This window comes from Ahaetulla prasina, chromosome 1 (genome assembly GCF_028640845.1).
Source record: "Ahaetulla prasina isolate Xishuangbanna chromosome 1, ASM2864084v1, whole genome shotgun sequence".
NCBI classification, from domain to species: Eukaryota; Metazoa; Chordata; class Lepidosauria; order Squamata; family Colubridae; genus Ahaetulla; species Ahaetulla prasina.
In genome coordinates this window covers 330,003,104-330,075,192 of record NC_080539.1, presented here as the reverse complement: position 1 = coordinate 330,075,192, position 72,089 = coordinate 330,003,104, and positions in this window count along the sequence as shown.

Genomic DNA, 72,089 nt, shown 5'->3' with positions numbered 1-72,089 from the left:
CCTGATCCTTCTAAAAGGGTGGTACTTAGAGGTAGGCATAATATTTGATTAACATTTTCACCAAAGCAGAATAAAATGAAATGATTACATCCCACGATGTGGAAATGCCTAAAACCAAGTTTACTTTGTGTGTAGCCATGACATATAGGTGACTTATATTCAATTTGTAATTGATTGTAATTCTTTTTCAAAAGTACTAAACCTAGTCAGTATTCTATTTCCATCTTATTTTAGATTTCTGTTACCTAAGTGAAGAACATTGTCATTGTCTCCATTGCCATGTGCAAAGGTGGGGAGTGGCAAAATATGGGTTGTGATAAAAACTCTGATGAGGGATTTCATGTAAGTATGAAAAGAAAGATGGTCTTATGCTGTAATGTCATGATATGTGTGCTCTGTGGTTTTGGAACCTCAGGTTTATGAACAGATGGCGATGTTGATCCCTGCTAAATTCCATTCTATCTTTATCATCTCATTTCTCTAGTCTATCAAGATTGTTTTGCATCTTATTTCTCTCTGCTAGGGTATTAAATACATATCTCCCAATTATGTGCCATCTAGAAATTGATGAGCATTGCCTCCATTTCTTTATCCAGTCATTTATAAAAATGTTGAAGAAACTTATTTTGGCAATATTTACATTTATTATCTCAACTGCCTTAGGAGGAAGTTTAAGAGGGGAGACATGACTGAGATAACACTTTGAATTAAATCATGATTTGCTTAACCATGATAGACTGAACAATTCATTGGTAACTAGACTGTTATGATCTTCAAATTATAAAATAGGTAATAAATCAAAATAGCTGTGCTGATATAACATACTATATTACAATCATAGAAGTTTATGTCTATCACAAGGAAGGAACTCATCCAATGATTGATCCAAAGTCAGCTAATGTTTTTTTTTATTATTAAAGAACAATTTAAATCCAGCTCTTCAACATCAAGCCTGAAATTTATCACTGTACCATCTTGCTTTGGTCACTATATGGTAAACTTTGCAGGGTAAATTTACAATCTTATGGGCCGTGGTGGCACAGTGGTTAGAATGCAGTTCTACAGGCTACTTCTGCTGACTGCCATCTGACTGCAGTTCAGCAGTTCAATTCTTACTGGCTCAAGGTTGACTCAGCCTTTCATCCTTCTGAGGTGGGTAAAATTAGGATCCAGATTGTTGGGGGCAATATGCTGACTCTGTAAACCACTTAGAGAGGGCTGTAAAGCACTGTGAAGTAGTATATAAGTCTAAGTGTTATTGCAATCTTAGTCATAAATATCTTCAAAGAAAGGTCTACATTACTGCAATATTGGTGCAACAGGGCCAAAATATAGGAAAACTCGCAATAGTGCTTGAATAAGTTAGGACTCATGATTTCCTATTCTTCATTAATATAAATGTTTTTCTCTGTTTACTTTTTATTTCAGAAGTTTTGAAGAACCAAATATTTACATTATCTTATCTACACATTTAAGTGGGCGGCAAGGGTAATATTGTAGTCAACTAAAGCAGCGGCCCCCAATCTTTCGGGGATCAGAGACCAGTTCCATGGAGAGAGGTTTTCTGCAGACTGGAGGGGGTGTGGTTTCATGTGCTGCCTGCATCCCATGGATGGGGCTTCACTTGTTTGCACGGTATGCAAATGGTTTCTGGCATGCTGTGGACCAGTGGTGGGTTTCAATTTTTTTACTACTGGTTCTGTGGACGTGGCTTGGTGGGCATGGCAGGGGAAGGATACTGTAAAATCTCCATTCCCTCCCAATCAGCTGGGACTCAGGAGGCAGAGAATAGATGGGGGCAGGGCCTGTCAGAATTTTTACTACTGGTTCTCCGAACTACTCAAAATTTCCGCTACCGGTTCTCTAGAACTAGTCAGAACCTGCTGAAACCCACCTCTGCTGTGGACCAATGCCAGTCCATGGACTGGGTGTTGGGGATCCCTGAACTAAATTCTATTAGAATTCTCTGCTTGGGTTAATCAAGAGAGATATAGAGAAGTAACCTTTAATAATAATCAAACCTATATGATACCCAAGGAAACACTGTAGAGTAGATTGCTAACTTTTCTGCAGGCTACCAAAGTTATGCCTTTAATAAGCAGTAGGTGGAAATATTTATTACTTTGCTGTGGAAACTAGAAGGCATTATCTGATTTCCAAATATCTCAAAGGCACAAAAGCAAGCCAGAACTGTGTGTTGTTTTTCAGATTAAGTGGTAAATGCACTTGAATTTTCGGAAACAATATTGTATTGTCTCAGTGGTGACATTGAAATTTTATGCAGCATGTATTCAGGATAAGTGGTGATATTGACAAGCATTTAATAAATAAAGAATTATCAGAGATAACTTCTGGGGGCTTTTCTTCCTTACTTCTATAAAAATTGTCCTTATTAGTAAAACAGGAGGATCCATATTGGGACAGATAAGGTTGTCCTGATATTTGATCCACAGTAGGCAGTGAAAGATTCTTGAGGCATCTGAACAAAAGCTGGAGTGCCAATGAGATAGGAATCAACGAGTGTTGGTATTATTTGAAATAAAGTTCTCATTGCTTGTATTTTAATCTTTGTCTTATTGCATTGTAAGCCACCCAAGGTTGCTTTGGATAGTGAGATGGACAACATAAAAATTAAATAAATAAATGCATGCTATATGGGTAAACTTCAGAAGATGGCAATGTTCCTCTTATCCTGGTTCTGAAGGTTCTTGATAGAGCTCTCCAAGATATTTTGATACCCAGATGAAAGAAGCTGAGGGGTGATTCAGATATTCTTGAAAATAATTACAAAGACAGTCAATTAAATCATGACAGATTCTTTAAAATCATGGAATGGCCCCCACCCTCAGAATTCTGAAAGTTGCAGTCCCAAATATGTAGTGATAGTAAGCCTAAAAACACAAGGCCATTTTCTCTATTTAAAGGAATAAAAACAGTACAGGAAGGAAGCACCTGTATACCAATGACAGAGCACAGCTGTGGTCACTGACATTTTTTAGCTATAGCAAAACAGAGATCATAATCTCATTTGCCGAGGATCACTAGTGACATCTTCTGATGGTGCACCAACTGTAAATTGCCATCTGTGCCATGGCACAGCACTGGATAAGGAGGTGGCACACATGGTGACTCCAGCTTTCCTTCAGGTCTCCATTCTCATGAACAGAATGCAACCAGCTAACTAAGACCTAAATTGTACAAAGAAGAATACATTTTCCAATATATTTTTAAACACCTCTATTCATATAAATCCAAAGGCCTACCATCACACCACTTTTGGTTTAACTTCAAAAAAGTGCTTCAGCACACAGGAGCACAAGGATAACATCTGTTAAGTTGTTGGCCTAGAATTGAGTGAGACAAAGCTTCAGGTCCATCCTCAGCCATGGAAATATATTGGGTGACTTTGAGCTGATCATTCTTGCTCAGTCAATACTCCTTTGCAGGATTGTTGTTATGGAAATAAAATTAAGGGAAATTGCCATAAAAGTTGTTTTGAGCAAAGATCTCTAATCAATCAAACAAATTCCAATTGCTCTAACTGGAAAAAAGTTTAACCTATTTATTTTAGCTATAAAAAACAGAGATAAAGCTTCTAACTTCAGCTGCATTGTGTCCATAATGTCTAAAAATCTTCCATGCGCATGGAGATGGCTAGAGCTATGTCAGAGAAATCATCTCAGCTCAATAAAACATCACATAATTTGCAAGACAAAATGAGCACTAGGACCCCGCAGATTTCTCCTTTTCAGTAATTTTACAGTACATCTGACACAAGACATACAATCTGGGTTAGGGCTGTGGTTTTGTCTGTGGGGATAATTTCAAAATGAACAAGAGCAGAATGAAGGGATTAACTGTGTGAATATAATAAAAACTGCAAAAGCAACTAAAGCAAGAGAAAGCGGGAGAGGGGGGGAGACAAAGCCACACATATGAAGATTAAAGGTAACTAAAAGGGTTCTCATTTCCTGTTTTTAAATCTTTGGCTGAGGATCTCTTATTGTCATTAAGGCTTATAAAACATCCAAGCGGCTGCATTTGTGCTTGCTTGGATTTTGAAGTTTGTACACTGCCAGCATCTGTTTTCCTGACATGTCCTTGATTTTTAAGCTGACCAGCATGCAGCGCACACTCAAGTGATTATGGGAACAGTACTGATCCCATTTCATTCAGTTGCTGAAGTTAATTTTAATAAGAGAAGTAAAACTTTTGAAGGTCTTACCTGGAGGAATGTCATTTATTGAAAAAAATATATTCATTTTTTTACTTGTTGCAGAAAAAGGTTGTTGAAAGAAATGTCCATCTGATTCAGTTCCAAGTGGAGAGAAAGGCACTGGAAACATGGAGGCTGATTGGAAAGATGGTTTATTGAGGGACAGGACACATGGGTTTGAGGTCCTGGGCAACTGACCACATGGAGTGGAGAGTGAGAGGAATTTATACCCTCTCTTGGGCTTTGAACTTGAGCTTCCTGTTCCTGTGCAAGAATATATATTCTATTGGCTGTAGTCAGACTCCCATGTCGAATCATGTTTGTCTGAATCAAGTTTGGTAGAACCTTGGGCTGATATAATGTCCCCAGGTGATTTCGCAATGTAGTGAGCCCTGCTGCTAGATAATCCTATTATGTCCCGAGGGATCATGTCTTAATCCTATCACCCTGGAGCTGAAGGTCTAAATATCTTGTTGGCCCAGTCCTGCTCAATAGGCACCAAGTATCTGCTGGGGGGCAGGGATCTGCTCTTTGTCTTTAAAAACATGTTTCTTCTTTTCTCATCCAGAAAAATATAATATTCTGCCTTTTTAAATATTCTCTAGAATATTTCATTCTTCTAGAAGAGTTGCTAACTTTCTACAAAGTCTAACTTGTTAACTTTTGGTATTCAATTAATACATTTTTCAAATACCTTTTCAGGACAACACACAGAGAATTTTCCAAGCATAACACTCAAAGACATCCAAGTTGGCTGGCAAAGTCTCCCTTTTTCAAGTATTTGGATTTTGGCATTTTGTGATAAGAAGGTGTCAAAAGTTGTAGCATTTGTGATAAATACAGTGCTGTACTGCGTTTTTGTGACAGTTTTTAAATTAAGACATTATTTTAGATGGAAATACTTTTTCCTTTTTTTACTGAAAGAAATAAAATCCTGTCATTGTTTCTTGATATAGAGGCATATCTTGTGAAATAACAGAGATTCTGAATGATCATTTTTATATTACCGGTATGTCTAGAAATCTTCTGTTTCTCCTACAAAAATATTTCAGTTGCACTGTTATAATTATTGCAACTACTTATACACTAAATACTTTTGCAGCTAACTTAAAGAGACTGTCAGAACTGTGGCATTACATTAATTAGCAAAATTTGATCTAGCTATTAACATGCATATTTTTTAGTGTTGATGACTCCACTGAATTTAAATTACTGTTGGCCATCTCATCCTATTTTTCCTATATTTATAAATATATATTCATAAGTTGTGTGTTAGCTAAGATCCATTGATCCTTCTAGTAGAATCAGTTCAGCTACTGATAACAGAATGGCTGTGAGGTCTTCCTATTTAGTTAAGCTTAGCCTCCTTCTGAGCTTGTGATATTGATTTCTAATTTTCATTGGCTTCCCACTGAATATTTTATTTGATTTTACATAAGTTATTCCTCTCTAGTTGAAAATAGATGGAACAGTTTTAGTGTTACAAACATACTATTTTACAATTTTTTTTTTAATACCTGCAAAGATATTATCCAAACTTATACCACAGCAAACTGCAACTGCATTCTTTGGCTTTGGTATAAATTTACGATTTAAAGTTTTCTTCCAGAAAAGATTTTATCAACATTAAAAATATTTTTTAAAAACCCTCTTTTATCAAAATTCAAATTGAATTCATTGTAAAATCAAACATAAAGTATGAACTCTCCCAGAAAGTTTGCTACTGATTTATTTTTAAAGCAGACGAGCTCTGGTAGCAAACTTTACTCTTCAAAAAGGCCTCCTCAAGGTTTATTAATAGCAGGTTTATTAATAGTAATAAAATGATGTCAAACTGTAGGAAAATAAAAGCCCTTTTAAGGTTTTCAGTCTCTCGTTCATGGCAGATGCCTCAAGTAACTCTTGGAGTGGGAATGGCCTCAGAAACTGGTAACCCTCTAAAGGCTTCTCTGATTGGCTTAAAAACTTAAAGAGCTGATGGCATCTAATAAGAGACAGAGGAGACACTGTTGTCATGGAAACTGAGAAAAATATTCTTCCTTCCCACTTGGGATGGAAAGGTAGGAGAAAGCTGCGCGTCATCACAAATGCCTCAGAACACTCTGACTTCTATGTTTCTTGCAGCATTTCTCAAACGTGAGAAATCAAGGCCCTTTTGCACTTGAGTTGGGGGGAGCTCAAGTCTGCAACTCAAAGGATAGTTGCGCTCTGACAAAGATCTCTGGGAAATAGTTGGATTGATTTGCATTTCACCAGGCAAACTCCCATAGACAGACACAAGATCAGCACTTGACTGTGTTGCAGGCTTTCTGAAAGTTTTCCTAAAGATGGGTGTATAGGAGAAAGAACCAAGTTCTGCCCTAACGTAGTGGTAAAAAGCGTTGTTGAAAATTATCACTATAATTCTTTCCACCGCCTTGAAATCCAACTCCTACCTTAGCCATTGTGTAAGAACCAGGTTCCATTACTTCAGGATAAAACAGTTTTTCTACTGTATCCCAGAATTTTATATATCTGAACTGTTTCAGGTTTTGCTGGGATGCTGGGATGTTCTAAAGTACTGCTGAATCATACAGGCAAAAATGCTGAATATTTTGTGCTTTTACTGAATTTTTGTAAATTTCTCAATATCGGGGACCCTGCACAATGCCTTTCCAGATTTATTGAACTATAGATCCCATCAGTTACATCTGTGCTAGTTAGGGTTGTGACTGAGATTGTAATTCAGTTCACCCAGAAAGCATGCGTTTGAAAACAGTTATGCTAGCTAGTGGCCAAATATGTATGTATGTATGTATTATTACACTTTTTATTGTACCCTTTTTATGATTCAAGACAAAAGTTGGGCTGCATTTGCATGACGTGCTAACAGATAGTTTACTTAATCATACAATTAATCTGATTAAGTTTTATGATTCTCAAAACACACTAGTCCATGCTGGATTCACACAACGTATTAGACTAAAATATGATTTCTTAGAATATCTCCATTCAGTATATTGTCTGAACAAAGTCAATGTTTCTGACTTTGTTGCAGAGGTGTTGTATTAAAGCATTCCTGTCATAAGTCTGAGTTGTCACAGTCAGTTGATGAGGCAGTATACCTCTTTTAACAGTCCTACTGGTGTGGCTTGCCTTCTGTCAGCTCTCACAGGTAAACGAGACAAGAAATACCACTAGATGAGTTAATTCTACTTTATGCGAGATTCCTGTCTGTTTACCTGTGAGACCTGTGAGAGTCTGAAGATACAGATTTCCTGCTGCCATTTTTAACTGCCTGATGAATTATGGCATGTCCTTCTTAAATTTCATCCTCTGGCCATTAAAGCACCGGGAACTCCCCCTTCTCTTATCTGATTGTTTCCTAGGCAGCATTTGTCCCTCAAGGTTATTCTTACATAACATTATACCTTTCTTCAGCTTTCCTTTGAGGAAACGTAGTTAATCTTGCATACAAACCACATCCCTCTCTGGTAACTGCTTGGTTATCTAGTGCAGACTGACTAAAAGCTCACTTCTGCATAGGAGGACATACAGGATTCACGCCTTGTACTAATCCCAATTTACAGATAACAGCTAGGAATCATAGCAGATGGAGTGAAAATCAAGCAAGTCACATTAAGGCATAGTGTGAGGTATTAACCTGGCCAACTGAGAAAAGATGAAGCAGAGCTGAGCCTATCTATGCTAAATGCAGACGTGTTGTAACAATACATGTATAGCTTTTATTTGTGTAAGTATAGTTTACTTACAATGCTAATATTGCTAAAATCATTGGTAGGGAAAAGTTACTAAAAATCAGACTGTAATTCACACTCATTGAGCAAGGAGTTATTTTTCATTTTTTTGAAATATAAACATGAACCATGTCTGCTCTGCCTGTAGAAGTCAGTTCTGCTGGCAAGAACTGCCTATTGTGAGGAGTTTCTTACAAAAATGATGTTCCTAGAGTGGAAACCTGTCACTGCCTCATTTTTACAAACCAAAGGACATTAACTGGATTAGATTGTCCTTAACTCAGCTTCAGTTTCTCAGTACACTTAATATAGTTCATCAATCTTTTGTAAGATCAAAATGCTGACTCCTAGTTAGCTGAATCCGAAAACATTGTATTCTGTTTGCTCTGGAATATACATATATACTATATCAAAAAATACAATATCATCATCATTTTGGTGTGATGTTATCTTGTAATTCCATTTTTAAAATCCACATAATGCTGGATCCATCTATATTTGAATACAGACTGAAGGAGGAGGAGCATTTTTAAAAACTGAATGAAATCAACTTAAGAGCTGCTTCTTTGTCCATGTTTAATAAAGTGTAAATGAGAAGAATGAATGATTCCCTGTTACTACCCAGAGCTTAACTAAAGCTTGCTGATACCTAAACCCTGGAATTTTCCCTTAATCATCGCTCTCTACCGTTTAATATTGTTTCATGCAATGAAACATTTGTTTTCCTCTTTGTTTGTTTCTTGCTTGATTGTTACTTTCTGAAAGTCAATTAATTACAGTCAGCTCAAATAATATCAATCAATAAAATGGAGCATTCTTTTTTCTTTAGCAATGAAATTGCAGTCTATGTTTATGTGGGATTAAAGAAAGGTCAGAGGAGGGTGCTTCCCTACAGCCTTGATTTCCAGTCCTGTAGATAAACTCAACCTATCTATAATTATAGTTGACACTGTATTCAAGAATCCATCTTCCATACAGTGTGCTTGTTTACTGATTGGGTTTACATATCATACAAAATCTAGCTTAATGTATTTATAGCTTGCTCAGTATTGACATATCATACTAAACTATATAATCATGCTTTCTAAATTACATATTATACAAAGCAAAATCAAGCAAACATATTCTGACTTAATGTCATTCTTGAATCTAACTATACTGTATAAGATATGGGATTGTTTAAGAGTTTTGTAAATAAATCCGGTGCTGTGATTTTGCATGATCAGAATTTGATAGCTGACAAAAGAATGTGAAAGTTTCTTTATGTGGAGAAATAGCCAATATTTATGTAATTCATACTACCCATACAATTTACTCTTATGAAATGGAGTATATTTAATATGGTGATATTAGTCTATCTGGATTAATATTCCTATATTTCATTCTCATCATAAATATAAAGATTATGATCATTTATTTCCATAAAAAGAAAAACAATTCATTACAATAAAAAGGATTACAATAATGCAAAAAGATTTCTCATAAATATAACACATCATCTCAAATCTTTCTCTAAAATCACAGTTCAATGCCAAATCAGAACATATTAATTTGTTTTTATGGATACTTTCTTATATGTAAAGGAAGTGATGAAGAAAACCTAGACACTATTTATTTTAATATTAAAATAAACTATATTTCTAAATACAATAGTAGCAAACAAGAATCTATAGCACTACCATAAAACAGCCACATCTGATTATATTTCTACATGTAAAAATAAATCATAATCAAGTAAACCCAAACTATCACATTTCCGTACTCTTATTTCTCTGTACTGCCATTTTTCAAAACCAAGAAATAATAGAGGGAATTACTGCAAATATTATTTAAACCTATCAACATTTTAACTAGAATTCAAAGTTTCACAGAAACACTTATTATTTTGCCTTAGAGACAGGCCCCATAATCCAAAGGGCATTTATAAAAATAGATAAGTATTAATTTAGTAAATTGTAAATACAATATAATTTATTTTTGAATAAATATGCTTTGGAGCTGCTGAAGAGGTGCCTTTCCCAATACCCACTTGTTTTGAGGCATTGATATATTACTGATGATGTTTCCACAACTATTACTTGCCAAAAGAATGATTAGTGATTAATCTGTGATTAATCAGTGTTTAGGATGGGTTGGATATGGCTTTGAATATGCTGAATTCATTGCCATAAGACTTCAGGATCACACACTCTCAGTTATGTAAACTTGGCACTGATATAGATAATGACATGAAATGTGTACCCCATTTTATGCCCTGGATTGCAAAACTCAATTTAATTTGGAGGATGCTGTTTGTGGTCCCCTAGTTCTCTTGCCATTCCTGGTAGGCTTATTTTCCCCATTCTTATGGCATTGTTTCTTTATTTCAAATGTCTTATTTCAAGTTAATATGCTTAGAATAATAGCATTTCAGCAATATTTTGACTACTATAGCAAAAGAAAGAAGAAAGAAAGAAAATCTGCTGAGTGAATCAGGCCAGGATATAATTTCACCACCTTGAAGATACATTAACAAAACAAAAGCTGATGTTTGATTTAAAAGAATATAAATATACCCATTAGATATTAATGGAATAGAAATAAACTTCACAGAAATAAACTTCATTGATCAAATTTCCCATGTTACCAAAGATAATTGCTTTGATTTTATAAAAAAAAAATCAGAATACTAAAAAAAACCCTGGACAAATTATTGAAGTCAAGCAGTGGACTGGGCCAGCATTTGTTAAGGAAACTATTTGCCAAAATGTATATTTCACATAATTTTTAAATAGTATTTTATGAGATAAAATTCTTCTTTATAGCAATGGAGCTGATTTCTTTCTTTCCTTCTATACAAAGAGGAAGGCTAACCTGCAACGTTTCTTTCAATTTCAATTTTTAGTTTCAAAATTTGTTGAAAATTTCTTTTGAATAGTGTCAAATTGTGTGTGTAACACAATGATGAAATTGTAGTCAAATACGTTAATAATGAGGCGGGAACATAATACATATGTCTACAGAAAGAGCATTTAAATGTTAAGAATTATAAAAGGAAAATGGGACTAAATATCAATTAGCAATGTGATCAAATAATATTCATATACTGCTGCAGATAGAAGACCTTGAGGGGGTTGCTAAAAATTACTGTAGGAATTGCTACAGTGGAAAGGAACAAAATTGGTTTCCCAATTGAATAACTCAGTGTATCAATCAGTGCTGTAGATAAACCTTGTTTCCTGCCTATGTAATCTACTTCTTCGTTAGATTTATATCTATTTTTCCTTTAGGATGTTAAGGTGGCACTGATTCTCTACCTATTCTCAACAACAACAACCCTATTAGATTGATTTTGGCTAATAGTGAGTGAGTGTCAAGCATCATGTAGCTGTTGAGAACCACACAAATTTCATCCTGGTTAGCATCTTTAATGTATATAATGTATCTATAAAAGTAAGTCCTCACTCAGATTATAGTCAGCCAATTAAGATGCGGTCTCTTTGAATCAACTCCCTCCACCCCTGGGTTAAAGTGCCTCTTCTCATACCCAAGGAACTTCTCTAATCTCCCTGCTTTGTCAGCCCCGCAATGTAGACCAAACCAAGGGAAGTATCACACAGCTTTTATTAAGATAGAATATTATAACAGAATCTGTTATCAAGTAAAGTTTGATAGCTGCTTTACTTCCCCCTTCTGCTTATTCTCCTGTGAAAGAATGGAGGTGTCTGTCAGGATTGATGCTCCATCTCTGTCTGCTCTGGGAACAGATCTGGCTTATCTCCATCCAGGTCATCTTTTTTATTCACTATGGGTTTGGTTCCCTCAATTTCCAAAAAGGCTGCAAGTGGACTTGAACTTGAGCCCCCGATCATAGTACATTTTTGCCTCTATGCCACTTGTCTCTTCTTCGTACATCTGTGTATATTACAGAGCTCATTGCAATTCTGTATTCTAGATCTATTCCTAAAGCACTTAATAAACGTCTTAACATGTAAAATTTGAAGCAGTCTTAAAAACTTAAGTGCTTGATAAAAGTACAACTAAACAACAATCTCAAGAATGCTGTCAAAATTACTACAGTATGTGCTTATACCACTTCAATGAAAAATGGTTGGGTGAATATTTTTAAGCAGCTGATGCTTAGCAACATTGAGGTATAAACAAGCCAAGACCACACTCTTCTCATCTCTGTGTGCGTTTTCTAAAATAATCTCTTCTTGTTACAAAGTCGTTTAATACCTTAATAGAGAAGACGTTAATCTCTTGGGGGTGGTTACCACACATCTCTAATGTATACTTAATGTGTTGTTGTGACAGTTCTTCAGCAAAAGTTTGCCTGCTTCTCTTTCCATGGAAATGGAAATTTGGTTAGAGAATATAGGTAAAGTTTGGCAGCATCTGATGAATTTTCACATCACCTAGCATCTAGTGCAAACTCAAGAGTATTTGTGTGTGAGAGAGTAAGTGAGTGTGTCATGCCCAAATAGCAGATGTGACTGGCACTTGAAGTCTTAACATGCATCACATTACACTACATGCACAGAAAAAAAGGATGGGTCTCTGATTGTCCAGTTCTGCCCACCATTCAATGTCATCGACTCCTGTGTTCATGGAGCAGGGGTCTCCAACCTTGGCAACTTTAAGACTTGTGGTCTTCAAAGCTGGCCGAGGAATTCTGGGAGTTGAAGTCCACAAGACTTAAAGTTGCCAAGGTTGGAGACCCCTGTCATGGAGGATGCCCCCATCAGCACTTGATTTGTAAAAAATTACTTGCGTTAACATGTTATGTTGTAGAGAGTCAGCCAACTGTGACATATTCAAGAAACTGTGGTTATGAAAGCCATATTTTATTGTGAGGTGTAAAGCTTTTAAGACATCTGGAATAATTTGGACCGTATTCCTTTCTTTTCTTTTAAATTGAAATCTATTTCCACAATGTCTTTTCTATTACTTTTAAATGTTTTACCTATGTTACTTTAATTTGTCCCCAAACCCCAGGCAACATAAAGCATCATGTGGAAGAGCTACTAAAGGTCAGCTTTTATAAACGAATCTGGATATTTTATGCCCTTGTGTGCCTGCAAGCATGAGTAATATGTTTTATAAATAAATTAATAGTCATTAAAATATAAAGAGATAGCAAAGACAGCAAATGCACAAAATAAATAGCAGCAGAGATAAGCAAACTAAAATATAACTAAAACACCCAGAAGAAGAAAACTGAAGACAACATAGAAAATACTCCAAACTGCTTTGATGAGTTGCCTACTGCTTTTGGAAGAAAAAAGAAGCACCCTCCCCCCAAAGCTGAGGTATACACAGGGAAAAGCAGAGTTTAATATTGTGTATTAAGATTACACTGGTTAAGGCACCAGGTTAGAAAGTTCCCAGTCCACCTTGGCATGAAAGCCAGCTGGATAACTTTGGGCCGCCAGTCACTCTCTTGCAGCCCAACTTAGCTTACAGGGCTGTTGCTATATGGGGAATAGGAGGAAGAATGAGTATTAGGAATTTTTGCTATCTTATTTATAAAAGTTATAAATGCAGGATATAAATAAATAAAAGAATATAATAAGAATGTGAATGTGTTCCAGAATACAAGTGATTCTTATTTTTTCCAAAAAAGCTCTATCCCCTACACCAGTGTCCCCAACCTTTTGGGCACTGGGGTCCGGTTCCATAGAGAAAGGGTTTTCCATGGACCAGAGGGAGGGTGGTTTTGTGTGCTGCCTGCATCCCATGGATGGGGCTTCGCTTGTTTGCACAGTCCAGTTGCTGGCATGTCGTGGACTGGTGCCAGTCCCCGGACTGGGGGTTGGGGACCCGTGCCCTACACCAATATTTTTCAAACTTGCCAACTATAAGGGGTGTGGACATCAACTCTCAGAATTCCCAGTCAGAAAAACACTGTCTTGCACTTTTGCGGATTGTCTCCCGGCTTTGCCAACATAATTACCTACATGCAGGACTAAAAAGAGGCTGGTTTGATCTGCCTGTTAAATCAACCCACAAAAGCTCTTCAGAAAGAGTCATTTATATTCTGCCAAACTATAGAGCACAGTCTCTTCCTCCCTTGTGGTGGCTACTTTTAAGTTGCCAAGAGAGAGAGAGAGAGAGAGAGAGAGAGAGAGAGAGAGAGAGAGAGAGAGAGGTTGGCCTTTAATCTGTTAGGATCAGTACTTTTAGGTTTGATTGCAAAGGGGAAGGCAAAAGTAGCTGCAGGGAAACCTGTCAGTCTTCTTAAATGTACCCATATATGCCATCTTCCACGAATTTCATGAATGCGAGTAGAATCTAAAATACGATTAGCCATGTTTTAGTACAGAGACAGACATAGGTTCAAGAGCAGTATATCTCTTCTGTGTCAGCTATGTTGCTAATATACACAGGAAAAAACAAGAAGACCAGCCATAAACTGTGCACTCTCTTTCCAGATAATTTGCTTTAATGCAGCAGATGCCTCTCCATTGGTGGCAGATGAGTTGCTTGTCACCAGCTGAGTTCTTCAGCTTTGAGTTGCTGGGCCAAAATCTAAGAAGGAAGGAAATAGAGAAGAAAGGTTAGAATTGGCTTAAGATTTTATGTTCAGGGTAGGCATACATGGTGGCATCTTTACTGTTAGGTTTTGGGTTGCTAAGCCTATCAAATTCTAAGACTATCTTATTCAGGCTACAAAACTCCAAATGACTTTAAAATGACAGCAGAGAGATGGCAACCCTAATATTTTTTGAGTGTCTATATTCTCCCTAAAGTTTGGAAAACTGGCTGCAAAAGAATTCAGTACAGTAAGGCCAACTGGATGAGAAATTCAATCTTGCCTTGATGTAACTGTTACTTGTTGAATTGAATAGCAGTTACCTGCACAGGTACTTGTGTGTGAACAAGACTTTATTTGCCTTCACCCCAATGCTTATGGAGGTATACATGGGGAAAGAATTAAGGAACTAACTCCTACTCCAGAGTGGGAGAGGCAGTGAGGTTGAACCATTCCAGGGAATTCTCCTATGGTTTTCTCAACTCTGGGAATTCCACTGATCTTCTTCCAAGAATGGTCATGTATTTTTCAGAACTGCTGTTTTTTTCTAGGTAAGTAGAGTCCTTAGTGCTCTCTGAGCTTGTTTGTTTGGGCACTGATGATGTTACCTAGTTTGGTAATGAAACGTCTTCAAGAAAACAACCAAGCTTAGAGAGCACCAAGGATCCCAGAGTTCAATCCTGAGCTATAATTTTTTTGTCCTATCTGTAGATAAGTAGCTACAGTGACATCCTGCCCCAGATAAAACCTTGGGCCCAAATACTGGATATCAGTAAATTTAATCTGACAGCTTTGTTGTTTGCAGCCTATTTCTTTTTCTTCTCTTTAAGGGGTTGTTTTGAGTATTCTTATTTGATACCCATTTTATTAATAGAAGTTTTACCTTTCCTCAGTGTGCTCTTCTGGCCGCCAATCAGTGTGGGTTGCCCCCAGTTTGGTCCGGTTCTTGCGAACTGGTAGCAAAACCAGGGGGACGGTCTGCCCATCCACCTGGATGTTGTCATAGATGATCTGTGCATGCACCGAAGCTTGGTGCACATGCGCGATCCCATTGCAAACCGGTAGTAAAGCTAAGTAGAACCCACCCCTGCCACCTGCTAAGAGCAAAAGCAACTTACATGGTAAAAGTAGTAAATTAAATTACCATTTAGCCAATTCTTTCATTTCTGCAATTTAGAACTAGCTCCTTCCTTTGCAGTTGGGCTCTCAGAAATCAATTAATTTTGTACGCAATGCCTAAGAGCAGTGAAAAGGAAATTGTGAGCCACCTGGCTAAGGTAATTAAGAATCTAGGTGCCGATTGGGATTGGAACAGCTTTTATACAGGTTTAGGCAACTTTGTTCCAGGCTGAAGAAAATGTACATCACTAACAAACAATATGTTGATTATTGCTGATAAAAGTCCCTTTTCAAATACCATTGAAAATACCATTGGTAGTAAATAGGTTGTATGCACTCAGACTTCCAGACCCATTGATTTTGCAGTGCGACTTTTAAATCTCTTCACAGAACAGGGCAATTTCTTTATATACAGAGTGAAGTACTTCACTTGCCTAAAGCTATCTCACATCATACAAATGATGAAGGAAAAATAGGTGTGCACTACAGGAGCAGAGATACAGGTGATAAATCTGATGAAATCAACTACAGTTCATGAAATCTTATACCTTGTAATTAAAATTTGTTAGTTGGAAAGGGTGGTACCAGAAGGCTGGTACTTGAGCCTTGGTGGTGCAGTGGTTAGAGCTCAGTACTGCAGGCTATTTCTGTTGATTGCAGGCTGCCTGCAGTTTGGCAATTCAAATCCCACCAGACTCATATATATATATGAAGAAGAAAAGAAAAACAATAGGACAGGAACGGTAGGCACGTTTGTGCGCTTATGCACGCCCCTTCTGATCCTTCTGGTCCTTATGGTCAGCCTTCCATCCTTCTGAGGTGGGCAAAATGAAGATCCAAATTGTTGGGGCAATATGCTGATTCTATAAAACCACTTAGAGTGGGCTGTAAAGCACTGTAAAGTGGTATAGAAGTCTAAGTGCTATTGCTATTGGTCTTTTTTTGCCACTGTAGAAAAACATGGCTGGTGAGTGTATAAGGTATGCCTTGCCTAGTTCTCACTCTCTCCCATCCCCAGAATCCAAGAATAAGATTAACCCTGGGTCATGAATATGCACATGTTTCTTCTGTTCCCTCATACATGTGAACAGTGTGTCCCTAATAGCCATTATCTAGTGAAATAAGGAAAGGATTTCCAGACATTTACTTATAAGGAAGGGAACTGATACATTAGAAAAGAGAGAAGAAGTGTTGTGGCCCACCAGCGACCAGTGGAGCTGGCAGCAGATTTGGACAGTAAGGAGGTTGGGGAGGAACATGGGACAGTCCTGGAGTCTGGGGAAGGCGCTGATGAGTGCTCTGCATCAGAGGCAGAGATGGGGCCAGGGCCGTCTGATAGTTGTCAGCTGTCAGTATGCGCAGAGCTGCCAGGAGAAGGAAACAGCTAAGGAACAAGGGTTGACTCGGGAGTAAAGCCACAGGTGGATGGTGAATGGCCCCTCCCATAGGAAGTAAAGAGGAGCGAAAAGGGAGGGGAGTTTGCAGGAGAAAGGAGACAAGGCTTTTTTCGGCCTGTTTTTGAGGCTTTTTTGAGGCTGTTTTTTCCGAGAAAAATGACCCCCAAAAAGCCAAAAAAAAAAAAAAAAGGGCCAAAAAAGGCCTGGAAAAGGGCCCAAAATGGGGTGTGCAGAAGAAAACACCCCACCCCCCCAAATTAGGTCTCTGGCAGCATTTCAAGGGAGATAAAGGTGGGTGCTTATCAAAATTACCCTGAAAGACTGTGTCAACTCGAGCAGACATCTGTCAGAATTTTTACAGACTGTTTGTGAATCATTATGGGCTGTGTTAGATTCGGGCAATAACGAGGCAGGAGACCAGGATAGTGACAACAGCTCTTTACTATATGGTGAACCCAGCAACCCGGGCTGGGAAAACCCTCTCTTTATATACAGTTTAGCCAGAGGCTTCATCCAATCAGCAACGTGCTTTTTTCCCGCCAAAACTCTTAAAGATACATTACACTCCTTCCCTCCCAGAGAACACTTTACCAATATTTACATAGAATTAACATCTTATTTTTCTACGTAATCACGCAAGTAGACTGGGCGTCTCCTGACTCTTTCGGACCTGCGCAATTCACTTTCTGGGAGTGAGTCGAGCTGACCGGAGGGACTGTTTGTTCCTCTCAGCTCCTCCTCTAGGCCATCCGGCCCCGGATTATTTGCAGAGTCGTCCCTGCTGTCTTCAGGAGGAGCCGGTTGGTGTCGCTGGACCTCATCGAACTCAGATAAGTCCCGCGTTTGCCCCGGGTTTGAGTCAGCTGTGGATTCAAACATTGGGTAGTCAGGGCCTGTCTCGTCTGTTTCTGATTTGCCGGTTATGCGTTTCCTTATTTGGTCTATGTGGCGCTTCCATACTCGGCCATCCTCTATCTCTACTAGATATGATTTTGGTCCTGTAATCTCTAGGATTTTCCCTTTTAACCAGGTAGGGCCCTCGCTGTAGTTGTGTGCCCACACTAGGTCGCCTGAAGCCAACCCTCTTGTTTTACCGTGTGCCCCTTTGTAACCGTCTGGTGTGTAGTTTGGGTTTAACCGGTCTAGCGGGCACCTAAGCTTCCGACCCATTAATAGCTCTGCCGGGCTGCGGCCAGTTGCTACACAGGGGGTTCTGTGTTGGACTGCTAGGAAGGTATCAATTTTTGTTTGCCAATCGCCCGGCCTGATTCTGGACAATGCTTCTTTTGCACTCCGTACGAAACGTTCTGCAAGGCCGTTCGTCGCAGGGTGGAAAGGCACCGAGAGGACATGCCGGATGCCCTCCTCCGCCAAGTACCCCTCAAACTGGGTCGCCGTGAATTGCGGGCCGTTATCGGAGACTAAAGTGTCGGGTAACCCGTGGGTTACAAATAGGTGCCGTAGGACTGAAATCACGGCCTCGGCTGTCATGGATCTCATAAGAATGATTTCCAGCCATTTGGAGTAGGCATCGACTACTACCAGAAAGGTTTGGCCGTGGAAGGGGCCGGCAAAATCGATATGAATCCTAGACCAGGGGCCCTGGGGTCTCTCCCACTCCCGAATCGGGGCCGTTGGGGGTAGTGGTCTGGACTCCTGGCAAGCCTGGCATTTCCCTACCCTTTCAGCAATTTCCGAGTCCATTAAGGGCCACCACACATAGCTTCTCGCTAGACTCTTCATTCTCATGATCCCTGGGTGACCTTCGTGAAGGATCCCTCAATTTCTCCGGGATCACCACTCGATCCCCCCATAGCAGACACCCCCCTTGAGCTGAGAGTTCCCCACGTTTTTTTACAAATTCTTTAAAACGCTCGCCCGGCGCAGCGGGCCAACCTCTTTGTACCCAACCAATTACAGTCCTTATTGTAATGTCCTTGTACGAAGCCCGAGCCACCTCTTTGGATGTGACTGGGCCAGAGTCCAAAGAGTCAATTAGCAGAACTGGTATCCCCGGAGTGGGGTCTTCGATAGTCTCTGGTAACGGGCATCTGCTCAGGGCGTCTGCATGCCCTAATTCCTTCCCCGGCCAGTGTAGTAGTTTGTAGGAATATGCCGCTAGGAAAATAGTCCATCTGGTCATTCTTGGCGAAAGTGCCACGGGCGTTGGGCGGTCGCCTGCCAACAGGCCGAGCAAAGGTCTATGGTCCGTGATGATTTCGAAATCACGACCAAATACATATTCATGGAATTTCTTTACTCCGGAGACTATAGCCAAGGCTTCCTTATCAAGCTGGCTATAATTCCTTTCAGCTGCTGACATGGTTCGGGAGTAATATGCAATAGGGGCTTCTGTGCCATTTGGCAACCTGTGGCTGAGCACAGCCCCCACCCCATAGGGAGATGCATCGCAGCTTAACACTAATGGCAGCGTGCCATTGTATTGGATAAGGAGGCTATCACTCGATAGGAGATTCTTTACTCCTTCGAATGCCCTAGCTTCCGCCTTTCCCCAAGACCATGCAGCCGTCTTTGCTAGTAATTTATGAAGCGGCTCGGCTACTGTTGCCTTATTTCTTAAAAATACCGCGTAGAAATTGACCAGACCTAAGAATGCCTGCAACTCCGTTTTGTTCTTTGGAACCGGGGCCTTCCTGATGGCCCGTACCTTGCTTCCAGTGGGGTGAATCCCTTCCCTATCTATCCGGTAGCCTAGGAATTCCACAGATTCAACCCCGATCTGGCATTTGTTCAGTTTAACTCTGAGACCGGCAGACCGGAAAATGCCCAAAACTTTTCGCAGCCTTACCCCTAATTCCTCTAGATTCTCAGCGGATACCAGTACATCGTCAAAGTATGGTACCACCCCTGGTAGTCCCTGCAATAGCCGCTCCATTAGGTTCTGAAATAACCCTGGAGCCACGCTAACCCCAAACTGTAACCGGGTACACTTAAAAGCCCCTCTGTGAGTCACAATTGTCTGCGCTTCGGCTGTGCTGCTATCTACAGGCAGCTGTTGATAGGCTTGGGCCAAGTCTAGCTTGGCAAAAACCTGCCCTTGGCCCATTGAGTGCAGTAAGTGCTGTACCACTGGGACGGGGTAAGCACTCTTTTGCAACGCTTTGTTAAGCGTTGCCTTATAGTCAGCGCAAATCCGGACCGACCCGTCCGGCTTGACTGGGGTGACTATAGGGGTCTCCCACTTAGCATGGTCAACTGGCACTAGAATTCCCTGGTTTACTAGTTTGTCCAGTTCCCGACCCTCCTAGCCTTTAAACGAATAGGGGCAACTTGTGGGTCTAAGTTAAACGAAATAGGGGTCCCCGTGTACTTGCCCAGGCAGTCACTGAAAACGTCCCCAAATTCCTTCATGAGTGTGTCTTTGAGGCTGACTTCGTTTCTGAAGATTCCAGTCACTCCCATGCCCAATGCTCGGAACCAGTCCAGTCCCATCAAGCTTGGCAGGGTCCCCTCGACTATGGTGATGGGCAGAGTTTTCTTGTATTGTCCATACTCGACGTGGACGGACGTTACCCCTCGAACAGGGATGCGATTCCCTTGATAGTCTTGTACCTTTAAGTTCTGTGGTTTCAGCTTGCGCTTTGCGATGGCGGGTAAGGCTTTCACGAGTATCCCAGGACATGATCGTGATCACTGAGCCGGTGTCCACCTCCAATCGGCACGGCACCCCTCAATCTTTGTTTTCGTAAAGATTTTTTTCTAGGCGTGTTGCTGCGTGACCCACTCTCACGACAGTCTGATTCAACCGCGCCTTTTTGAATTGACCAATCACGGGCCGCCGCGTTCCGCGCTCTGATTGGTCGGTTTGAATTTTGGCGGGAAGGTTGGGGTGCTCGACAGACCTGTGCTATGTGCCCTTCCTTCGCACCGCCGACAAGTCGCATCCTTAAATTTGCATTGTTGTCGTTGGTGTTGCCCTCCACAACTCGCGCAGTCACCCGGTCTTCTTTCTCCGGCCTCCCGGTGTGGAAGACTCCTTCCTCCTCCTCACCGTCCGACTCGGCCTGGACCTCTTCATTGTGGACGGGGTTGATTTCGCACCAGCCGTTGGTGCGACCTGCTTTTGTAGGGTTTCCGCGCTTGGGTAGACATCTCATGAGCCCTGGCTTCATCCAAAGTGTTTGCCAGCGTTAAGTTGCTTTTGGACAGCAGCCGCCGTCGCAAACGGATGTCCCTGACCCCACGAATGAGTTGCTCCAGCAATGCCTCATCCAAGTCTCGGTACTCACAATGTTTCGTGGCTTTCCTCAGGGCTGCCATGTATGCGCTAATGGACTCGCCCTCTTGCTGCCTGCGCTCCCTGAATTCGAACCGTTGCATATACTTGGACGGCGTTGGTGCATAATGGGCTTTCAATAAAGTCTGCAGGGTCTGCCACGGTACCGATTGTACCGGCGTTGGCTCCGCCAACGATTCTGCGGTGTCGAAAACCTCTGGACCGCAGTGGCTCAGGAAATACGCTCGCTTCCTGTTGTCTGAGACTCCTTGAAGTTCGTTCGCCTCGAGGAAACACTCGAAACGAGCCATGTATGACCCCCATTTTTCCTTAGCTGGGTCGAATGGCGCTGGCGGTGTGTAGCTGGACATCGCTGCTTTCCGCCCCTTGTTTGCTGGGTTCGCGTCTTCCTGGTGAATTCAGCTTTTTCCTGGCGCTCCTAGCCTCGAAATCCCACCTTCGTCGCCAGTGTTAGATTCGGGCAATAACGAGGCAGGAGACCAGGATAGTGACAACAGCTCTTTACTATATGGTGAACCCAGCAACCCGGGCTGGGAAAATCCTCTCTTTATATACAGTTTAGCCAGAGGCTTCATCCAATCAGCAACGTGCTTTTTTCCCACCAAAACTCTTAAAGATACATTACAGGCTGTGAATGACCATAATTCACAGATGTCTCAATAAAAGAGTGTTTTTGGGGCTACAATTGTGATTTATACTTTTTCAGGAAGCCTAAGTCAGAAAAAGATAGACTATCCGTAGCAGTGTGATTTTACGATTGTCTGCACCCATAGCCAGGGCTGAGAATTATGAGAGGCCTTAAAATATTCTGGGAAGTGTGGATCATGTGGAAGTCTGAAGTGGTGTAGAGTTTCCTGCCTAAGTAGGGGGTTGGACTAGAAGACCTCCAAGGTCCCTTCCAACTCTGTCATTCTATTCTATTCGTACCATTCTGATTCATATTTTCCAACAATCAAAAGTGGAGAATGAACGAGGCTGAAGTTATATCAAGACTTCTAAACCATTTCAATGGATCTCTTTGTAATTCTCATAGAAATTAATATCAGAGAACTTAAAAGAGTTATTTGTCAGTAGTGAAATTGTATCCGTAAGAACCAAATTCTCATTAACAAAATAAAATCTGTTTCTGTCAAACACTAACATTTTTTCAGGTAACTGATAATGACACTGTGTTATGGTTTTAAAGTATGAGCACTGCTGCATTTTAAATCCCAGTTATTTCTTCACTGTTGGAAGGCAAAGAAATCTTTGATAAAATAATAATTAAATGCAGAGAGTACTAAATTTCTACCCAGCATGAGCTGCCAGCAGTTACAAAACGAAAACATTAGGTCATTAAAATAAAAGTCTGATTAAATATCTGGGTAGACTTTTCTGATTACCTGTTCTTTTGAGAATATGTAGTGATAATAAAATGATAGCTCTTCAGCAATTGGCTTTAGTCAGGAAAAGTAAATATTAACATTTTTAAATGAATGCATAACTAATATGGGCATAAGTGTGAAGCAAATATAATATCTTGATCTGTCTTCTGGTTATGGATGTGTGTTCTGTAATCATCAGTATCCTAAAAGTTCTTCTCATTATGGTTTGTTTGACTTGATTTTGCACCAAAACTAGCAGGCACCATTCAGAGACGGCTATGGCCCTTTAACAGGAATGTTAATTTACGAATATTTATTTATATATCAAATTTATATGGCCACCCATCTCACAAGACGTGACTGTGGACAGCATACAGCAAAAAAAAAATTAAAATAAAATAAAACATAAACATGTCACACGCACAATTTGACTCGGTTCGATCTGATTAGACTTTTTCTGTAATATAGTTCCTGTAGATGGTAGCTGGTGGCAGTTGTGGCCAAGGAGGCTTTGCTTAGTTCCATCTGGTATGCCAGCTGTACTCTTTCTTGGGTTGGAAAGCTGTTCAGATGGTCATTCATGTCCTAAGTCACCTCAAAGCTCAACTACTGCAATACATGCTACCTAGCAGATGCAGCAGTAAAAGCAGTGATGGGCATGCCTTGGTACACCCATGTAGCACTTCTGCTCTATGAGCTACATTTGTTATCAATCTATTTTGAGGTATGATTTAAGGTACTAATTATTACCTGTAAAACCCTACATGACACAGAACCAGGTTATCTGAGGGACTGGCTGTCTCACATGCTTTTTGCCTGCTTGATACATGCTGGTCAAGTTGGCATGCTCCAGATTTCTTTGATTGATCTATTGCCCAAGGAAGGAGAAGGAAATGCACCTTCTCTGCCCTTTGGAATCTTTTTCTGAAATCTATGTAGCTGTCATGTCATAGGTATTCCATAAAGACCTGAAGACCTGGTTATCCTCCTTGGTCTTGGGATATACAGGGAGTCCATAACTGACACAGGGACTCTTTTTGACTGTGTCTGTTATTTTTATTTATAGGATAGGATAGGACAGGACAGGACAGGACAGGACAGGACAGGACAGGACAGGACAGGATAGGATAGGATAACAGAGTTGGAAGGGACCTTGGATGTCTTCTAGTCCAATCCTCTGCTTAGACAGGAAACCCTACACCACTTCAGACAAATGGTTATCCAATCTCTCCTTAGGGCCGGGATAGCTCAGGCAATAGAGAAGCCTGTTATTAGAACACAAAGCCTGCAATTACTGCAGGTTCGAGCCCGGCCCAAGGTTGACTCAGCCTTCCACCCTTTATAAGGTAGGTAAAATGAGGACCCAGATTGTTGGGGGGGCAATAAGTTGACTTTGTAAAAAAATATACAAATAGAATGAGACTATTGCCTTATACACTGTAAGCCGCCCTGAGTCTTCGGAGAAGGGCGGGGTATAAATGTAAACAACAACAAAAAAAAACTTCCAGTGTTGGAGCATTTGCAACTTCTGGAGGCAAGTTGTTCCACTGATTAATTGTTCTAACTGTCAGGAAATTTCTCCTTAGTTTTAAGTTGCTTCTCTCCTTGATTAGTTTCCACCCATTGCTTCTTGTTCTACCCTCAGGTGCTTCGGAGAATAGCTTGACTCCCTCTTTTTTGTGGCAACCCCTGAGGTATCGGAACACTGCTTTCATGTCACCCCAAGTCTTTCTTTTCATAAGACTAGGCATATCTAATCTTGTAGACATATTTCTATCTTGTAAGCTGTGCATATATCCCATCATTTGGGGGGGGGTTGTATTGGTTTTTTATGTTATTATTTATGAACTGCCCAGTTCACAATAGTCAGTTGAAGTCAGCTGCCCCTATATTGAATTAGATTAATAAAAGCCAAATTTCACACAAATCAGTGCAACAGAACTGTCTCTTTTAAAATCTCATTTTTCTAAAGTTCTTATAACTTTATTGATTTAGAACAGTCTGTGGTGAAATCTGCAGTCATGGTAGCCTCTTGAATTGGCAATGTCAGACGTACTGTAGAGGTAAATGATGTTCCTGAGTATAAAGAAGGAGCATTTGCAAAGAAAGAGGATATCCTCTTCTTGAATAAGGTAGATTGAGGATCAGGTAAGATTATAAAGGATTAATTTGGTGGTCTTTTTTAATAAAATAATTCATTCACTTGGCCATACCGCTTGCTAATGTAGCTCTGGGAATACCATCCCATATCTGAATGCTGTCACTGAGACAGAATCACATAGATGATCTTTCTCAACCCTCCTCCCCAAATCTCTCTACTGCAATACTAGAACATAATTGGAAGGGACCTTGGAGGTCTTCTAATCCAACCTCCTGCTCAAGCAAGAGACCCTATACCATTTCAGATAAATGTCCAATCTCTTTTTGAAAGCCTCCCGTGATGGAGCACCCACAACTTCTGAAGGCAAATTGTTCCATTGGTTGATTGCTCTGACTTTTAGGAAATTTCTCCTTAATTTTAGGTTGCTTCTCTCTTTGATTAGTTTCCATCCATTGTTTCTTACCTTGCCTTTTGGTGCTTTGTAAAATAGTTTGATCCCCTTGTCTTTGTAGGAGCTCCTCAAATATTGGAACACTACTATCATGTCTCCCCCTTGTCCCCAACACAGTGTTTTACACAAATGCTGCTTTACCCTGCTTTTGCTGCCAATTGTTACATCTCAGAGAGCAAAAGAAACACATCACAATCAAAATTTGTTTGGCAGAACCAAAACAAATCAGGTCCCAATCTGGAAAATTAATACCTATTCTGAATTACCCACTGTCCCTTCTATTTTGAAGTCTAGTTGAATCTGATTTTCATTCCTAGCTTGATGGTTTTTTTAACACTTGTATTAAAATTTTCCAAGGGCAGCTGAAATGTTGCTGTTCCGTGGGGAACTGTATAACACAAAACACACATTCTTGAACACTGTGCAGCACAAAAAGTAATTTCTCAAGGACAGTCTTGTCTATTTAATCTCCAAATCATCTGGATTTTCTCTGCCATTCCCTCCATTTGAACTGCCGAGAAGGATAAAGTTGTTAAATGATGTATCGTCTATTTCTCAAATAGACAGGCAAGGGAGAATATTTATTTGCTGTATTATTATTTTTTACATGAGAGTATGGTTTTCTACTGTCAGTCTAATCAGACAAATATATAGGCAAAGTAACATAGGTAAAACCAGAATTTATGTATTATCCTGGCAATTACTATGTCCTGAAATACTGCGTGTCAGTATTTTGTCTCTACTTTCAAACTAATGGTATGCAGCAAAATATTCTGATTGGAAGAGTAGGCTATGGATCCTAGCAGGTACAGAATAGAAAGAGCATGTTTGGGGTAAAACTGGGCTTTGATTATACTTGTGGCAGTCTGACCAAAATGTCTTAGAACTGACTGTTCTTATCATGATCAAGGAATACTGTATCTGGCATGGGTATGACACTGGGAATCAAGTCTGTGTCTTTTCTATATTACTAATAGGCTTTTTTCTTTCTTTTTACTATCCTTTAGTCCCTTTTTTGGGGAGTGGGGTCAGGGCGACTGAATGGAACTGAGCATTTACTGGCTGGATGCCCTTCCTGATTCCTATGTAGAGTTCGTAGCAAACTGGGTATGAGCCTGGTAGGTCCTGCTGAAGATATTATTCCTGTAGCTTAATTGTCTTTGAATATGTGACAATATGTGACAGTACTGTAGCTTTTTATTTCTTAACTTAGAAAACTTTTGAGAGTTTCTATACATTTTAATAGGCTGGTTTTTTTTCAAGAATATTCCATTTATTGGGTTTTGTAGATGAAGAAGCTGCTTATATGATATATTAATTTAAATTGTATTTGCCCATAACTGGTTTATAATACTATTTTTAACTATGTTGGGTTCATTTTGGCTTTAAGTGCAAGGCATAAATCCAGATAATTATGGCAATGTAATAAAGCCATAATAATTTGGACACTAGAGTCATCATTAGATCATTTCTATTTCTATTCTTCTCATTACCATATTCTGTGAAAGTACTATGAAAAAGCTCTAAGTAAACATAAACACAAATAACTTTTAATCTTTAAAGGCGTGGGGTTTGCACCAATATTTTAATAGCAGAATCAGTATGGGATTATATTTCAGGGGAACATATATTCTTTCAACGTCATTTCTTGATATTGTCTGTTGAAAAAAGTACTGTAGATGATGATATGTAAGACTTCCGTTTCAGACCTCTAGAGAATCACAGACAGTCAAAATACTGACTCCCCTTTTTTGGGGAGTTCAGACCTCTTTATAGAAAGCTATCACAAAATAGTGCCATGTTTGTAGCCCTATTCTATTCAAAGGGTTGACCAGATGATATTGCATTTCAAAGACAAAAAGTAATAATAATAATAATAATAATAATAATAATAATAATAATAATAATAATAATAATAATAAGAAGAAGAAGAAGAAGAAGAAGAAGAAGAAGAAGAAGAAGAAGAAAGAAGAAAATTGTTTATCAGCTTATCATACAGATACAAGTTCTTCAGTCCTAGTCTATGCTGTAGAACCTATGCTGTATTTCTTTTTAAGGAAACGGAAAGCAACTGGGAATATAGGTGTGCAACAGGGGTGGTATTCACTTACCTTCGCTACTGGTTCGCAAATGTGAGTGCGCATGTGCACTGACTTCTGGGCATGCGTAGATAGTCAAAAACGGGATGTGATGACTTCCAGGCGGGTAGGCAGGTGGGAGGGCGGAGCCTCCCGCAGCCACCGCTACCAGTTTGCCCGAGCCGGATAGAACCAGCTGAATACCACCACTGGTATGCAAGCTGCAAATAAGGTATTAAGGAATTAAGATGAGAGTGTCTCATACAACAAACTAATGTGTAAAAGTTATGAATTGTTTGCCACAGCAAGTATGTAGGGATTGAAATAATTTATTCTAGTGATTTCTAAATTTACATCTATATCTATGCCATATACATTTTTGAAAATTTATATCCTGAGTCACATACACATATACGTTTCTAATATTCACCGAGATATCTGTTAAGGTATCTATAGCAGATGGAAGCAGTGAGCTCCTATGAGGTAAAGTGATTTTAGAAGCTAAGCACAATCAGACCTGATTGATTCTTGGATTGGGAACTACCTAGGAATTGTAGGACAATTAGCTAGACTAGGAAGATGAAAAGGTATCCCAGAAGGTGGTTGTGGCAAATCTTTTCCATAATGCTGCCCAGAAATATTTATTGATGCAGTCACCGGGGGTTGAGGTCAACTGGAGGACCTGTTTATCTTTCTATCTATCAAAATGAAATTTAACACTTGGGCAATTTTAGTCATTAGATACACAGCTGGAATAGTGGACTGGATTCAAGCAGAACTAAAAGTCCTGGATAGGAAGACCAGAAAAATAATGACAATAAATCATGCCCTTCATGCATGCAGCAATGTTGACAGACCAAGTAAAATAAGTGACATGGAATGTTGCAAGTAGCCCAGACAGTTGAAGAAGAAAAAAGGGCATTGGAAGAATATCTGAAGGACAGTGAAGAAGATACACTGACGCTAGTACACATGAAGGCTTACTGAATACCAGAGAGATCAAGCTGGCCCACAAGATAGACAAAATGCAGAAGAGAAAAGATAGGGCAAGGCAAAACATTACTACAACCTACCAAGGAAATCAGATAACAACAAGCTAGGTAAGAGCAGGAAAGTTGAAGAAAGAGACTGAGGCACTAATTCTGTTTGCACAAGACCAAGCCTTAGAATAAACAGAAAATATGACTTCAGTAACAGAGTTGTTAATGCTTGGAATATACTACCTGACTCTGTGGTCTCTTCCCAAAATCCCCAAAGCTTCAACCAAAAACTGTCTACTATTGACCTCACCCCATTCCTAAGAGGTCTGTAAGGGGCATGCATAAGAGCACAAGGGTGCCTACCGTTCCTGTCCTATTGTTTCCTTTCGTTATATCCAATTAATATAGTTATTACATACTCATACTTATATATATGCTTATATATTGTTTAGTTATTTCATGCTTATGCTTATATATACTGTGTGACAAAATAAATAAATAAATAAATAATAAAATAAAAATAAATGCATTACAAAGCCTGAATTGAGTAGACAGCAACAAACGCCAAATGCCATCTCTTCAAAGAAACAGTGGATTAGCCGTTACAAGAAGATTGCACTGACTTCTACAAAAAAACAACATGCAACAATGGTGTATTGGAATATCTGTAAGAAATACCATTTGCCTCAAGCAAGAACTGGTGGGACCACAAAATAGGCAAAGTAATAGAGAATGAACAAGCTAAAAAGCTCTGGGATTTTAGAATTTAAACAGACAAGCACCTGTCACGTAAATGCCCTAGACTTAACCATTGTTGATAAGTAAGACAAAAAAGTCTGGATAGTGAACATGGCACTGGAGATAACAGAAGAGAAGAGAAAGAACTGGAGAAAATCCCAAAATACAAAAAACCGCAAATAATAATAATAATAGAATGAGAGCTCCTTTGTGCTCTCTGAGCTCTGGTTGTTTTCTTGCACACCTTTCATTTCTAAACTAGGTAACATCATCAATGCTAATGATATTACCCAGTTTGGGTAATGAAACATCTGCAAGAAACTAACCAAGCTCAGAGAGACCAAGGATCCCTCATTTCAACCCTGAGCTACAAATATTCCCCTTTATCATTAGAAGTAAAATGAGTATGGCAAAAGAAGCAGATTCCATCAGTTATATTCATGGCATTGCAAAAACCTACGTAGATATTAGAAACAAGATAGGAGAATATGAGGATAAGAATAAATAATAATGAATTGATAGATAAGAGAGGATGGTTTCAGAGCATCTAGTTTTGTGAAACTATATCTCAACTATAATTCTGGATTCCCACCTAGACGAGGATGATCAATACTGTTGTTAGATGAGAGTTCTGGGAGTTGTAAGGCAAAAACATTTGGAAGTTGAAGATTTGATTGAAGAAAGATGACACCCATGGTTGTACCAAGTTATTTCTTGGTCCATTATGCTTGTGTGAATGTTCCTATGTTTTAAAGCAGGGGTCTCCAACCATGGCAACTTTAAGACTTGTGAACTTCAACTCCCAGAATTCAACTCTGGGAGTTGAAGTCCACAAGTCTTAAAGTTGCCAAGGTTGGAGACCCCTGTTTTAAAGTAATACTGAAACAGTGATCTTCCTTTAAAAGATCACTTTGTTATGAGATGGGTGGGACTGGAGGTGGATTTTTCAGTGATAGTTGTGCTTTATAGAACTGCTTTCCAAGTACCCAGCATTTAAAAAGACTTTTAAAACCATCTCTTTTTAATAGAGCTGAAGAAGCTTCTTGGATGAGAAGTGAATCATCTTCTAGGAAAAGTCCAGTTGCCTTTTGAAAAAGCACTTTTGGGACATCTCTTTTTAATGTTTTTAGCTGGTTGTTGTATTAGTCATATTGCTATTTTATTTAAGTTTTATTGCTATGCCTCTGGAAAGAGATTTTATGCCAGCCAAATTATATTTTAATATTGGGATATATTTCTAAAACACTATTACATTAGTTTGTATATTTCTATACTGTACATGTTTATTATCGTCACTGGATTTGATTCAGAAAAACCGTACATAGTTAAATAAAGCTAAATAACACAATATCCTAAATCCTAAAGTTAGGATATTTTTGGATAGTAATCTTAAATCTTCCTCTGTTGGTGAAAAGTCTGGAAATATTTAGTTTGCTTGTTTTAGAAAGAGCAGTTGATTGAAGAAATTGAATGATATTGCTAGGAGAGGAGAAAGGTTCTGATATGTTACTGACAATATGATGAACACCACTGCAATTACAGTAACTTTAAATTAATTAATAATAAATTCCAGACTTTCCTAAAGCCTCATTTGTGCATTAGCAGCTGCAGTTATGGATTTGAAGTGAGCTCATCAAATTTACTGAAGATCTCCTATGCATATAGGATGGATCATTGATCCACTGATAAGCTGGAAAAACATATTTGTAATATTTCAGACAATCCCACTGAAATAGCAATCTGTTTCGAAATCAGTGACTAGGTTCACTATCACAGAAGCCTTACATCTGACTATTATTATTTATGTGAAATGCTTACCAAGAATAATGGAGCATTTAAAATCTTCAGCAAAACACCACTGTGTTTTCAAACACGCATGTTATTCTCTACATGTTATTTTCCTCCCTCCTTTATTATAGTAAATATTGCGCTTGTACCCATTTTGACAGCCTTTAGATGTCACACCCAAGATTTTAAGAATCAGAGGATGGCTTTTGAAGGGAAAAAAGGGTAGGCTGATATGGGAGAATCACAGAAACATATAGTTGGAAATGGCCAATTAGATATCATGTTCAGCTCTCTGTTCAGCATAGTAATTAGAATTAAAGTATCCCTTTGAAATATCTATCTTTAGATTTAACATATCTATCAAAGCATACCTTAGTAGGTAATTGGTTTTACTGGAAACTTCTCTAGGATGTTTTTTTTCTAACATTGATCTGGAATTTTCATATCAAACAATCTAATAATAATAATAATAATAATAATAATAATAATAATAATAATAATAATAATAATAATAATAATAATAATAATAATAATTATTATTATTTCATATCAAATGATCTAAGTGCCAAAGCCCACTGCAACTACATAGCAAAAATGGCTCTAAGAGTTGTAAACCTAATCTTGCGTAGCTTCTTTTCCAAAAACACTACACTACTAACCAGAGCATATAAAACATTTGCTAGACCAATTCTAGAATACAGCTCGCCTGTTTGGAACCCTCACCATATCTCTGACATCAATACAATTGAACGTGTCCAGAAATATTTTACAAGAAGAGTTCTCCATTCCTCTGAAAACAACAAAATACCTTATCCCACTAGACTTGAAATCCTAGGCTTAGAAAACTTGGAACTCCGTCGCCTTCGACAAGACCTAAGTTTAACTCATAGAATCATCTATTGTAATGTCCTTCCTGTTAAAGACTACTTCAGCTTTAATTGCAATAATACAAGAGCAACCAATAGATTTAAACTTAATGTCAATCGCTTTAATCTAGATTGCAGAAAATATGACTTCTGTAACAGAGTTATCAGTGCACATTACCTGACTCTGTGGTCTCTTCTCATAATCCCAAAAGCTTTAACCAAAAACTTTCTACTATTGACCTCATCCCATTCCTAAGAGGACTATAAGGGGTGTGCATAAGAGCACAAACAAGCCTACTGTTCCTGTCCTATTGTTTTTTCTTATATATATATGCTTATACTTCCTTATATTTCCTCATATATATGTTTATATACTATATAATCATTTTGTGCGATGCTTGTGTATATTGTTATGACAAATAAAAATAAATAAATAAATAGAATTTGACATCTCTCTCTCTCTCTCTCTCTGTCTCATTTTTATTATGTCTTCTATCTCACTCTGAAAGCAACTCTGCCTTTTTGTAGTTTAAGATTATTATTCATATCTTATACTATGAGATGTTAAAGAATCAGTTGTAATCCTCTCAGACTTCTTATTTTCTAGACTACATTTACCGATTTCTCTCAATGTCTTCTGTATAAAATTTAATTTCCAGTTCCCTGATCTGGAAATATTCAGTCGTGAGAAGCCCTTCCTTTCAGATAGCTAAATCTCATGTTATTTTAATAAGTCTTACCATATTTATGGAATTCATAACATACTTCAGCATTTACCAGCTTGATGCCTTACAAATAAGGTCCTAGTGGACAACCATTTAGATATGAGCCAGCAGTGTGCAGCAGCTGCCAAAAAAGCCAACACAGTTCTGGGCTGCATAAACAGAGGGATAGAATCAAGATCACGTGAAGTGTTAGTACCACTTTATAATGCCTTGGTAAGGCCACACTTGGAATATTGCATTCAGTTTTGGTCACCACGATGTAAAAAAGATGTTGAGACTCTAGAAAGAGTGCAGAGAAGAGCAAAAAAGATGATTAGGCGACTGGAGGCTAAAACATATGAAGAACGGTTGCAAGAACTCGGTATGTCTAGTTTAATGAAAAGAAGGACTAGGGGAGACATGACAGCTGTGTTCCAATATCTCAGGGGTTGCCACAAAGAAGAGGGAGTCAAACTATTCTCCAAAGCACCTGAGGGTAGAACAAGAAGCAATGGGTGGAAACTAATCAAGGAGAGATGCAATTTAGAACTAAGCAGAAATTTCTTGACAGTTAGAACAATTAATCAGTGGAACAACTTGCCTGCAGAAGTTGTAAATGCTCCAACGCTGGAAATTTTTAAGAAAATGTTGGATAACCATTTGTCTGAAATGGTGTAGGGTTTCCTGCCTGGGCAGGGGGTTGGACTAGAAGACCTCCAAGGTCCCTTCCAACTCTGTTATTATTATTATTATTATAAATAGAGTGGTCTTCAATTTCCATGCCCGATCATATGACTAAGAGAATTGGCAGGAGAACATGTCCGATAAAAGGCTGGTGTATGTAATTTTGCTGCTTGAGATGATTTACTATGGCACTGTGAATGGAGAGATATAATAATATTATTTAATTCTATGGGTATAGCATGATCTCAGGTAGTCCTCGACTTACAACAGTTTACTTAGTGACCATTCAAAGTAACAACAGCACTGAAAAAAGTGATTTATGTCTGTTTTTCACACTTATGACCATTGTAGCATCCACATGATCAAAATTCAGATGCTTGGCAACTGACTCATATTTCTGATGGTTGCAGTTTTTTGGGGTCATGTGATCATCTTTTGAGATTTTTTGACAAGCAAAGTCAATGGGGAAGCCAAATTCACTTAACAATACTGTTACTAATTTAACAACTGCAGTGATTCATTTAACACCCGTGGCAGGAAAGGTAACAAAATGGGACAAAGTTCACTTAACAACTATCTCACTTAGCAACAGAAATGTTGGGCTCAATTGTGGTTGTAAGTCGAGGACTACCTGTATAGTCCTTCAGTACAAACATTAGAGCTACAGTTTAATTTTTCTTCTTTTGTTATAAAAAAGGGTATTGATGTTGGTGGTAGAAAGATTTGATGAAGAGAAGATGGTTCAGAGAAAAAAATTGGTTTGTCTTTCCATAACATCTCCACTTTAATTCTTCCCTGTGCCGTTTTCTTTCTTCTACCTCATTCTGTAAGATTTTAAACTCTTGTGCCAGAATGCCACTAGTAAACTTGTTTACCTCATATTTAATTTAGTACAAGCTCCTCAAATTACTATTTACCTTGTGGATGTATATATTAGTTCAATGTATTGCTATTTGAAAAACAATTCTGGCAATTCTGACCCACCTTCTAGATAACTTTAGGCTGCCAACAAGTCCTTTTTAAAGAAATTGACTTTCCAAACATGACACTATATGTCAAAAGAACTAGTAGGATTTCTAGATGTCATGTCTCATGTCCAGTCTGATAATAATCATAGCCCAGATCTCACGCAACTCACATCACAAGGTTGTTGTTGTGGGGAAAATAGGTGGAGGAAGGTGTGTTGGTTAGATTTGCCATCTTAAGTTGTTTGTAAAAGGCAGGATACAAATAAATAATAATGCTCTTGAAATGGTAAAATGCAATGACTAATTTTTGTCCAGCTCCCAGCACAGTGGTGACAATATCCTGATGTGTGTTATTAGCAAAATGGATGTCCTCAATTACCACCCTCATGACAAGAAAATGGTTTTGATCAACTGGTATAATTCAACATAATTTAAATCTCCTAATAATGAAAATGATACATTTGTTTACGAGTTTAGAAATATAGGACATCCCTTAGAAATCTCAGCCTAACTGTTAGTTAATAGCAATGAAAAGTTAAATTGTCTTATTGACAATGGAGGCATGAAGTCTCTCTTTTTTTAAACCTACAATGAGATTTTAGTAACTGCTGTTCTGAATGGTAGAACAATGGTTTCTTTCATTAATGGCCATGTTTTATTTACCAACTGTCTTTGGAATGAATCAAGCCTGTGTTTTATGGCTATTTGTTTGTTATCTTAATGATCCCTGCACTTCAAAGGGAGGAGCTGAGTAGATTTTCATCTTCTTTTAATCCATCAAAATCAAGTTAGTTGCAACTGATGGGGGGAATCTGACTGTTGTGCCCAGATACATCAGCGCTGAGCTGAAAGTTTGCTGGTTGCTTGGCAACCTTCTTCCAGGAAGATAGATGTTCTGCCATTGGTTCCTTTTTTAGCTGAGACAGAATATATTAGTGATAATGTTCTGCTGCAGACAAAGGGAAAGCAACTGAGCTTAGCTTTCAGGGACTATTTGTGTCCCTCAATAGTTGCCTCCAGGTTCAGGATTAGACAAAATGTTCCTTTTTAATTCTTCCTTGTTAATTTACTTGACTTCATAATGTAAGGTTCATAACAATGGTGCTAACCCTATTCATTTCATTTATGCACAGTCTGCTCTCCTTCCAGAAATGGAGACTAACTGTCCTCTTTTATATGTGTGCGTACATGTGTGTGAACATGCTTACATAAATACATAGCATGCCTCCAGAAATAACTTCGAAGTGGTATTATCAGCATGACTGGTAATACATTGAAATTTATACTTATAGAGATATTCTTATACATTGGAAATGTTGGAAATGAATACATTTAATGTTTTCTTGATACATATTTAGGATATAGAAAGTTTGCAGAATCTCTTTCTGGGGTTCATTTTTGCTGGTTGTACATACATAAAAAAACCTCCAGATAAATAAGACTGGAAAGTATGAATTAACATGCCTAAGAAAGCAGGAACACCATTATTTCCCCAAAGGATTTTCTAGCTAGGAATTCAAAAAGAAGTCTACTTATTTTAATAGAAATCACTTATAAGCATGTGTATTCTAGATCCATATACTTCAGAATGAGGGTCATTAAGCTTAATGGCAGGGGTGAAATGCTCCCAGTTTGGACTGGATCAGGCGATCCGGTAGCGATTGTGGAAGGTGGTTCGAAGAACCGGTAGCGATGGCAGTGCAAGGCTCTGCCCACCCGCCCGGATGTGATTACTTCCTGCTTTTAAAAGGTTAAAAAAAAGGCTCTGATGATCGCGCGCCACAGTTGTGATCATCAGAGCCTTTTTTTTACTTTTTAAAAGCATTTATTTAAAACCTATTGCCCGAATAGACTAGCCACGCGATCGTCAGAGCCTTTTTTTACTTTTAAAATAATTTTTTTACAACCATTTTCCAGTGAAAATAAATAGTATGTATTCAGACCTACCAATCTAATAACATAATAACAATAACATCCACCTAAATAGCTTTATGGCATTTAAAGTAAAACTGCACGTATTATGACAAGTATTGGAGGTCATATTTTATTTTGTCAAACAATAATTGAGGTTGTTACGGCATTTTTAAAAAAGTAATTACTATGGAATAATTGAATCATTTGCGATTACACTCATATTAGTAGGAAAATGAGACTCTTCACAGGAATATTGAATAGTTAAGTAAGAGCTAGCTTGTCAACCTTTTAAAAAGCATGCTTTTTAGTGGAAAGCTGTATATCAACTTGTTACTGAACAGGTTATTTCCTAAAGCATGCAACATGTCATCCCTGACTGAAAAGCTGCTATTCAGGTTTCTTATCCTTCCCTGCTACATATATTTGTTTCTCTTTGTTTGTTTCGTATCTCAACTGCAGGATTGATAACTTCTATCAAAGAAATAGCAGAGTTCCCTTAAATGACAGCAGTGCTCCCTTAAATGATAATAGTGTTCCCGGTGCTATTTATGGAGTGTTTGAATATTGTATTTTTGTTGTTGTTGAAAAGACCAGTGTACTTGCGTGTAGAAGAGAATTGAGTCTGACTAGTGAAATGAGGTTGAAATGATAAGCAGAAACATCTTAACAATTGACACTGCCTGTTTCTGTGTAGATATATTTGGAAATAAATGGAAACTACATTAAAATTAACCATAATTTTCTCAACATCTGTATGGGATTTATACAGTTGTACCCAGTTGTACTGTGAGCTCTTTGAATTTGGATTATTGTGTTGAATGAATACAACTAATTCTGGTTTATGCAAGCATGGACAATATTTGATGAATTAGGAGTACAATTCAGCCTCCTAATTATATGAAATGCTGCAAACAGCCATCTAGCAGCAAATAAAACAAATGAATGAATGAGTGTCAAGTTCCATAATAGTAACTAAGAAAAGTAGATTTTCAAAAGACTTGATGGTTAGATTTATTGCAGGAAAAAAAAAGTTGTAGAATTTTGAAAATTGGATATCTGTGTATTTTGTCCCCTTTTTTATTAGCAAGAACGTTAAGGCAGGTCAGTCTGGATGTCTTTGATTTTCTTTCTTTCTTTTTGGTTTAAGAGGAAGTTGGTTATCCATTTAGTAGATGTCCATTGGTTCTCATTCTGCAGTGTTTTGCAAATGTCCATTTTTTTCTCAGACAAGAATTCATTACATGGGGGTAGGTTAAACATTTTTCAGATTATTCATTTGTTCAACTGGATTATCCGCTTCTCTCAGCTGGCAAGGCAAAAAAACTCCTGCAAGAATAGATTTCTAAAGACATAAAACTTCAATCAAGCTGATTGGTTTATTGTAGGAAAGCTAAAGAATCCAGCATTGCTATGAACCAAATGCAATGTTTATTTAGCATAAAGTTTGATACTGTATCTATATTAAATCATAGTCTATCAGTTTGGGAAATACGTTGTGATCTGCTTCTTTTTTCTACCATCCCTGAAATTGAAATTGAATTAATCAAGAAGTGATGAAATTATCATTATCTTTACTTTTCACTTTATTGATGATTAACTGACTTTAAGTTCAGGGAACTCTGGGTAAAGTGTCCTTTGATGGACTTGATTTTATTAGTGGATTCTAGAAGGCTTATGAGGGTGTTGATAGTTATCTCAGTAGTATTAACTATCCTAGCTGCCTTTCACATTTTCAAAAGCAACGCCAGGCCCAGAACATGTGGGAAATGTAAATGGTTGAAGAAATTGGCGTAGATCTGACTCACCTCATTTTTTGTATTTTATCTATCTTTAATTATTATATTCTCTGTTGCAAGAAGCTGCTAAGATATGGATTCATTTTTAATCCTTCTTTTTAATGATTTACAGTTATTTGTATTTAAACCTGTCATGAAGAAACTTGTGGTCCTACTTTTATTCTGAGCTAGAGGTACTCTTTCATAAAATGTTACTTAGTTGCATTATATGAACTGCACCATTTACATTTTTTTAAAAATTTGAACTCAGAGGATTTTGTACCTGGATCAGATACTTACTGAAAAGGAAGAGATTTTTAGCTGTTCACGTTAACTCTTTTTAGGTAGCTAAACAGAATTGAGAGTAACTCGATAAACTATTTTTAAAATGTACTTGTTGGATGGATATCCTACTTTCCAGCTAAAGAAAAGTCCTCCAAACAGCTACCCTGTTTCCCCCAAAATAAGACATCCCCTGATAATAAGCCCAATTGGGCTTTTGAGCGCATGGCAATAAGGTCAAGTGCTTATTTCAGGATTCAAAAAAATATAAGACAGGGTCTTATTTTCGGGGAAACACGGTAACAAAAAGATAAACAAAAATAAACAATAGAAAAATAATCAAAGCACAACTAAAATGATAAAGTTTAAACCAATGATAAAACTTAGAACTGTATTAATAAAGATTCCATAAACCTCAGGCATCAAACCATAAATAATTTAAAGATTACTGAAGAAGATTTGGAAAACTCAGCGGTTACAAGGGAAAAAAAATGTTTTCTAATTAATTTAGACTAGTAGAGTATCTTTGGCTAACATGCAAAGAATTTGAGACTTGAATCAGAAACAGGCAAATGAAAGGAGAGCCAAAGACATGCTTTAGTAACCAATTTTTACTATTTGTTTCAAAAGGGAGAGTACTTCATAGGTGAAGTTAGTAGTTTGGGGCAACCAGTCAGTCAAAAAATCCAGAGGATGCCCTATACAGTTGTTGTGACCTGGGCCCAAGTAGCTAATAGGAAACTCAGTCAGTGAAAAAACAAACAAACTTTATTCGAACAGCTGAGAATTACTTCATTCCCAGCATAGTTCAACTAAATTAAAGCAAATTCCTCCCAACACAAATTCCTCAGTCCTATCGCAAACCTTGGTCTAATTAGGCAAACTGCCAAAGGCCTTTTTTGGCAAACGTTCAAAAGTCACAGATACAAAAATAAATGCAAGACGTAGACAAAGAAGACGAAGAACACAAAGCTACCAACATTGTTTTCCGGCAAAGCCCAAACACCATTGCTGGTCTGTTTTAAGCCTTATGGGAGGGGCCAATCATCTCTTGGCCCTACTCCTGAGTTGTCCACTTTGCTTGAGCTGCTCTTGCCTTCTGGCAGCTCTTCTCATGCGTGCATTAGGAACAGGCTCCTCCTGTTCCTCTGCCTCACTACTATCAGTCTCTGGAGGCTCTGGCGTCCGCACCTCATTCCCCGATGGCCCTGGCCCCACCTCAGTCTCATCACTGACCGACTCTGTTGCCAGCTCCACAGGCTGCTGGTGGACCACAACAACGGTCTTAAAACAGAATAGAATAGAATAGAATAGAATAGAATTCTTTATTGGCCAAGTGTGATTGGACACACAAGGAATTTGTCTTGATGCATATGCTCTCGGAATATAAAAGAAAAGATACATTCATCAAGAATCATAAGGTACAACACTTAATGATAGTCACAGGGAAACAGTCAATATAAATCTAAAGGATGCCAGCAACAAGGTCACAGTCATACAGTCATAAGTGGGAGGAGATGGGTGATAGGAACGATGAGAAGATTAATAGTAATGCAGACTTATTGACTAGTTTGACAGTGTTGATGGAATTATTTGTTTAGAAGAGAGATGGCATTCGGGAAAAATATAGGGCAACCACTGAATCCTTCAGAGTTGGGTGTTTAGGACTTTGCCATTCAAATAAGCTACAAAAAGAGAAACTTAGATGGTTTTCCTCCTGGGGTTTTGACAGATGAGATTAATTCCTGCACGTTCAAGTAGAATCAGTGTGTTTTCCTGCTTTTCTAAAATGGATGAAAATGGCTTATGGCTGAATAGGAATTCTTGGGAGAATCTCCTAGGTTTTCATGGGATGCAACTACTTTAGGTGAATAAGATGGAGAAAAGACTAGGCAGAAGAAATTTGGAATTTCCAATATAAGTTTGTGCTACTATAAAGTGAAACTGTGTCATCCAAGTGGATAAAAATCCCTTCCTGGACCTCTTCTCCTCCTCCTTCCCCACAATTTGGTGATATGTGAGCCATTGATTTCAGAATGAAATACAGAAAAGAAACTGAATTTATATTACATGCAGGATTTCTATATGAATTACAAACTGAATTTATTCGGAATGTGATTTAAGTCATGCATGAAAAATATCCCTTGATCTTCTACTCTATTTCTCATTTTCCCCTCTTAATGATAGCAAGGCATTAGGACATAACCAAAGCCATATGATTGTTGTTTCTTCTGGAGTCAGGCATCTTGTTGTATCGGCAATGCAGAAACATAGCAATTAAGCAGGCCTTTTTGATAATTGCCATGTTACTTTCCATGCTAGTGTAAGCAGTCTTGATTAAGCAGTTTTATGGTGAAAATAAGAGAATTTTAAAATATTAGATCAAAAATGGGTCAGTCAATTTCCACTGCAGTTGTCTATATCGGGGGTCTCCAACCTTAGTAACTTTAAGGCTTGTGGACTTCAACTCCCAGAAACTTTGCTGGCTGAGGAATTCTGGGAGTTGAAGTCCACAAGCCTTTTTTTTTTTTTTGCATTTATATCCCACCCTTCTCTGAAGACTCAGGGCAGCTTACACTATGTTAGCAATAGTCTTCATCCTATTTGTATATTTATATACAAAGTCAACTTATTGCCCCAACAATCTGGGTCCTCATTTTACCTACCTTATAAAGGATGGAAGGCTGAGTCAACCTTGGGCCTGGTGGAACTAGAACCTGCAGTAATTGCAAGCAGCTGTGTTAATAACAGACTGTCTTACCAGTCTGAGCCACAGAGGCCCTTAAAGTTATTACGGTTGGAGACCCCTGGTCTATATTCTATCCACTACATGACTTGGATAATTCTGCCAATAGACATTTAGACCTGCTTTAAACATTGGGCGGTAACTAACAAAATGAAATTCAACAGTAAAAAAAGTAAGGTTCTACATTTAGGCAAAAAACCCCAAAATGCACAGGTACCGTATATGTGGTACCTTGCTCAATAGTAGTAACTGTGAGAGGGATCTTGGAGTCCTAGTGGACAACCATTTAGATATGAGCCAGCAGTGTGCAGCAGCTGCCAAAAAAGCCAACACAGTTCTGGGCTGCATAAACAGAGGGATAGAATCAAGATCACGTAAAGTGTTAATACCACTTTATAATGCCTTGGTAAGGCCACACTTGGAATATTGCATTCAGTTTTGGTCGCCATAATGTAAAAAAGATGTTGAGACTCTAGAAAGAGTGCAGAGAAGAGCAACAAAGATGATTAGGGGACTGGAAACTAAAACATATGAAGAACGGTTGCAAGAACTCGGTATGTCTAGTTTAATGAAAAGAAGGACTAGGGGAGACATGACAGCAGTGTTCCAATATCTCAGGGGTTGCCACAAAGAAGAGGGAGTCAAACTATTCTCCAAAGCACCTGAGGGTAGAACAAGAAACAATGGGTGGATACTAATCAAGGAGAGAAGCAACTTAGAACTAAAGAGAAATTTCCTGACACTTAGAACAATTAATCAGTGGAACAACTTGCCTGCAGAAGTTGTAAATGCACCAACACTGGAAATTTTTAAGAAAATGTTGGATAGCCATTTGTCTGAAATGGTGTAGGGTTTCTTGCCTGGGCAGTGGGTTGGACTAGAAGACCTCCAAGGTCCCTTCCAACTCTGTTATTATGTTAAAATAATTGTTGTCAAGACCCCCAAAGAACAGTACATATCTGATTCAATGATTCTCTTTAACTGTAGAAAAGGTTACATCCAAAGGGCGATTTAGAAATAACGAAGGTCAACTGTGAATTTGATGAAGCTCCTCATTCCCCCTGTCACTCAACTCAGAAGCTGATCAAAAAAACCTCCATTTTCATAAATTACTTGTAAAGAGTGACTGCGTGGGAGCTACATGGGAACGCATCACTTCCTGGATTGTTCCTTCGATCTAGATGAAGAAAGAAAACTTTTATTGTGCAAAGAGCAAAAGGAGCTTTGGTGTTGTCTCTGAACATATCAGAGACATCTAAACCACTATTTTCCATACTGGAATTCCCCAAAAATCAAATTTCTCAAGCAACTTTGTAGATCGGTTTTCTCCTAACATGGCCTATTGATGTCCTGGACCAATTCATAAGAATTGTATAAGAGCACAAACGTGCCTACCGTTCCTGTCCTATTGTTTCCTTTCATTATATCCAATTAATATAGTTATTACATACTTATGCTCATATATATGCTTATATATTATATAGTTATTTTCATGCTTATGCTTATATATACTGTTGTGGCAAAATAAATAAATAATAAATAAATAAATAAATAAATTCCATAATTCCTGAAAACTAAATTCAAATACATCAAGAGGGCATCTAGATTCAAGAGAGCTCCTGAACACACTATAAACAATGAATCAGAATGAATAAGAAATGTTTTATTAATTTAAATACAACTTTTTGTCAAGATTATTATAGAATTCTTAAAGAATGTTTCTTTCCTCCCTGCCTTGCCTAACTTTGGGCTTCATTATTCAAAACTGTATCAGTGTAAAATTTAATATAGCCCAGATGTATTTTGAAATCGCATGTCTTTTATCTGGCTACATATACTACCTTCCATATAAAGCTTAAAATTAATCAAGGAATGGTAGATGGTATTAGAAGACACTAACTTTTTAATTAACATGAGTAACAAGGAAATATTTTAGGTTTTTTTTCAATGAGCTTGTAAAAAATTATAAAAATGAGTATCCTACAATCAGTAACGGGTATTTTTCATCTAATAGTCAACGGCAGGAAAAAGTATCATACCTAAAATAGGATAAAATAGACTTTAATTAAAGTTTCAAATATTCATTATAGTATTTATGATATTATGACAGATGTGATAATGTGTTTAAAAACTGAAAGTAGTGAAGAGAGAGGATTTTGGGTGAAAAATATTTCTGTAACTTCTTTGATTAGTGCTGCACTAATAATTGGTCAGATGTTCTAACACTGTAATTAGATGTAGTTAAAATAATACTTTCCTTGCATGTCAACAGCCTTTAATGTTTTGATTCCAGTGCTCGGGCTGATACATAGACATACATACTCGCTGCTCCCTAGCCCTAGTTTCTTTGGGAAATGACCCTTAAAAATGCTCAGCCTTTAGGAGCAAATGCTGTCATGGAATAGTGATTCAGCCAATCAAAAAGCAACTTCATTTATGGAGGAAGGGTGGATTTCCAATAACTTCCCTGCCTACAGCAAAAAAATGAGAGCACTTGATAGATTTTGCTGGAATGGAGTCACAGTTCATGGAACACATTGATTAATTTTAATACTTTTTAACTTGTATTGAGAAATTTGCTCAGGTAAACACTTTACTAATTTATTTTGGTCTATTTGTAATATACTGTTCATACGGAAGTAGTTCTTATCATAAAAATATGATCAGAACTCTAAAAATAGCAAGAGATCTTTCTGAAGCTTACTGGAACCTCACAAGAGGCAACTGAATTATGCTTAGAGCAATCTTAAGTCTCATTGGAACAAAGCATTTCAGAAAGCCCTAGTCCATCCCCAGCTTATAGATCCACAATAGAAAAGTATGGAAAGAAAGTACTCATAATTTTTCTTGTCACTAAAGGAACCAAAATTCACTTTTTTCCTGCTCCTGCTCAGATCCGTATATACCAGCTTTTCACACCAGACACAAATATGCACTGAACTCCAGTTGGCTGACAAAGTGGGAATTTCCAAGCCTTAACAACCGCATGTGGAGGCTGACATGGACATTGGACTTGATTTCCCCTTTGAGTCTGTTTCTGTTCTTGGAAAGAGAAATGGGTCTATTAGCCATGAAATCATATGTAAGAGTGCAGTGTAAGTATACATCATTCTATAATGTGTGTGTGTGTGTGTGTTCATTATTTTTATTTTTATTTTCTCTAAGATACCATAGAATTGCCATAAATTCAAAAATCACAAATGAATATAACCATAAAAACATTTTGAAATCCTGAGTTTTGAGTCCCTCAAATCTCTCAGTCACTCAAGCCCTTGGACTACTACTACATGCTCTATATGGGGCTACCCTTGAAGAGTATTCAGAATATTCAGTTGATGAAGAAAGCAGTTGTGCAGGCAGTTCTTGGGACCCCTATCAGGGTCCATATTACACTGCTGTTCCATGAACTGCACTGGTGTCCAGTTTGCTTCCAGCCCAATTCAAGGTGATAGGGTTACCCCAACAAGTAACCTTAACTTTTAAATTCCTTTATGGCATGCGTCTATGGAATCTGAGGAACTGGCTTATCCCAATGGGACTTAATAATAATAATATCAGAGTTGGAAGGGACCTTGGAGGTCTTCTAGTCCAACCCCCTGCCCAGGCAGGAAACCCTACACCATTTCAGACAAATGGCTATCCAACATTTTCTTAAATGTTGTCTTGTCCACCTTGTGACTTGTCCACCCCACCCATGCCAGCAGAAGAGGAATGCTCTGAAGCCCATCAGCCAAAGGAGTTTGTTTGGTGGTGTCTAGGAGAAGAGCCTTTTCTACCATGGTGCCTGCCTGTGGAATATCCTGCTCCCCTGAGGTATGATCTGCCCCCACCCTTCTGGTCTTCTGAAAGGGCTTCTGCCAGCTGGCTTGGGACCCTAATGCAATGGAGGGTGTTAATGGATTAGAACAGACTCCACCTCCTTCCTATGCACACTTTGCTTCCTTCCTCTCATCTTGGTTAATTGGATTTTAGCTGAATTTTAAATATATGTTTTCTATTTGTTGTTTTAAGATTTTAATTATATGTGTGGAAGCTGCCTAGAGTCATCTGAATAGAATAGAATAGAATAGAATTTTATTGGCCAAGTGTGATTGGACACACAAGGAATTTGTCTTGGTGCATATGCTCTCAGTGTACATAAAAGAAAAGATACGTTCATCAAGGTACAACATTTACAACACAATTGATGATCAATATATCAATATAAATCATAAGGATTGCCAGCAACAAGTTATAGTCATACAGTCATAAGTGGAAAGAGATTGGTGATGGGAACTATGAAACGATTAATAGTAGTGCAGATTCAGTAAATAGTCTGACAGTGTTGAGGGAATTATTTGTTTAGCAGAGTGATGGCCTTCGGGAAAAAACTGTTCTTGTGTCTAGTTGTTCTGGTGTGCAGTGCTCTATAGCGTCGTTTTGAGGGTAGGAGTTGAAACAGTTTATGTCCAGGATGAGGGGTCTGTAAATATTTTCACGGCCCTCTTCTTGATTCGTGCAGTATACAGGTCCTCAATGGAAGGCAAGTTGGTAGCAATTATTTTTTCTGCAGTTCTAATTATCCTCTGAAGTCTGTGTTTTTCTTGTTGGGTTGCAGAACCGAACCAGACAGTTATAGAGGTGCAAATGACAGACTCAATAATTCCTCTATAGAACTGGATCAGCAGCTCCTTGGGCAGTTTGAGCTTACTGAGTTGGCGCAGAAAGAACATTCTTTGTTGTCCTTTTTTAATGATGTTTTTGATGTTAGCTGTCCATTTGAGATCTTGCGATATGATAGAACCCAAAAATTTGAAGGTTTCTGGGCAAGATGAGTAGCATAGAAGTTTAATAATAAATAAAACCATTTTCCCCCCAGAATTCTATTACTACATTTAGACCACTGGATATCATGGTGGGAATTTTGACTAATGTTTTAATCTATTTTTATGGCAGCAAATGGAGGCTGTCAATGAATTCAAGGTATTGAGGGCAATGAAACTAAGCAAGTGAAAACAAGATGGTGTTTCCACAAAACAATTGCAGATTTTTTTTTGTCTGGGAGAGCCCAGTCTTTGGTCTTAGTATAAAATACAGACTCTGAGACTGAATGTCTGAGATTTGATCCTTCTTGGTATTTTCTTTAAAGAATCAGTTAAGTCTCATTTTTATATGACTGAAAAAACTCTGAGGTAATAATCTATATAGAATCTTTTTTTAATTCTATAAAGCAACTTCTGATGTTCCTCTCTGTCTTGGGATATGATTGCCATGTAATATGGTTTGGAAAAATTAGACAACAGGAAGAAGTATTCAGACAAACTAAAGTAGTAAGGGGAGTGAAAATTAAGAAACAGTGAATATGCTGAGCAGTGAAAAAAAGACAACTGAAGGGAAATCTGTTAACACTTTTCAGATATCTGCAATCTGTCGTAAAAAGGTCAAAACCTGTGCTATCTCAGGAAGTTGTGTTACAGGAAGACAGATTCCAATTGAATGTTAATAACAACTTTCTAATAGAAAGAACACTTGGAAAGGAGAAAAAATATTTATGGAAGGAGATGGGCTTCATTGGGTATATTCAGAATCTAGATAGCCATCTGCTGGGAAAGTTTTAGTTTGGATTCTTGCCACAAGTAGGAAATTGGACTTGATGGCCAATTACCCCTTTCAACTCAATGATTAGTTCCTCTCAAATTGATTGTAGAACCTGCTTCTTGCTTACATAAGCCCATTCATCAATAATTTTGTGTGAGATCTACATACAGATGTATAAGAATTTGTCTGAAGCGTATGAGATCATATGCTTCATATTTGTCACTGAATATTGATATTCATATTCATCACTGGAAGTTTTTTTTAAAAAAACTGGATAACCATTTGTCTGAAATGGTACAGGGCCTCCTACCTCAGCAGGGTTTTGGATTAGAAGACCTCCAAATTTCCTTCTCGCTCTATTCTGACTGATTGAGATGGGAAGTAGTGGTTTTTGAAGTGTCAGGATATATTATCATGCCTGTTGTGAAGTCTAGTCACAAGATCAGCATACTGATATATAAAGGGAGGACAACCTGTGCCTTGTCACCAGTGTTAAACAATTAAAGATTTTTCTGCAAACCATCAAGACACTAAGCCCTTGCTTCAGTACTGGAATCAGGATACATCACTGATGCTTAGTTTCTGGCACAAGGATGTATCCTATATGCATCCAAGTCCAAATTTCAGCAGCAATGGCTCTCAGGTGCTGAGTATTCACCTTTTTATCTGACAAATAGCAAATTTACTACCTTCCTTACTCAATATGCAGTATATATCTCCCTAACACTCAGGATTTTCCCATGGACCTGTCTGAAGTAGGATTTATAATTAATCAGATGACAGAAGGAGCTGTAAAATAGGCAACCTCCCATATGATACACAATAGCATGAACTTGGTTTTCTGCCTTGAGTAGCAAAAGGAGGGTATGAACTCTTCCCAGCCTTCTGGCTGTTAACTTCTCACACATTTTTTAATAAGATACTTTTCAGCCGAGTTCTGATACAGTTCAGCTGCATGTAAAGTAAGGCAATAGGAATGCAAGCGTAGGTCCAGAGGCAATTGGGAAAGGATCATAACTCAATGGTAGAGCACAATTTTTCTATCTAGAAGGTCCTAAGTTAAATCCCTGGCAATTATATGTGGGCTGGCAAAAAAATATTAATTTTGAGGAGCCACTACTAATTACATTTTAAGCTAAATGGGTCAGATAGGGGCCTACAAAATCTAGCCTCATTCAGTTGCATAGATTCATCTTTTAGTCCATTCTGTCAAATTCTACCTATGTCTAGTGTTTAAAAAGAATTACAAGAAAAAGCTTGCTTTTCTATCCTGCTGTCCCTTACACAAATATATTTTTGTGTAACTTATATGTATGCATGTGTGTCAGTGGTGGGTTCTAACCAGTGGTGGGATTTAAATAATTTAACAACCAGTTCTCTGCCCTAATGATTTCTACCAACAACCAGTTCACCAAACTGCTCAGAAAATTAACAACCAGTTCTCCCGAAGTGGTGCGAACTGGCTGAATCCCACCACTGGTTCTAACCAGTTTTACCACTGGTTCATTTCGCTCGCATGCATGCCAAAGTTGTGTTTCGTGCAAGCACATTGTGTAAAAAAACAGCTGAGACATGGCGATCCACTCTGCTGTGCCTTACAGCTGAGCTAAAAACAAAGGAATAAAGGTAGGTATAGCATGGGGGCGGGCAGGAGGGCCCAGCTGACATTAGGATTGAACCGGTTCACTCTCATATCAAGATCTCTCCCAAACTGGGGAGAACCAGTAGCAACCCACCACTGATGTGTGTGTAGGCATATGCATTTACACAAACACATACACATACATATACACATGCCTTTTTTATATTCCTAGGATTCAAAGTTCCTTGTGCATGAATCTCTGCTATTTTCCAGCTCTGAAGCTTCTGTTTAGTGGATGGATGCACCTGCCTCTGTCTCCCAGTGGCAATTGGGCTTTAACAGTTGCAATCCTTTAAATGCATTTAAGACACCAAGAGCACTAGGAATCCAATCATACAATCTGGCTTTTCTGTAATAATTGTGTGTTGTTTCAGAGCCAGAAATCTCAGGTTTAATTATATCATTTTCCCATTCATTAACATTTTGAGCCTTTGAGCTTGTCAGAAACGAATTCAGATTTTGATTTAATACAATGATAGACCATACATATTAATTTCAAGGTCCTCGCCCTGCAAGCTGTGCTCATTTTTAAAAATATACCCATGATATTGTATTCATATAGGAGTGGGAAGTGAAAGCTTGCTAGGAAATGTCTCTAAAAGACAGGAAATGATTTTTCTCTCTCGACTGAATTACCTGGAACAATTGTCCTTTTTAATTTGCTTGCAGTATGTGCGTGTGTCATCCAGTACAGTTTAACCTACTTACCTACTTGTTTAATTTAACCACTTGGCTAATTAATTAATTTACTGTTATTTTACTGTTTAGCATACTAATTGTGAACAAATTTCTGTTTTGTATAATAAAATAATAAAATAAACAGTATCTTTTTCTTGAGTGTCTATTTTACTAACGACCTAAAAGATCAAAATAGTAAGACCAAATTAATTTTTTGATCTAAAAAGCATAATTCCCAGAGTAGTAAAAATTAGTGACAACACATTGAAATCCCAGTATCTTTTGAGAATAAAATCGAAATTAGAGGGTTGATGTGTCAGAAGTTATTCTATAAATATACACTGATATATTTTTTTAATAAATTCATTCCTTTTAAAGTTTATTCTCATTCATTTTGCATGTTAAAGGGATTCCTGTAACTTATCTTACTTCTTCTCCTGCAGCTATTGTAAATCTGAATTTTCTTTTCATTTTAGCTGCTTACGGTTCCTGACCATAACTCTATTTCTCTTTATTTATTCACTGGAATTTTGGATAAATATTCAGCTAGCTTCCTTCCTTCCTTCCTTCCTTCCTTCCTTCCTTCCTTCCTTCCTTCCTTCCTTCCTTCCTTCCTTCCTTCCTTCCTTCCTTCCTTCCCTCCCTCCTCCCTCTGCACCTGCTTTATTTCACTATTCTAAGATGGTATATTAAATTGGAAACAGATGCCAAAGAGAAGACTAGAAAAACAATAATACTATAATTAAAACCTGAAAAAGCAGGTGAACCCTATATTAAATTGCCACAAAAGTTCCATGGAACAAAAACATCTTCATTCTTCACTAGTATGTAAAGCTGAGCAAAATTAGGGCTTATTCTTACTATCCTAAATTTCTTGGTTGTGAAAGATATAATAGGATTCCCAAAGAAAATGTAACCTCTATGAACAGGTTCATAAGTGAAGAGACATTCTGTCTCAGATCCCTAGCTATGAACATGCCCTACCTCGTAGATAAAAATTAGCTTGTTGAATCAATCAAAATCTCGAGCTCATCTTAAAAAATCAATGATAAACTTATGCAACTGATAGTTTATTTTTATTTATTTTATTTATTTATTTGTCACAACAGTATATATAGGCATAAGCATGAAATAACTATACGATATATAAGCATATATATAAGCACAAGTATGTAATAACTATATGAAATTGGATACAATCAAAGGGAACATTAGGACAGGAACGGTAGGCACGCTGGTGTTCTTATGCACGCCTCTTACAGACATCTTAGGAATGGGGTGATGTCAATAGTAGATAGTTTTTGGTTAAAGCTTTGGGGATTTTGGGAAGAGACCACAGAGTCTGGTAGTGCATTCCAGGCATTAACAACTCTGTTACTGAAGTTATATTTTCTGCAATCAAGATTGGAGCAGTTCACATTAAACTTAAATCTATTGTGCTTGTATACCGTATATACTCGAGTATAAGCCGATCCGAATATAAGCCGAGGTACCTAATTTTACCACAAAAACTGGGAAAAACTATTGACTCGAGTATAAGCCGAGGGTGGGAAATGAGGCAGCTACTGGTCAATGTAAAAAATAAAGATAGAGCCAAGTAAAATAACATGAATATTTATTTGAACGAAAAACAATAAAAGTGCAAAAGGGGGTCCCCAAAAAGAATATGGTATCAAAAATACAGTATCTTTAAAAGTAACAGCAACCAAGCTAACGAGCTAAAATCCTCAAAACTGGAGTTCTCCTCCTCATCATCTGTTTGTCCAAACAGAGCTTCAGCTACTTCAGCTTCTGTGATGTTATCCGCATATCGTTGTCGTCATCACTGAGTTCACAGTCGTCATCATCACTGCTGTCACTCTCATACAATGCGCTGTCTTCACTGCCATCCATAGCATTACTAATGCCACATTTCTTGAAGGCACGTTGCACCATGTCCTCTGGAATATCTTCCCATGCATCACGAACCCACTGTGCTATTAGTTCTATGTCTGGCTTTCTCAGATTTCCAACTTTTGTCAGACGAGCTTGACCAGATGTCATCCATTCATGCCACATCCTTCGCACATGGTCCTTGAAAGGTTTATTTAAACTGACATCTAGGGGCTGCAATACAGATGTAAGCCCACCTGGAATAACGGCCAAAGTGACTTGAGATGACTTTGCCAATTTTTTTATGTCATCAGATGTGTGGGCTCTGAACATATCCCAAACTAACAGTGATCTTCTAGTCCAGTCCCCACTCCTCAAGCAAGAGATCCTATACTGTTTCAGACAAAGGATTGTCCAGTCTGTTCTTTAAAAACCCTCCAGGAATGAAGTGTCCAATAAGGTTCAAATTGCAAGTACCGGTAGTCCTCAATTTAAGACTGCAATTGAGCCCAAAACATTGTTTTGTTATTTTTCCCTAACCGTGTATGTATCCCCTGCCCCCATTTCGTCAGGCTGCCATCAAAGCGAAGCACGGCTGAATATTATTATTATTATTATTATTATTATTATTATTATTATTATTATTATTATTATTATTATTATTATTATCATTATCATTATCATTATCATTATCATTATCATCATCATCATCATTATTATTATTATTATTATTATCATTATCATTATTATCATTATTATCATCATCATTATTATTATTATTATTATTATTATCATTATCATTATTATCATTATCATCATCATTATTATTATTATTATTATTATTATCATTATCATTATTATCATTATCATCATCATTATTATTATTATTATTATCATTATTATTATTATTATTATATGATGATGATGATTTTTTTGCATTGGACAGAGCGAGCTTCAGTTTACCAAACTTTGTATCTTTTAATGAAACGTGTTAGTCTGGAAGGGACTGATTGAACCCACAAAACACTTGCAACTTTTAGTTCCGTGCTGAGGATTTTGGAAAGCAGCCCAGCAATATTTATTTATTGCTCGGACTGCTCTTATTTTCACTCCCCTTTTCTTTCTTTTCCTTCCTCCTCCTCCTTCTCTGCCTCTCTTTCGTCCCCCACCTCCCGGGATCCTTGCGGGTCGAAGGTTCTGCCCTGCCTTACACCAGCCGCCCACCTATGCCAAGGTCTCCCTGGCTCTTTCGCTCTCTGTAAGCAGCGGCTTCTCGGCAGCGTCGCCCCCCTCCCCTCCATGGATCGGCTCCTTCCCCAGCACTGAAGGCATCCTTAGGAATACACCTCCACCTCCAGGAAAATAAAAAGAGGCAGAGAAGGTAAATCGCCCGCCCCGTTCGGAAAGGAAGGGGAGAGGACTCCAATGGAAGAAGGGAGAGGAGAATTACCAATAACAAACACAAAGCGCTGGGTTAGAGGTGCCTTGTCATGTACAAGGAGATCAGAGAGGGCAACCACCGAAACAATAATCAGACTCAAAACGGGCTGCTTATTTGCCATTTGCTCTGGGTAGAACGGGTTTTTTAAAAAATTGGTTTGGAGAAGGAAAGCTAATTTGCTGATCTGCGCGAGGGTCGGTTTCATTTGCCTCCCTTCTTCTTCCTCCTCCTTCTTCCCACCCTAGCTTGCAATGCGCCCATCTCTCCTCCTCCTCCTCCTCCTGCCCCCCTCTCGGGGAGAAATTGTTGTTCTTGCCGTATTTCTCCGCTTTCCAAGAGGCTTTTCTTTTCACCTCTTTCTCCCCACCTCCCCAATTTCCATAGGGGAAAAACCCTGGGGAAAACTTGGCAAAAATAAAATAAAATAAAAAGTACTGAGTGCAAATGTTTTTTTATACTGTAGTTGGAGTTTTCCACGTTTCTTTTCACATTCAAGGCAGCATTCTCCCCCATCCTCGCTGCTTTTCCAAAACATGCTTTGAAACCTTTGCATTTTATTGGGATGTATTCGTGACAACGCCTCCGCCCCTCCGAGGCGAGAGGAGGACGAGTAAGAGGAGGCGAGTGACAAACAAATAAAGAGAGTTCTTCTCGCCTTGGCGTTTGACATACTGCCGTCCTCTCCGAAAGCCGAAATTGAGTGCGGCGGCAGTGGGGTGGGTGGTGGGTGGGTGGGGAGGCCGCCGTGGCGTGCCGGCTGGGGAGCCGGGATTGAAGTGCCGGCATGCTTTGCCAGCTCGGCCGGCTCGTTTTGGGCGGCGGCTGGCCTCCGGCGTTTTCTTCGCCGCTGATGGCGGCGGCGGCGGTGGTCGGCGGAGGCGGAGGCGTTGACATTTTCGCCTCTCACTCGTCCTCCTCTTGCCCGCGGTGGGGGCGGAGGCGTTGTCACTCGCCCTCCTCTCCAGCCGAAATTGAGTGCGGCGGGGAGGCCGCCGTGAGTGCCGGCTGGGGCCCAGGAGCCAATCCCGGCTCCCCAGCCGGCACTTCACGGCGGCCTCCCCACCCCACTGCCGCCGCACTCAATTTCGCCGGAGAGGAGGCGAGGTGACAAACGCCAAGCGAAGAACTCTATTTGTTTGTCACTCGCCAGCGGGCGTTGTCACCTCGCCTCCTCTCCGGCCGAAATTGAGTGCGGCGGGGAGGCCGCCGTGAGTGCCGGCTGGGGCCCAGGAGCCAATCCCGGCTCCCCAGCCGGCACTTCACGGCGGCCTCCCCACCCCACTGCCGCTCGCACTCAATTTCGCCGGAGAGGAGGGCGAGGGTGACAAACGCCAAGCGAAGAACTCTATTTGTTTGTCACTCTCGCCAGCGGGCGTTGTCACTCGCCCTCCTCTCCGGCCGAAATTGAGTGCGGCGGCAGGGGAGGCCGCCGTGAGTGCCGGCTGGGGAGCCCGGGATTGGCTCCGGGCTCCCCAGCCGGCACTTCACGGCGGCCTCCCCACCCACCCACCCCACTGCCGCTCGCACTCAATTTTGGCTGGAGAGGAGGGCGAGGGTGACAACGCCCTCCGCTCGAGGCGAGTGACAAACAAATAAAGAGAGTTCTTCGCCTTGGCGTTGTCACCTCGCCTCCTCTCCGGCGAAATTGAGTGCGGCGGCAGTGGGGTGGGTGGGTGGGTGGGGAGGCCGCCGTGGCGTGCCGGCTGGGGAGCCGGGATTGAAGTGCCGGCATGCTTTGCCAGCTCGGCCGGCTCGTTTTGGCGGCTGGCCTCCGGCGTTTTCTTCGCGCTTTTGATGGCGGCGGCGGTGGTCGGCGGAGGCGGAGGCGTTGACATTTCGCCTCTCACTCGTCCTCCTCTTGCCCGCGGTGGGGGCGGAGGCGTTGTCACCGCCCTCCTCTCAGCGAAATTGAGTGCGGCGGGGAGGCCGCCGTGAAGTGCCGGCTGGGGCCCAGGAGCCAATCCCGGGCTCCCCAGCCGCACTTCACGGCGGCCTCCCCACCCACCCCACTGCCGCTCGCACTCAATTTCGCCGGAGAGGAGGGCGAGTGACAAACGCCAAGCGAAGAACTCTATTTGTTTGTCACTCTCGCCAGCGGGCGTTGTCACTCGCCCTCCTCTCCGGCCGAAATTGAGTGCGGCGGCAGGGGAGGCCGCCGTGAAGTGCGGCTGGGGAGCCGGGATTGGCTCGGGCTCCCCAGCCGGCACTTCACGGCGGCCTCCCCACCCACCCCACTGCCGCCGCACTCAATTTCGCCGGAGAGGAGGCGAGTGACAACGCCCTCCGCTCGAGGCGAGTGACAAACAAATAAAGAGTTCTTCGCTTGGCGTTGTCACCTCGCCTCCTCTCCGGCGAAATTGAGTGCGGCGGCAGTGGGGGTGGGGAGGCCGCCGTGAAGTGCCGGCTGGGGGCCGGGATTGGCTCCGGGCTCCCCAGCCGGCACTTCACGGCGGCCTCCCCACCCACCCCACTGCCGCTCGCACTCAATTTCGGCTTTCGAGAGGAGGGCGAGGTGACAAACGCCAAGCGAAGAACTCTGTTGTTTGTCACTCTCGCCAGCGGGCGTTGTCACTCGCCCTCCTCTCCGAAAGCCGAAATTGAGTGCGGCGGCGGGGAGGCCGCCGTGAGTGCCGGCTGGGGAGCCCGGGATTGGCTCGGGCTCCCCAGCCGGCACTTCACGGCGGCCTCCCCACCCACCCACCCCACTGCCGCTCGCACTCAATTTCGGCTTTCGAGAGGAGGGCGAGGTGACAACGCCTCCGCCCCCACCGCGGGCAAGAGGAGGACGAGTGAGAGGCGAAATGTCGAACGCCCTCCGCCCGCCCCTCCGCCGACCACCGCCGCCGCCGCCATCAAAAGCGGCGGAAGAAAACGCCGGAGGCCAGCCGCCGCCCCAAAACGAGCCGGCCGAGCTGGCAAAGCATGCCGGCAGCATTTGGGCTCGTCCTGCCGGCCCAGCTGTTCCCGAGGGCAAAAAACCCTCTCCCTGGGTCGGCTCTGCAAGGGTAGACTCGAGTATAAGCCGAGGGGGCGTTTTTCAGCACAAAAAACGTGCCGAAAAACTCGGCTTATACTCGAGTATATACGGTATATATATATATATAGAATAGAATTTTATTGGCCAAGTGTGATTGGACACACAAGGAATTTGTCTTGGTGCATATGCTCTCAGTGTACATAAAAGAAAAGATACGTTCATCAAGGTACAACATTTACAACACAATTGATGATCAATATATCAATATAAATCATAAGGATTGCCAGCAACAAGTTATAGTCATACAGTCATAAGTGGAAAGAGATTGGTGATGGGAACTATGAAACGATTAATAGTAGTGCAGATTCAGTAAATAGTCTGACAGTGTTGAGGGAATTATTTGTTTAGCAGAGTGATGGCCTTCGGGAAAAAACTGTTCTTGTGTCTAGTTGTTCTGGTGTGCAGTGCTCTATAGCGTCGTTTTGAGGGTAGGAGTTGAAACAGTTTATGTCCAGGATGCGAGGGATCTGCAAATATTTTCACGGCTCTCTTCTTGATTCGTGCAGTATACAGGTCCTCAATGGAAGGCAAGTTGGTAGCAATTATTTTTTCTGCAGTTCTAATTATCCTCTGAAGTCTGTGTTTTTCTTGTTGGGTTGCAGAACCGAACCAGACAGTTATAGAGGTGCAAATGACAGACTCAATAATTCCTCTGTAGAACTGGATCAGCAGCTCCTTGGGCAGTTTGAGCTTACTGAGTTGGCGCAGAAAGAACATTCTTTGTTGTCCTTTTTTAATGATGTTTTTGATGTTAGCTGTCCATTTGAGATCTTGCGATATGATAGAACCCAGAAATTTGAAGGTTTCTACTGTTGATACTGTGTTGTCAAGTATTGTGAGAGGTGGAAGTATGGAAGGGTTTTTCCTAAAATCTACCTCCATTTCTACGGTTTTGAGTGTGTTCAGTTCCAGATTGTTTTGGTTGCACCACAAGGCTAGTCGTTCGACCTCTCGTCTATATGCGGATTCGTCATTGTCTCGAATGAGACCAATCACTGTTGTGTCATCTGCGAACTTCAGTAGCTTAACAAATGGATCATTGGAAATGCAGTCATTGGTATACAGAGAGAAGAGAAGTGGGGAGAGCATATATATAAGCATAAGAGAGCATATATATAAGCATAAGAGAGCATAAGGCACTTTTGTGCTCTTATGCACGCCCCTTATAGTTGTGATTGAAGCTGAAGTAGTCTTCAACAGGAAGGACATTGTAACAGATGATTCTATGAGTTAAACACAGGTCCTGTCGAAGGCGACCAAATTCTAAATTTTCTAAACCCAGGATTTCAAGTCTGGTGGCATAAGGTATTTTGTTGTAATCAGAGGAGTGGAGAACTCTTCTTATAAAATATTTCTGGACAAGCTCAGTTGTATTAATGTCCAAAATGAGGTATGGGTTCCAGACAGGTGAGCTGTATTCAAGAATTGGTCTAGCAAATGTTTTATATGCTCTGGTTAGTAGTGTAGTGTTTCTGGAGAAGAAGCTACGCAAGATTAAGTTTACAACTCTTAAAGCCTTTTTTGCGATGTAGTTGCAGTGGGCTTTGGCACTTAGATCATTGGATATGAAAACTCCAAGGTCTTTAATGGGGTGGGGGTCATCTACAAGGTAATGTCAATCAAGCTTTTATTTAGTGTTCAGATTCTTTTTTCCAATGTGTAAGACAGAGCATTTGCTGGTTGAGATTTGGAGTTGCCAAGTTTTTGACCATTCCGACACAAAGTCAAGGTCTTTTTGAAGGGTAGCTGTATTCTTGGTAGTGTTAAATAGTTTAACATCATCAGCAAAGAGAACACAATTACTTATAATATGGTCACAGAGATCATTAATGTATAATACGAAAAGTGTTGGTCCAAGAACGCTGCCTTGGGCAACGCCGCTATTGACAGGAACAGGATTTGATAGGGCACTGCCTATTTTGACCACTTGTTATAGTTTTGTATATAGTTATGTTTATATATACAAAACATACAACCAGAAAGCAATCTGGGCTGAACCCTGCAATATCTTCTTTTCCTCTGCATGGAATACATTGCAGAAATCCAAATAAAAAAGAGATTAAGAACTGGGTCACTGTGACCAGATTCATTTTCTCCTGGAATATAAGACACTGAGATGTTATTCTAAATGTACTGCTGGATGTAACACCAACTCTAGGTTAACTGGATGGCTTTTAACCAGTAGTTGTGATTGAACTTCTCAGTCCACATCCAATCTCTTATTGTATTAAAAAGCTGTAATGAAGGAATTAGACAATTCCATGAACAATATGCAACCATGGCTTTTCTCTAGCATCTACCTCCAAGTTTAAAGGCAGCAGAGCTCTGAATCCTGGTCACTGAGAAATTTCAGAAGGAAATGGTGGGGGCCCTCAAAGAGGTTTCTTTTATTTTTATCATTGCTATGATAATATTGAAGGATAGTAAGTAAAAAGAATGTTCCTATTTATTTTAATCTACAAAATCTCAGAGGGCATAGAAATTTTAAGCTTATAAATAGCAAGGTAGAAGATAGTGGGGAGTGCTTTGCATTTAGCTGAACAAAAACCCTATCTAATATCAAATACTTTCCTTTGTTGGTGGCAATTTTTCATCTGCCAGTTGACTATTAAATGAAGAACAGACTTTCCTCTTCCTACTTGTTACTAAATATTTTGAAAGATTTTGACTTATTTTTTGATGCAATTAAAAAAATAATCCTGAGAGAGTTTTCTCTCTACGTTGCTTACTGCAGTAGAAGAACATTGTGAAAAAACATTGTGAAGCCTCTAGATGGAATTTCCAACAATGTAAATTCCTTGACAGCTCGTGGTGATAATCAACAAGTGTTTAAGCAGTAATTATCCTAGGAAGTGAATTAGAATCAAATGAAGTATCATTATTATTGCAATAAAATGGGAAATGCTGGGAAATGGGAAATATGTAGTAGTTGTTGCAGCCCACATTATCTGATGGACTGGAGGAGCCTTCCAGGAAAAATGTACTAGTAGGGTTAAATGCTACTTTTGGAAAAACTTGTTGAGACATAGGAAAGTTAGCAAAATGACATACCTTGTGAATTCTGGTATGATCTGCACTTTCTAAACAAATGGACAGGTTGGAGTTTAGGGATCCATTCCAATGTTCTTAGCAAAGAGAAATGTGCCAGGACAAATTAAGATATGCATACATGAAGAGGGAAGGAAGAAAGAAATAAGTTTATATGGGGAGAAAATATATTTAGAAATTCATATTTGGGGAGAACATATGTGGAAAAAAATATTTGAATGATAAATATTTTATGTATTTATTTAAAACAGATATGCAAGCAAGAATGCAAGTATGATTTTATAGAATAGAATAGAATAGAATAGAATAGATTTTTTTTTATTGGCCAAGTGTGATTGGACACACAAGGAATTTGTCTTGGTGCATATGCTTTCAGTGTACATAAAAGAAAAGAAAAGATACGTTCATCAAGAATTCTAAGGTACAACACTTAATGATAGTCACAGGGTTCAAATAAGCAATCAGGAAACAATATCAATATAAATCGTAAGGATACAAGCAACAAAGTTATAGTCATACAGTCATAAGTGGAAGGAGATTGGTGATGGGAACGATGAGAAGATTAATAATAGTGCAGATTTAGTAAATAGTTTGACAGTGTTGAGGGAATTATTTGTTTAGCAGAGTGATGGTGTTTGGGAAGAAACTATTCTTGTGTCAAGTTGTTTTGGCGTACAGTGCTCTAGAGCGTCGTTTTGAGGGTAGCAGTTGAAACAATTTATGTCCAGAATGTGAGGGAGGGATGCGTTATAGAGAACATACTTGCAGGTGATAACCTTAGAAATAAGTACCTGTGCCCATCCCAAATTGTACTGGTTCAGAAAGCTATAGGTCATGGCCCCCCCGTTTATAGCTTCAAACTACTTCATACTACAGGAAAGAAATCAGGATTCAAGCCCAATGATTTTCTCAAATAGATGTTCCAAAAGATGTAATAGAAACATAAAATTCTGCCTTATATTTAACTAGATCTTTGTTTCAATGTTCCCACATTACCAAATAACTATATTTTGAAAAGAAGTCCATGGAGGGATCAGCAGGCACAGACTCAGCAACTTCTTCTGAGACCCTCTACTTTCCTTCTCTTGCTATGGAGGAAGCCATGAAAGCCACAGAAGCCAAACGCCAGCTGGCGCCCGACGCAAGAAATTGATGACAATAACTTTTCCTGTCCTGAGAGTAGTAGAACACAATTTGAAATATAAACGACAATAACTATTGTGTTTTGTTTTTGAATAACATCACATTCACAGAACATAGCCACTTACTTACTCACTCACTCGTTCTTTTGTTTTTCTAATTATATTGTGGAGCACAATTTTTACAATTTTCACAACTCCCTCCATCTCTAAGCAAGGATAGAACTTTTATAGTGGTATTATCATTCTTTTATCCCAATCTTCATGTAAGGTACAAACTTTAAATTGAATTCTGTTGCATTGATGCAACAGGTGAGAAGTTTGAAGAACCTCTATGCTTTTACCTACTTCTTAATTTTAGACTGATCTGTCAATAGGACTAAAGTAAAATAGTACAAACTCTAGTTAGTTCAATAGTAAAATATATTGTTAGACAACCTATGACCCCAATTGTTTTAGAGATATTGTAATAGAATGTGCAGATGACCTTGGGGAACAAAGGGAAGAAATGCTGTATAGGAAACAATCTGACAAGAGAGGCACGAGAGGTTCAAGGGTCAGAGAAGGAAAGAAACTTAAGAAGGACCCAGCCTAATGGATTAAGCAGTTAAAGGTGATGGCAGGAAATTTGTACTTTCGTACTTGCAAGAATCTGTTAATTGAGTCTGTCTGTTTATTGCCTTACAATAAAATAGGATTAGTTCATCTAGTTGTGTTTCCTGTCTCATTTACCTAGGAGGGCTAATATTTCCTAAACAGAGAAACAGAGACCGTGTGCTGGCAAAAAAGCATTGGAATGGGAATAACTTCTGACTTCCTGCCATCTCCACCTCCCACCCCGACATTACTTGTGGGAAGTTGGCAGGAAGCATTGGAAATCATTCCTTCTCCTTGGCTAACTTGCAGAACTGCCTTCCACTTTACTGGAACAAAGGAAGCCAGGGATTGTGAGGAAAATAGCACCCCTTTTTCTCAGTGTGTCTCCAAGGGTCCCCTCTTTGAGGGAAAAAGAAAGGTTCACTTGTTGACTACAGACATCTTCCAGGCAGTTCTACTCCACCCGTAGGCATCCGGATTGCTTCCTCATCGTTCCCTTACCAGCCAATGCCTTTTTTTAAAAACAAGTTTTTATTGATTTTTTAATTCCCCCCCTAAACACATACATAGTTTATGAACAGAGTATTGGCCATATCATATCTTATACAGTTTAACATATCCAAATACACTTTACTTTATTTTAATTTCTGCCAAAGTATTCTTTTTTCATATTTTAATCGTGTCTTAATATTTTCATGCTCATTTATATAAATCAAATCTTCCTTCGCCCTCCAGGTCTAATTTCTCCATTTTTACTAATATTTATTCTCTTTTATTATTTTTTAGGTATTTAAATTTTTATCCTGATATATTCAAATGTATTCGGGGCTGTCTTTCTTCCATTTCATCTTTTCCATTTTACAGCAATCTTTCTTCTCCTTCTCCTTCCTCTCCCTCCCTTCTTTTATCCTTCCTAATTTCTTCTCTCCTCTCCTACTCCTTCTCTACTTCCCCTTCCTTTCTCCCCTTCCTCCATTCTTCCTCCCTATCTAACTTTTTCTTCTATTCTCATTTCCACTCCCTTTCTTCCTCTCCTCTTCCCTTTCTTCTTTCTCTCTCCCTCCTTCCCCCTTTCCGTCTCTCTCCTTCTTATCTCTCTCTATTGCTGTGTTTATTTTCATTTCAATATTTTTAACAATGGCGTCCAGACAACCCCGATTTTTCCATTTATCAAGTATATTTTTCAGCATTGCCCTCATGTGTTTTAATTATTAACATTGTCTTCATCTTATTCCATTTTTATCTTACAACCTTCCATCTCTTGTTTTCTTTAAATTCTTATTCACAATTCAATAATTATTTTTCTCTTCCAATAGGATACATCATTTACTAACATTTCAATTTTATTCCATTTTACATCTGTTTCAATTTTTTTTTATTGAAAAAGTTTTTACAAAAATTTTCACCCCCCTTTTTTCCCCCTCCCCCCACTCCATCCCCTCTCTCTCCCTCCAAAACCATCCTCCTCCCTCCCCCCCCGACTTCCCAGAACAAACACAAGGTATAGTTCAAAAGAAAAAACAATCATACGCTAAATTTTTCCTAACACAAATTATAATCGTCCCCTTCTTCTCAAATCCTAACTTCCCCCATATAAGTCAGAGATAAATGCATCCTAATCATTCAAAAGCAATCTGATATCTATTTTGCGTATATTCAATCTATTTTTTCCATTCAGTTAAATATTTTTCTTGTGTAGTGTCTTTCGAAAAGGCTGAGATTTTAGCCATCTCAGCCAAGTTAGCAACTTTTAATATCCATTCTTGTATTGTAGGTAACTCTTTTTTCTTCCAGTATTGTCCTATCAATAGTCTTGCCGCTGTTATTAAGTTTAAAATCAGCTTAGTCTCAATTACTGTACAATCCGTAATAATTCCCAATAAGAAAAAATGCTTTTCTTTTCTTTTCTTTTCTTTTCTGAAATATCCTTCCCCCTCTCCGTTTCTATTATATCACTGTCAATCCCAGTGTAATGTCTTATCTTCAATTATTTCCTTTTCAGCAGTGTATTCTTGTTCCTCTTGTTTCTTCTTCATAATTTCTTCATCTTTTTTTTTACTTTTTAGCCACATCTCTGCTTCTTTGTTTCACTTAAATGATTCTCTCACCATTTGAAGCATCTCCCTTAATTCCTCATACTCATCCTCCCAACTCTCCATATTCTCAATTTAAGGAGAAAGGATTTTTAAATTTATTATTTTAACTTATATATAGTTCAAATTCAAGTCCAAATATTGCCTCTTTTTTTCCCTTTTCTATTTTCAAATAGAAATAGATGTTTCTATTCAGTTGAGATGTTTCTTTAAGCCGTTCCAATTCAAATGTTTAATCTTCCCAGTCCTTTTTTGAAGTTATACTGCAGCTGTTTAAACAAACACTCCTCCAGCCTTTCCCATGACAGCTTAAGCAATGCAATATTTTTTCTCTCCTCCAGCTGATGTCTCTCTCCAATACACAAATCCCCGGCAACAAAATATCACTTGTTAATCCACAAAAATAGTTACTCCATCTTCCTCAATTAAGTCCTTTTGTTAGTAGAAGATGTTTTCCCTCAATTTTCTTCTCCTTTTAGTATTTTTAATTTCTTCCAAATCCAATTTTAAATCCAGATGAAAAGTTATTTCTTTTAGGTCTTAAGAGTTCCTCTTTGCTTTTTGTTTCCCTTTACTTTAAATTTCTGCATGCCAATTAGCCACTAATTTCAAGTTGGAAAGTCTTTTCAGCTTTAAGAATTTTTTCTTCTTACCTGTGAGTTGGCCAATCACTCACCCAGTAACAACATTCAAATCACCAGTCCTGCTCAATTCTTTTGTGTGGCCACCCCGACTTTGACAGCTCCTAATGGCTGTCTTTCCTCGCTGCTGGGTCAGAGGTTAATGCCGGCGCTCCAGGGAATTTGCATCTTCCCTGTTTGAACCAAACTCATTCTGTAAGCTATTCAATTTGAGGTACATTGATTCAAAAATCGTTGGCCTATGATGCATCATTTCTCCCAGTTGAACGTTACAAAAAGACACAAAAGTTTTAGTAGTATATAGAATTGAGGTTTCCTTGAAATTGCCCCATTTTACCTTTATTTTCATTTTATTTTTCAGTCATGAGGAAAGTAAAGGAAAAGAAAGAATAAATCCCCTTCAAATAATTCTGAAACCTTCCATCTCCAGAAAAATGCTACAATAAACTTATAAATTTACTGGCACTAAATCACAGAACATGATATTTTAAGGGACAGTAGTCCTCCAGAGTTCCTGATAAAAGTCTTTCTCTAGAGTCAGATTTTTTTCAAAGAGATCCAGTATAGTTTAAGGTTTTGATGTAGAGATTAAGGTACCAGGCTAGAAACCTAGAGACCATGACTTATAGTCCAATCTTAAGCACAAAGGTAGCAGTGTATCGTTGGGCTATTCACCCTCTCTCAGTCATAGAAAGAAGCAAGGGGAAAATTGCCCTGAGTCCTTCGGGAGAAGGGCGGTATAGAAATCAAATAAATAAATAAATAAATAAATAAAATGTTTCTGAAATCTTGCCAAGAAAACTGCAGGAACTTGCATTGCCTGGAGTCAAGACTGACCCGAAGTCTCTAGTCTCTATCTCTATCATCTCTATCATCTCTACCTCTATCTCAAATGAAGAATCATGTATCCCATGTATGAATGTATACTTGTATGTTATAGGGAGATTTAGACAGGAATACCAGGAACTAAACTATATACATACATACATACATACATACATACGTGTGTGTGTGTGTGTGTGTGTGTGAATGATGTCTTCTCTACCCTTGAAAATGAAGTTTTTTCTTCATGCTCTCCCAAGTTAAGTGTTGACAAGGTATAGGAAAAAGGACTTCTGCTGCTGATTTAACACAGGGGGTTTATGTTTTTCAATCAGTGGGTATATATTCAGGTATCGCTAAGAACACGTCTATCTCCATCTGTAGAGTACATTTGATAACACAGGGAAGAAAATGAAAGCAGTCATAGACAAAAGGAGACAGAAGATGAATGCTAGTTTTCCCCTGGGGTTCATGGTTGAAGGAATTAACACAGCTTGGCACTCTAACCTAGCTGTGTTTGTTTCCATGGCAACAGCTACGTACATGTTTCATAGTATCTACAGTGACACAGTTGCAGAAATAGTAGCTTGCAGGTTTCTGATATCACATCAGTGGGATAGCAGCACCTACACTGTCTTAAGTAAGTGTAGAAGAATTTTACCAGTCTAAGCCTCTGGATTCAGATAATTTAAGATGCATCTGACATGAGTTAACTTGAAGAGGGCTGGACCTTACGTGCCACTCTACCCGGGATGCCTGGTCAAAACTGAAAGTTGCAAGAAGCTGTTCAAGCAGTCCACGTTGATTTGAGCAAAACAATCAAATGTGAGTGAATGCAGCTGGTTTAAAATGTGGGCAGTAAATTTTGAATGAAAATTTTGAGGAGTAAATAGTTGTGGCAAGATGAAGGATGTTCCTTCTTTAATTTTCTTTTCTTTTCTTTTTCTTTTCTTTTTTCTTTCTCCGTTATTCACATGCAGACAAATCTTGCAGATTTGTCTTGGTGCAATAGAATGCGAAATCTGGGAAGATTTTAGACTTCACAGTTGCTATGTTGGGATTTCTTGAATTGTAAGGCTGATTCCAAATGAGAATGATTGAATTGTTTGTTGACCAGCTGCTTAATTTGGGAAGATTTCAATCTCTTATGTCCTTCTTTAGGGTTGTTGTAAATAGCAGAGCTGTGCCAAAGCATAATATTTAGTGACCCTGATTTGTCTTTGACATTGTACTGCTCTTTTTTTATTTTTTTAAAAAATCTATTTCTTTGCTTTTCCCCCACTCCTCCTCCTCTTCTTTTTATCCACACTGTTATTATGATCAAAAGAAGAATATCCTGATATTCTGACAATTATATTTACCTCAACATACGCATGATCCAAGTAGGTATTGTACTTATTTTCCAATTGTTTCTGAATCATGGAGGAATGCACAGATATAAATGAACGTTAGAGTAAGTTTTAGCTCCATAGATTTTAGTGGTAGTGTAGCCTATGAAGCCTAGGGTGTTGGTGTTTCATTTGGACTGATTTCTTTCAGCCTGATTTCATTGTTTTGTGGTTTCACTATTGTAAAATCAAAACAGGGCTTTCAATTTTGCTGATTAAGAGGACCTTATTCTAGTCTAGAGGTTACAGCTGATATCTGCCTTTGCTTCACCTATTCTGTGTACATGCTTCTCCACAAATGGGAATTCCCTTTTATTGGTTCACTCAGACTAGAAGCTAGATTGTGTTTTGAGTTAGCATGTGAATGTTGGATACACATATCCCCTGATGTTGTGAGTCTTCAGCAACATGGACATACACTGATAGTGACAGTCACTTAATTGTCAGCATACATACTTACACTGGAAAAAAAATAGAAAGGTCTATTTCCAAAATAATATGTAATTACAAGCAATCAAATATGGATGCCAACATTCACCAATTTATGGATATTCATTATGATTCCTTATCTCTATTAGTAATAATCAATGTTAAAAATAATTTGGAAAATCTCTTTCTGATTTGCCTGTGATGTGGCAGTGATGTGTTTGTCTTCCTAAAAAAAAAACAACCTGTAACTTTTCCCCCCTAAAATTCTAATCTGCAGTAATAAATTACATACTGTAATTTACTATCAGCATCAACTCTAGGTAAAAAATAGAATTGCATTAATTTACCAAAGTATGTCTGTGAGTCATCCACATTTGTGGTTAGTACCAGAACCTGGAAAAGTTAGCAACTGCCAAGGTTGCATAGATATTTGAAGAGCCCCATTGTCCAGTCTTCAAGCTGGTAGAATCCTAATTCTCCCTCCATACTTTTTCACTGGCATTTAGGTGATAAACTCAATGATCATCTCCTATATTTATGGAGTTATACATTAGCTCAAAATAATTGGCTGAGGAGGGACTAAAGCAGCCTTTCATGTTGGTTTCTCAGAACATTTATTTCCCACTAAACTGGGAAATATTAGATTAAATAAAGAAAACTAGCTTTAAAAATGATCCTGCACTGAAGATGAGGATGAGAAAATGACTTTGCCAGCAACACTGAACGTTCAGAGTCCAGTATGTAAGAAAAAATGTGAGAGGGTTCAATTTAAAAAAGAAAAATGCATACAGAACAACTCCACCCCCTGATGGATGTAGGTTGCAGAACTAATTTGTGTGTGTAGATTTTGTGTTTTTTACTGGAATGGTGAAAGATAATATTTCTGTTTATTTTTCTAAGAACTGAGAAAAACTGCCCAGATTTATAATGCCCTGAATATTTTTCTGTCTGCAAGAATTACATTCTGAACTACTTATAATTAGGTAGCATCCTTACTGGGATGAACATTAAAATCACCTTCTTAACTCTACCTAAAAAATAGCATATCTTATTTCAGTGAATTTTCCATGCTGGAGAATTCTGTAACAGTACATTGAGAACTGGGTTAATACATTTAGGATTTGCTACATTGGTCAGAAATTCTACAATGCTCTTTGTTCCTAAATTGGCCTATCTATGAGCACTAACATAGTGCAATATTTCTGTTAACAAGAAGGACAGATATGCTAGCAGAAGTAATATTTGTAATTCCTAGCAAGCATGATCAGTTTAAGACAGAGAAGTCAAACTTGTGGTCACTCATGTCATCACATGACATATCACAACTTTTTCCCCCCTTCACTAAACCGGGCATGGGCGTGGCCAGCGCGTAACGCATCCGGCCTGCGGGCTGCGAGTTTGACACCCCTGGTTTAGGAGGATAATAGGAACAAAGTCTAACATATCTGAAAGACCATCATAAAGAGCTAGTAGAAAAACTGAATCGTAATAAACCAAGTAATGTTTAATGTAGAATAATGGATTTAGAAGGGATGTCAGAAATTGTCTAGTCCAACCCTCCACAGAGTGTAAAATTTGCTAAAACATTTCAAACAGGTAGCAATCCAACAACTAGTGAACATCTCAAGGGAGGGAGACTTACTTCCCTGTAATTTCAACCCTTTAGTTCTGGTCCTGTCCTCTGAGATGGTAGAGAGCATTTAAAAAATATGCTGCAGATATTAAGACCTTGGAAGAAATATTCAAATGCTGTGATGTATCTATATTTGCAAAGATTAGAATCGCGCAAGCCATGGTATTCCCTGTGACATTATATGGAAGTGGAAGTTGGACTCTGAAGAAGCAGATTGATAAGAGTATTGATGCTTTTGAATGTTAGTGTTGGAGATTCCTAAGAGTATGTGGAGCAAGAAGAAAACAAACAAATGGACTACTGAAGAAAGCAACTCAAAATTCTCACTCAATGACCAGGCTCCAATTTAACCTACTTCAGACGGATTGTGCAAAGATCTAACTCTCTGGAAAAGGCTCTAATGCTGGAAAGAATGGAAGGAAAAAGAAGATCTCACAGTAACAATGAGTGCACCATTGGAAAACCTGAAAAAACAGGTCATGGGGATGAAAATCTATATGGTTGCTAAGAATTGATAATGAATTGATGGCAATCAGTCAATCGATCAAGTATTTACACAGTCTCCCATTTTTCCTTCTAGGAAATGTTATTTCCAATTACATATTTGGTATCTCATTTTGCAGAACTTTTCAATTTTTGTGGATACCTTTCTCCTTGTATTGAGTGTATCAAGAACTACTCTCCTGAAATCCCATAGAGAGCCTGATTCTTCTGCATTCTTCCTCCCTTGAACTCAAGGATAACATGGTCATTTTCTCCCATGTTTCCAATCACCTTCACTTTTACAACCATTTCCTTTCGGTAAAATTAGGTCCCTTTATTACTTTTCCTACTAGTTATCAATAAAAGATAACAAATTGTAAGATCTGTAGTCTTACAAATTGTAAGACTTTTGCAGATTGTTATTATAGCACTGAAAGTTTGATCATTTGACTCAGAAAGGCAGAATATTTATTGCCTGTCTAAATGATCTATATTAAATTCCCACAACAAAACCATTTTTATTTTTAAACAAAATACTTTCAACAGGATTTTTATGCTCCAGTTCATGAATTCCTGTGCATGCATGTACTTTATTTATATACAGTGCAACATCCCCTCCTTTTCTTTTCATTCTGCTCCTTTTGAATAAATTGCACCTGTTCAGGTCTACAATATCTTATAATCATGTGTTCTACCATATGCCAGTGATTCCTGTGCTATCCTGTGATAACTACTAATTCTACATTTAAGATATCTTAATACTGATTGAAAACTATCAAGGAGACATAGGACGGGTGTAAACAAGTTAAGTTATAGCAATAAGAGGCCAGTTTAGCTCACGCTGGTAAAGCCTGTTATTAAGAACACAGTAGCCTGCAATTACTGCAGGTTCGAGCCCGGCCCAAGGTTGACTCAGCCTTCCATCCTTTATAAGGTAGGTAAAATGAGGACCCAGATTGTTGGGGGGGCAATAAGTTGACTTTGTAAAAATATACAAATAGAATGAGACTATTGCCTTATACACTGTAAGCCGCCCTGAGTCTTCGGAGAAGGGCGGGGTATAAATGTAAACAAAAAAAAAAAAAAAGAATATATATATTGTATATATATGTGTGTGTGTGTGTGTGTGTGTGTGTTTTCGTAGGTTTTCACGGGTTATGTATGCAGGTTTTGGTATGTTTGGGTCTTTTCCTGTGTATTGCATTCACGTAGGTTTTCACGGGTATATGTATGCAGGTTTTGGTATGTTTGGGTCTTTTCAGTGTAAGGTTGAAAGTATTTAGGCAACGTTTGGATGAGGTCTCACTCATCATCTTCAGGCTGGAGTTTTTGGCTTTGTGCTTATGCGAGCAAAAGATTTATAAGATATAAAGATATATATATGTTTTCGTAGGTTTTCACGGGTATAGGTATGTAGGTCTTGGCATATTTGGGTCTTTTCCCGTGTAAGGTTGAGAGTATCTTGGCGACGTTTCGATGAGGTCTCACTCATCATCTTCAGGCTGGTGCTTTCAGCTTCATAATTCTGTGAGCAAAGCGTGGTCAGAGCTGCTGTCTCTCTAAAAATACTGGTGGGGAGTTGGGGAGTGTTGCTGTGAACGGGTTGGTTGCCTGTGTGGTTGCATTTTGATTGGTAGATGGAGTGGGTGTTTGCAGATTGGTCAGCTGCCTCGCAGCATCCTGTGTGGGTGTGCTCCTAGTCTTTTGTTCCTGAGCTTTGGTGTTGTGGCCTCTGGAGTTTTGTGATGTGATGTCTTGAGCAGATGGCTGTGATGCAGCATCCCGGGCCCTGGCCTGGCTCCGAGTCCGAGGTCCTGTCATATGTTTCTGGCGTGTGTCAGCTTGCTTTGCCTGGGGATCGAAGGGGGGTGCAGCAGCCAGTGGTGCCAGCATGGTCTGGCTTCTGGATGGTGGTTGTGTTTCGTCTGTGAGATGGGTTTGGTTTGAATCTGGTAAGGATGATTGGTGGTGGCGTTGTGTGTTATCCCGGGTCCAGTGTCAATTTTCATGGCTGGGACTCGTTTGTTGACTAAGGCCAGTTTCCAGATGTCTGGTAGGTGGGAGGTGTCATCCCGTTTGTTCATGTTGTGGGGGTGTTTCTCTATTTCGATGGCTTCCATCGAAATAGAGAATAATTATGGAATAATTATTCTTTAACAAGAGAATAATTATGGAAGCCTTTGAAATAGAGAAACACCCCCACAACATGAACAAACGGGATGACACCTCCCGCCTATGCCCACGCTGGCACCACTGGCTGCTGCACCCCCCTCCGATCCCCATGCAAAGCAAGCTGACACATGCCAGGAACACTGATAGGACCTCGGACTCAGAGTCAGGCCAGGGCCTAGGATGCTGCATCACAACCATTTGCTCAAGACATCACATCACAGAACTCCAGAGGCCACAACACCAAAGCTCAGGGACAAAAAACTAGGACCACACCCGTGAGGCAGCCGACCAATCTGCAAACACCAATCAAGATGCAACCACACAGCCAATCAACCCTCTCATAGCAAAACTCCCCAACTCCTCACCAGTATTTATAGAGAGATGGCAGCTCCGACCATGCTTTGTTTGCACAAGCACGAAGCTGAAAGCACCAGCCTAAAGACAATGAGTGAGACCTTGTCGAAACGTCGCCAAGATACTCTCAACCTTACACGGGAAAAGACTTGAATATGCCAAGACCTATATATATATATATTTGTTTTCTGAGCATGAACAAACGAGATGATACCTCCTGCCTACCAGCCATTTGGAAACCTGCCCTTATTGACAAACGAGTCCCTAACACGAGGAATGACACCAGACCCACACTCACGAGGTCCACACAGGATGTCACCACCACACATCCACCCAGAAAGCAGACCCAAACCCACACTGATCAGGAAGCACGACCAAGGACCAGAAGCCAGACCGCAGCTGCAACATTAGCCATTTCAAACCCCTCCAATCCATACATACAACAGACAGACACCCACTACGCTCTGGAACGAACTTCCTCCTGGACTACGTCAAGTGCCTGATCTTTGGACCTTTCGCCGTGAGCTGAAAACGCACTTATTTATTCAAGCGGGACTGGCTTAATATTTTTAATATTTTTAAATTTTTAACTGGGGTTTTATTATTTTAGGATTCATAATTTTAAATTTTAAATTTTTAAATGTTGGCCATTTTTTCTAATATGCTCGGTTTTAAATTGTTGTTTTAATTGTATATTTTTGTGTTTTTTATCTCTTGGCTGTACACCGCCCTGAGTCCTTTGGGAGAAGGGTGGTATAAAAATTTAATAAATAAATAAATAAATAAAATAAACTATGAAGATGTAGCACGACCACAAACACGAAGCCAAACAACAGCAATGCAACTCACCAGCTCAAATCCCCCTGCAACTCAGACTAATCTGAGCACAACCAAGCCCCCACCCAAACAGGACACACCCCCAGCCAATCAGAGCACAAAAAAACCCCCATCCAATCAGAGCACAGCCAAGCTCCCACCCAATCAGTTCAAACCCCCACTAGCAGTTAAAAAGGAAGAAACAGCTGCGATCACATATTGCTCCCAGAAGCACGAAGCTGAAGCCTGAAGATGACGAATGAGACTTCATTGAAACGTCGCCAAGACACTTCCAATTTTACGCGGGAGAAAACCCGAATAACCAAAGACCTACATATATATATATATATATATATATATATATATATATATATATATATATATATATATATGGCAACTAACTTTAAACATGTTCTGTCTCTATCATTTGGGGTGCAAGTTGAATACTACCCTCAGCATTGTTAAGAATAGTTTCCAATATATCAAATAATTTTTACTTTCAAGCACTTTTCCCTTTGGAGGTACTGTGGAGCAGTGGTGGGTTTCACATTTTTTTACTACCAGTTCTGTAGGCGTGGCTTGGTGGGCATGGCAGGAAATGTTACTGCAAAATTCCCATTTTCTCCCGATCAGCTGGGATTCAGGAGGCAGAGAAAAGATGGGGGAGGGGCCAGACAGAATTTTTACTACTGGTTCTCCAAACTGCTCAAAATTTTTGCTACCGGTTCTCCAGAACTGGTCAGAACCTGCTGAAACCCACCTCTACTGTGGCAGATGTGTTTAACTACTTCGTCTGAATCAGCGACTTCTATTGTCTTACCTACTTACTTACTTACATACTCATTGTCTACTATAAGCACTGCTTATAACTTTCTCTTCCTTATAAGAAACATTCCCTGTGAGAAGCATGATATTCTGATCTACTCTTCCACTGATGATGCATCCATTTTTGAATGTGAATATATCCCACAGCTGATTTTGGACTGCATTTGAAAGAGCCTTTAAAAGCTATGGTGCCATAACAAAACTTCAGAATAAACTCTGCTTTGTCAACTTCACCAATGAAAAAAATTGATATTGTATATGGAACCTGAAATGCCTAAACTTTACATACTGCCTAAAAGTTTAACATGTTGTCTGTTTTGCTTTGGATTTAAGACTTGTGTTCTGTGCTCATTGCAGCTATCTGCATTATGTTCGCATTATGTAAATGACTTGTGTTATATATTCTAAGACGGGGGTAGGCAGTTAATTTTTCCAAGGGACCACATGAGAAATGGAGACTGTTAGAGTTTGCAGCGATCCAACCAGCACGCAAGTAAACGATTCAGTAGGATTCATGTTTAAAAGAAAATTCTTTATATAGAATAATATAAATCATGATGTATGTATACAATACCCATGCAGCAGAAGTCAGAACCAGAACTCAGAATCCAGAAGTACAGAATCAATATATCACAGAAACAATAATAATCCATATATATATAGTTCAGTTAAGCTAAACCACGCCCAGGCTCCGAGCCATCTCCCCTGGGTCACAACAGATC